Here is a 72,089-nt window from a genome sequence, read left to right as displayed (position 1 = left end):
TAAGCACTTATTTGTAATATCAGGTCACGCCGGGCAAGGACAATTCAAAGTTCAGGCTGACCGCGATGGAGCGCGGGCCAGATACAGGTACCCAGTTAGGCCTGATGAACATAAGTACCTTGATACTGGCTGCATGGACATCGAAGAAGATTCAGGGTGCAGCTAAAGAGATGCGTCTGTGTCGATCCTTGCAATGGTAGTTATGCGATCCGATGAGCCCTGGGGCAGAGATGTGGCATTCTCTGTATTGTCATCAAGGCTGTCATCGATGAAGATGGAAAGACTTTGAGCAGAGTGTCGCACAGTGCTGGTTCCGAATGCAATGTGTCAGGTCGTTTCACACAGCAAAGGTGATGTGTCAGCTCTGGTCAAGCAACAGGTGGCGATGTGCTGGTTTTGATTGACGCAACAGAGCAAGCATCTTAGCTCTCACTTCCAAGGGTCTAGGACCGGGGTGGCACCACTTGGCAGGGCAGACTCACACATGGCATAGTCAGATGCAGCAGCAGAAGAGTTTGAAGTCTTTCATGTCCTTGAGACTTCAGATTAGCAGGCAAGCCAGCATACTCTTGGAATCACTTTGGGTTCAAGTGATGCAAGTCCAGTTCTTCTCACCCAGGCATGGGAACAGCAGGCAACAGGACAGCAGAGCAAGACTGGAACCCAGCAAAGCAGCAGTTCAGCAGAGTGACAGTCCTTCTTGCTAGCAGAGTCTTCACAGGTTCAGAAGTGTACTGAAGAGGTGGTGTCATAGGTCCAGTATTTATACCCAGTTGTGCCTTTGAAGTGGGTGAGCCTTTAAAAGTAGGTCTTTGAAGTGCACAGTGATCCTCCCTTTCTGACCTGGCTCCAGACTCACTACAGAGGGGTATGTAGCACTTTGTGTGGGGACAGGACACAGCCTATTTAGGTGTAAGTATGAGGCTATGCCCAGCTCCTCCTTCCCATCCTCCCAGGATGGCCCATCAAGTCACACCTATTCTCGCATGATGTGCGGCTGTCAAGGGGGAATACCTCAAGCCCAGCTGTTACACTTCCCAGACATGTATCAGAGGCAGGCAGCAGGCACCAAATGGCTAAAGTAAGAAAATGCCAACTTTCTAAAAGTGTAATTTTTGGAATTGCAATTTAAAATACGACATCACCCTCAGTTGTGATTATAAATTGTGATTTCAGAGACACCAAACTTGACAAATCTATGTCTTCATAATTGGGAATTTTTGAGTAGCTGGCCTAGTATATGATGACCACTAAGTATAGTGTGCATCATGCCCCAGTCCAGGAAACCCTTATAGTGATTTAAGAGGTCTTAGACAACCACAGAAAGCTCTATAAGTGATAGCTGTGGAGAGCAGCCTTCAGTCTTAGTCTTGAAGAAGTGTAAATCAGCTTGTTTTGCAGAATACAATCTTAAATTATAGATTAAATGAAAAGGAACTACACAAAGTATTTATAAAAATATGTATTTAATATATAACACTATCTAGTATGTTACAGTATCTCCCACACGAAGATAGACACGAAGCACAGCATACTTTAGCAAAGAAATCACAGTAAATAGCACTAATACACAGTGCACCCCAGGGGGGGACAACACCATATACTAAGAAAGTGGTATAAGAACCACAACTTGATTCAGGACAATGTCGAGACTCGAGAGGACGTAGAATTGCTTGGACCCAAAGGAACCACTCAAGGTGAGTAGATAGGGACCCCAAGGAGAGCGTGTGCAGTGTGAGAACACAACCACGTGCTCAGTTCAAGTCTATGTTCTAGTCGCGGTTGGAGTTTTAGAGATTAAGGACCCGTCCCAGTGAACCCTAAATAAACCCTGTAGAAGACAGAAGGTTGGAGAGCCACCCCACCGGTGGATACTGTAGTGCCCTCATTACCTACCAGGGAAGCTGGGTGCATAGGGGTAAAGTGGTGTCGGAAACTGGCGTTGTACCCATAGAAGGACTTCAGGAAAGTGCAGCTGCTGGAACAGGAGAAACTGTCTGTGGGAATCCAAACATGGATTCTTAAGGAAGAGTATCTGATAGCAGAGGGGACCGAGTCTCTGTCACTCGGATGTCACTAGGAGACTTGGAAGATGGATGCCCTCCGATGTCGGGTGCTTTAGGGATGATGTGAATGACCTCGACTCTGCATCTGCGGGGACCAGGCAATGCTGAGGATGACCAGAAGCTGTATATGAGTTGTCGCATGAAAGATGTCGAGTGCTGAGAGGTCGGTGTCCGGCAAGTGTGCCAACAAGCCTTGGCAAATGCAACCCACAATGGAAGTCAAGAAGGTGCACAGTTGGGACAAGCAAGGTCCAGGAGACTCACCACAAGCAGAGGACTCAGGGCAGGCCCCAAGCAATCAGGGGAGCCCAAGGAAAATAAAAGTGATCTTCAAATTGACCCACAGACTGGAGGCACAGGAGTCACAAGAGGACCTCGAGCAGCTCATAAACAGGAGCTGGCCACTGTGCCCATGAGGTGGTGTGGCTGAAGGTCTTGGTGGAAGAAGTTGCTGGAGGTTGAGGCTAATTGGAGCCCAATGCACATGTTGCAAAGTTGCCAACAAGCATTTGCACTTGCAAAAGTACACAGAGCACAAGGGTTCGATTAATGCAGCCCACATGAGGGACATAGAAAACCACCACCTGTGTTGTTGACCCCTTCAGAGTCTGCAGGAGCTCAGGTTCAGCAGACCAGTCAGCAGTATTGAGGTGCCTGCAAATGCAGGGAAGTGACTCTTTCATTTCAAGGTAGATTTTCTTCACGTTTCTTAGATGCTCCACAGGTCCTGCCCGGATCCTGTATGGTGCACAGGCACAGATGATGCAGCAGACTGGAAGGGAGATGAAGTCAGGCCCAAACACAGTCCAGCGAAGTCGAGTGTGCCCAGACTGTAGAAGTGCAGTGGTTTCAGTTCTGAATCTTATCTTATCCCACAATGAATCTAGAGGCCTACACCCAGGTGAGCCCTTAAGTACCCTAGGGAAAGAGTTTGGAAGATTCAGGGGTCCCTCCCAGGGTAGGAGGAGGTAACTCCCATGCCCTTGGGCCAGGTTCATGCCAGAGCGGGAGCCACAAAGAAAGAGCTGCACATCAAGAAATCAGCTTACCTCACTCAAAATTCAAAAAGGCAGGTGAGACAAGCAACCTAAGAAGCTCAAACACCCTAATACTTATTCCACCCACAAACAAAAAACCCTGACACGTTCCTTCTCAGGCAATGCCACTAAATTCTGGAATTCCATACCAGTACACATCGGGACAAACCCCTCCTTTTTGACTTTCAAGAGACAGATAAGGGATTTCCTCCTCAACTGACCCCCCACCTTGTGGGATACCAATCACCCTATTAAATCAGTGTCTCTACTCCCTGTACCTCTCTATTGTTATTTTTCCTCCTCTTCTATAACCTGTGATGTGATTTAATTTGAATCATCTGCTCTCCTACTACACTCAATGTATGTTATACTCTTGTTGATGTAAAGAGCTCTGATACCCACGGGTCCTGCCAGCGCTATATACAACTCTTAAATAAATAAATAAATAAAATAAACAATTGACAGTATTCATGCTGGCTCCTGGGTCTTGCAGAGCCTCCACCTCTTGCTCATTAATGGTGACTCACTACCTATCCTTTGAAGTATTGGCAGGCATATGGGCATTAGGTATCATTTCATTATCCACAGGGAAACTAAAGTCACCTCTTTCTGTCCCTCAAAGCAAACTGGGACTGCCTCCTCACCAAGAGCTACACTTGCCAATCCAAGTGGCAGTCCACCATTGGGGGCCTTTGCCCTCTTGAGACATTTGTATTCAACCTTGGAGTGCCTATACTTGTAGCATTTTGCAGACCTATTGAGAATTCCTTATTTTTAAGTTTTTCTCCCACCTCTTTCTTCTGTTGTGAACCCTGAATACCTTTGTATGAGTTCCCTGGATATCTTTATTGGACACTCCTGGGCTATCCCAGAGATACGGCTTTTCAGCAAGCTTCCTGGGGTCAGTCAGCTTACTGTCCACTAGGTGCTGACACATCTCCGGAAAACAGATACTGAACATGTGCTCTTTCACGGTTAAATGGTACAACCCATTAAAATCACTAACCTTGCTGCCCATCACCCAGCCATTCAGTGATTTACTGGAGTAATCTACAAAATCTACCCAGGATTGGTTGGGGACCTTCTGGCTGTCCCTGGATCTTTGGAGATATTTTTCAGGGGTCAGTCCAAATTTAGCGATTAAAATGGCCTTCATATGGGTATACTTTGTGTGGTCCCAAACCAATAACGTGGGAAGTGTGTACTTAAGTGTTGGCATGATTCCGCAGTCCACTGCCCGAGTGCTCCTCAGGAACCCTGTGAACCTTCTGTGCAACTTCATAAGCAGAAAAACATTTATCAATGTTATTTCCCACCACATAACTGGGAACCACATTCCTGGGTATCTGAACTCTTTTGTGTCCATCAGGTGCTGTATGTGTGCTGCCACCATCACTGCTGGAATCCGCCTTGATGTTCAGCTCCTTTAGGCTCAGTTCATGAACCAGTAAGATTTTCCTGTCCTCAAAGGCTCTTTTTTTCCTCTGCCTCCATTTGTAATTTTGCCATCTGCAATTTGAATTCCCTCTCTTCCCTCCTCTCTGCCAGTTCTTCTGGGAACTGGATGCAGGAAGAGACACTTCCCTCTGCCATTGCAGGAATCTCTAACTCAGGGGTTAACTCCTCCCCTTCTACTGCAGGTGGTTCTTCAGAAGGGTCATACTTAAATCCATCAACTTCTCCAGTGGTCACACCTAGCACAGAGTGAGCTTCTGCCAAAAGCCCTCAACTGCTTTTGCAACTCCACCTTCCTGGTAGTGCTCTTGGCAGGGTGTCCCACCTCCTTACAGAAGTCCTTGAGCCGGACCACAGTGTATACTTTTATGTTGGCCACTCTTGTAGGTGCAGTTGTAGATCCAGTAGCCAGGTACAAGATTCTGAGGAAAAGAGAGTATTTATATAAAAAATGGAAATGGTCTTGGATGTGGATTGGTAGTGTACACCAAGTCACTGTATGGCACTGCACAAACACAAGTCCTATCCTCCCCGCTGATCACCAATGTTAGAAATGTAGTTGTTGGTTGACTGGGGTATGATTCCAAATCAGGCAGCAACCACAATACTAGTCAGAATGAGAAGCAGGCAAACACTAAATCAATCTGTGCACACCCTCAGGTAGCTTGGCATAGAGCAGTCAGGCTTCACTTCGAGACCTTCCATAGTTTTCGTGGAAAATTCCAAACAGTTAAACAGTGAAAACACCACACAAAAAAATTACACACCAGGTCAGAAAAATGTAACTTAATTTAATAAATAAAAAAAGACCAAAATGACAAAAACTAATAAATAGAACTTGAGATATGAATTTCTAAAGAATACATTGTAAAATAGCACTTAGAACTAATACGCTCTTATCTGATCGTGCTGGACCAGGATAAAGTAAAAAAGGCCGACCACGATGGAGAGTTGACCGGATACAGTGACCCAGTTAGGCCCGCTCAACAAAAGTAGCTTGATCTTGGCTGCGTCAAAATCAAAGAAGATGCGGGGTGCAGCTGAAGCGATACGTCCACATCAATTCTCGCAATGGTGGTAATGCGCTGATCCTGGTCTGTGCAACAGCAGTCATGCATCTTTTCCAATGAGTGCTGAGGCTGTGATCTGGCGTTAACGGCTTTGGCGTTGAGGTTGTCGTCAACAGAGATGTGAAGACCGTGAGTAAAGCATTGCAGATGGCTGGTTTTGAAGGCAATGCGTCAGGCTGAGTCACGCAGCAGAGGTGAGGTGCTGGTTCTTATCATGCAACAGGAAGCGATGCACCGGTTCACTGGTACTAGCACCTTAGACCTCACTTCCAAGGGTCCAGGACTGGGGTGTCGCAACCTGACAGGACTGACTCGCAGAGGGCAGAGTCCAGATGCATTTGAAGAGTTCAAAGTAAATGTAAATGTAAATGTACAGGAATTTATATAGCGCAAATCACCGAGCGGTTTCTAAGCGCTTGCTTAGGGAACCCGTCCTGGTATTCCCCTGTGAGATAACCCCAGCAGGGAATCAGCAAGGTGAAAGCCAGGCATCCCACCGCGAGGGGCCGTTGTGGAGACTAAGCAAGCTATTGCCCAGAGTCGCAGAGTGTGAACCCGTGAATCGAGTAGGCACCGGAGCGAGAATTGTCAAGTCCATGGACATTTTAAGACTCAAGACACCGCCGAGCCGGGAATTGAACCCTGGTCCCGGGCTGACCTCTGCTTCCAGGTCTGCCTCCTCTAACCAGTGAGCCACACTTCTCCAAAGTCTTTTGTTTCTCTGAGACTTCAGATCAGGAGGCCAACCAGCAAGCCCTATGAGTCACTCTGGGTTCCACTGATGCAGGTCCAGTTGGTCTCACCCAGGCAGGGGAACAGCAAGCAACAGGGCAGCACAGCAAGGCAGGAGTCAAGCAAAGCAGCAGTCCAGCAGAGTAGCAGTCCTTCAGCAGTTCAGTAGTCCCATAGGAATGAATGGCATTGTATTAGCTAAATGCCATTACCAATTGGTAATCACAAATAACAAATGCAAATCCAAGGGTGCCTGGGGGCCTAAGGCCCTCATAAGCACCCCACAAAATAAGTTACGTGTGCCCAGGTAAAGCACACACATACCCTAAGGGCATGTGTGCGCTACATGGCACTTTGAAAAATGCATTTTTGTGCATTTTTCAAAGCATGTACATATTACCATCAACTTGAATTTGATGGTCATTAATGTTAGGAAAGGCTATATGCATCTGCATTAGGGAATCACAAATAGCGATTCCCTAAATGCACTAACAAGTTAGGTAATTGTAAAAAAATTGTGATTACCTAAATTGGGACTGACAAAACCTACATGCATTGGAAAAGGACTTTTTCCATTCGCAAATGGGCCGATCCTGCGAATCAGCCCATTTGCGAACGGAAAAAGACTTGATGCTTGTGCCCATATGGGCCTTAGTTTGGCTGTCCTCCAGTGGTGGTGGCACCGCACCATCTGCTGGAGTACCACCAAAGCTGTGGTGTGTCTGCCTGCCGGATTATGAATGTAATCTTGGGCGGGCAAGTGGTGCAGGGGCGGGCTGATGGCAGCAGCCTGTTAGGCTCATAGGAGAGCCTAGCATACAGTCTGTCGCCTTCAGAGCACAAATTGCATGCTCCTGCATGGTGTGGCATGCAAGCCAGACTGTGCAGGAACTGGGGCTGCAATACCAGAGGGCACAACATGTGTCCCTTTGCATACACCCCCAGGCCCAGTAGTGGCAGGGAGCCGTGTTAGGGCCCCCTTAGTTGCCTCTCCACCGCCCTTTTCATGGCAGGCACACTGCCTTGAAAGGGGTGGTGGAAAGCCAACTCAGAATATGCTCTGCAGTGCCACAGCAGCTCCACCAGCATTTTGTGGCTTCTGACTGCTGTACGACAGCTGCTGGATCCTTGATCCCTGGTGGTCGCAGCTGTCCTGTGGCGGTCCGGCCACCACACTCGTAATACTGCAGGCGGGCCCTTAGTGTGGCGGTGGTCAGACTACCACCGCGAGTACCGCAATCCTATGAACTACAGTACTCAGAATAAGCCCCTATATTCTTGGCTTTACCTATTAATCATGAGCATGAGAGTGGAAATGCAGCGTTTTTATTTAATTGTAACACTTTAAATTTATAGGTGAGTCAGAGTGAGTAATTTAATAAAAACTTTCCAAAAACGTATTTCCTCCTTACTTTGAAAATATAGATGAGCGATTTCATTAATTAATGTCTAAGTACATTTTCACTACTTGAATAACAACCGTTGTTTGAATTAAAGGTCTAATTTCCAATTACGTTACAGATAATTAAAAATATCTTATGTACATTGTTTCACTTTTTTACGAACTCTGATTTTGAACTCTTGACAATTTTGATGTATTTTTTTTTTTTTAGAAAAAGATAAATTCAGCCAGTTACTTATTATATAGGTTGGAACTTATGTTGCGTGTCATAAACAAAACAGTGTGAAAAAATGTTGGCAGCTGGTAAATATATGTTCCACAGGCCTATGAGGGTGTTTGATATTAATCCACATTTCTCTACATGCTGGCAAGTCTTTCAGCCACTAATTATTTTCAGAAAGTGTCTGCCTTACTCCCAGCACCGACCCCCTAAAGCACCGTTGGGCACTTGAAATGAGAAAAAAAGTCTTCAAAAACTACCAAAAACAAATAATCAATCCAATGAAAACTTATAAAGGAGTGGAACCCGATCGGTGGTGTAGAGTTGAATTGCAGAGCAAGGCTACCTGGTAGGGTCATAAAATTGCAAGCGGTACGTAAGGCAGAAAAAGGTTCAAGGACAGTACCAAACATTTAGTGTGGGACATTACTAATATTTATTTATTAACAAAAGAAGAGCAAGACTTGTATCGTATATTGTTGAAGATTTTTGTCTATTCTCAGCCTGAGTTTTAAAGTCTAAGCCACAGCTCTAATTCCCACTACTTACTCGATTGGATTAATACCGCTCAAATGTTACCTTGTTCCTAGGCGTGGTTTAGGGTGCAATTCTTTCTCAGGTGAAGTATGTATCTCCTTTGTGATGTTGCGTTGTAGATTTTGGTTGGCACTTCAAACTAAAAACCATCCTCTTTGAGTTTAATGGTATCCCCTTAGAGCTATGTGTTATACAGGGCGCAAAGCACTCTTGTCACACACTGAGGCAGGACTAATGCCTGGTTACTTTAAGTGATTAAATAAGCATAACTCTGCGAACAATATGATTGTCAGTGTGAGCAAAAGAAAGTTGAGGACCATTGTCGAGTGCTTTCACCTGATTCAATAGGAGGAGGACGGTACCTTTGAGAAGTTGGGGAAGCCTGGGCTCGATTTCCACTCCTGCCCGCCCCGGTCCGACGAGGTAGCTAGTACCTTTGTGCGGAGGGCGGGTCAGGAAGAGCCAGGCACTTCCTGTTGGTCGCCGGAGCGGTTAGCGCTCTAGTGCTTGCTTTTTCTGGGCTATTTAGGCTGGGCCTTTTCATCTGCGAGCTGCGGTAGGGTGACTGTGGCAGAGTCGTCCCGAGCCGCTTGCTCGCCAAAGGTGCCTGAATCGCGCTTTGCGCTGTGTTTAAACGCTGTGCTCAGAATCTACAAAGCTTCTTTTAATTTACTGCTGACTGCTGATGATTTTAAAATTGATTTAAGAATTGAACCGAATCATGGAATTGTAAGATTTAATAGGGGGAGGACGGTACCTTTGGGAAGTTGGGGAAGCCTGGGCTCGATTTCTACTCCTGCCCGCCCCGGTCCGACGAGGTAGCAAGTACCTTTGTGTGGAGGGCGGGTCAGGGAGAGCCAGGCACTTCCTGTTGGTCGCTGGAGCGGGTAGCTCTCTAGTGCTTGCTTTTTCTGGGCTATTTAGGCTGAGCCTTTTCATCTGCGAGCTGCGGTAGGGTGACTGTGGCAGAGTCGTCCCGAGCCGCTTGCTCGCCAAAGGTGCCTAAATCGCGCTTTGCGCTGTGTTTAAACGCTGTGCTCAGAATCTACAAAGCTTCTTTTAATTTACTGCTGACTGCTGATGATTTTAAAATTGATTTAAGAATTGAACCGAATCATGGAATTGTAAAATTTTAGAACTACAAGCCCTTCTGTGCCAGTAAATACCTTGCGCTTCCTTTTTTTCCTTTCACCTGATTTAATAGGGGGAGGACGGTACCTTTGGGAAGTTGGGGAAGCCTGAGCTCGATTTTCACTCCTGCCCGCCCCGGTCCGACGAGGTGGCTAGTACCTTTGTGCGGAGGGCGGGTCAGAGAGACCCAGGCACTTCCTATTGGTCGCTGGAGCGGTTAGCGCTCTGGTGCTTGCTTTTTCTGGGCTATTTAGCCCTCGCCCCCTCCTGAGTGCGCAGCGGTCACGCGCAGGGGAGCCGAAGACACGCCGAAGAGCAGCCAAAGTGTAGCCCGTCTGCACCCGTCCGCGACCGGACGGGGCTAGGGGCTATGGACTCTGACCGAGTTAACATGGACACTGTGAGGGACTGCCGCATCAGGTTTTGCCCCGACTCCTGGCCATGTCCAGAAGGCCCTTTTTCATGCATTCATTGTAGATTCCAGGCCTCTCACACCGTTATATCAAGTGGATACAATATGGGGGAAACCCTAGCATCAAAGGGTCTGAAATGTTTTCTCCTTAACATCCGTTCCCTACCAAAGCACCATTTTGAACTCTGGGATCTCATTACCACAGTCAAACCTGATATATGTTTCTTAACCGAAACTTGGTTAAAACCACACACCATCCCAACTATCACCTTAGGGGTCCCTGCAGGATATAAAATCTTAAGGCTTGACCGTCCGATTAAATTCGGAGGGGGCATTGCCATAGTCTATGAAGAATTACTGAAGGTGCCATACTAGAAGAAAGAAGTAGCCCCCTAATGGAAGTCATGATTTTCAGGATTAGCGCAGGCTCCAAAGACCATTGGAAGGGAGCACTAGTCTATCGTCCGCCGGGGTCAAATATAGGCTTCACTTTGTCCCTAACTGAGCTACTGGCCCAACATTTTAAAGCCAAGGAAAACTTCCTTCTCTTAGGAGATTTTAACTTTCATGTAGACACCCCAAATCATCCCGAGACGGTGTCCCTGCTTTCCGACCTCTCTTAATTAGGGCTGGAGTTACAGAATAGTGGCCCCACACATATAGGAGGTCACACCCTGGATTTAATCTTTTCTAATTTCCCCAAAATACGGTGTCATTTTTAGACCCGAAAAAGTTGGTCAGACCATTTTATGATTGAATTCTCCCTCCTTGACCTGGATAGACCTGCTAAACGGCCCTCCCTTCCCTCCCTGTGGCGCAGACAATGGCACAAGGTGACATTGGATGAACTACAGAAAGTATGGAGAGAACCCTCCATTCTAGCTACAGATAATGTGGAGTCCGCCCTATCCAAGTTTAACACTGCCCTTCTGGAGGCGGTTGATCTACTGGCCCCCATGAAACTCCTTAAACAGTACCCCACATCCAAGCAGGAAGTTTGGTACACCAAACAACTTAGACTGGAAAAACAGGGATGCAGGAAACTGGAAAAAACCTGGAGGAAAAACCACACTGAGGAAAGTAGGAAAGAATATTATAATGCCTTGTCCTCTTATCATGGAAGCATTAGGCTGGCCAGGAGAAACTGTCTCGCTTCGCAGCTGACTGAGGCAGGCAATTCTTCCAAGGAACTATACAGGATCCTGCAGACTTTTGTGAAACCAATTGCTTGCGAAAGCCCTGATGATTTTTCCCAATCCCTGTGTAATGACATCTCCCTATTCTTTGAAAATAAAATAGAGGCTATTTACGGAAAAATTACTAAAGCTATTAATCTAAAGGGTAGTGCTGCTAGCCCTCCCTTAAGCCCCCTTGCTTGCATCAATGGTACATTGACTGCTTTTCCAGAGGCCAGTCAGGGGGATATTAATTCCCTAATGAATCACATTAAAACAGGGTCCCCTCTGGATCTTCTTCCGGCCAAAATGGCTGCCTCTTTAGGCAACCTACTTTGTCCTATAATTCAAACAATCGTGAACCTCTCCCTTAAGGAAGGACGGGTACCCCAAGAATGGAACAGAGCAATAGTAAATCCCATTCGTAAAAACTCGGCCATGCCATGGACAGACCAATCTAACCTCCGCCCCATCTCTCTTCTGCCGTATTTGAGTAAACTGACCGAGAAACATGTGAACACCCACTTGTCTAATTTCATCGAGGCATCGGGAGGTCTTGATTACACCCAATCTGGGTTCAGACCCAACTACAGCACCGAATCAGCGCTCCTCTCTGTGACAGATAACATCAGGATGGCACAGGACAGAGGGAGCTCTATGATTCTGGTGCTGTTGGACCTGTCTGCAGCCTTTGACATGGTGTCACATGATATTCTACTGGGTCGTCTGCAGAAGGTGGGGATAGGAGGATTGGCGCTGTCCTGGCTTGAGAGTTTTCTCTCTGGCCGCTCACAAAGCGTCTCAGTCTGGGCTCTTATCGTTCTACATCTAGGGAGCTCACTAAGGGGGTTCCACAGGGCTCATGTCTAAGCCCCACATTATTTAATGTGTATGTGGCCCCCCTTGCCGACATTGTGAGAGCATATGGATTTACGCCAGTGTCGTATGCCGACGACACTCAGCTCCTGTTTCCATTCCAGACCCTCACTCCAGCAACTAAACATTCTTTTGCTGAGGGTATGAGAGCGGTATCCAGCTGGATGGCCTCCAACTGCCTACAATGCAATGCGGGCAAGACCGAGGTCATGCTTTTTGGAGAGGCCCCCCTCCTATGGTCACCGGACTGGTGGCCTCTGGATTTGGGACCCGTCCCTATTCCCAAACAGACAGTGAAGAACTTGGGGGTACGAATGGACCAGGGATTGCTACTAAAAGAACATGTGAACCTGGTGACTGGTTCTTGCTTTCGGATAATCGGACTTCTGAGTCGTGTGTTTCCATTCCTGTCGGACGTCCATAGAAAGACCCTTGTCCAGGCCCTTGTAGTCAGCAGGCTGGATTACTGTGACGGCCTTTTTATATCTGCTAATGAAGAGGTGCTTAGCAGACTACAAGTGGCTCAAAACACCGCAGCAAGACTGGTCCTAAATGTCCCGCCCAGAAGACCCTCCCGTCCTCTTCTGGAGAAACTTCACTGGCTGCCTATTCGTCAGCGGATTAAGTTCATGATTTGTTGCACTATACATAAAAGCCTTTTTGGCCCAGGGCCACAATACCTGACTGAAAAATTTAAGCTATACAAACCTGAGCGCTCTCTGCGCTCTAGCAATCAATCTCTGTTAAAAATTCCATCTATCAGAAGAGCAAGGCAAGGTGGCCGAGCACTTTCGTACATAGGCCCCACTCTCTGGAACAAACGTCCCCTCAATCTGAGACAAAACTCGAGCTATTTTATCTTCAGGAAGACATTAAAAACACATCTGTTTCTGACAGCATAAACCTTTACCACACCCCTAAAGCTCTGTTTTAGACGCATATGGCGAACCAAGCGCAGAGATACCCCTACGGGGGTCGAGTCCGGCGCTATACAAGCAAATAAATAAATAAATAAATAAATAAAAAGCCACTGTATGAGCACTATGAAACCTTATAATGTGTAACACACATGTAGCTGGGCATTTAGTTTGATGACAGGCTTGAAAGGAAACAGGAGAATCCAAGATTGAGAACTATCTCTGTGTATACAAAATTGATTAATGTTAATTCATTGTAAGGAAGTTTAACATTTTGAGGGGGCTTTTTTAACCAAGATTATAGTTTCTGCATGGTGGAGTAATAAAACATTTTGGGCCTGAATCACTTAGAAATTTGGTCTTAACTTAGACCAAACATCTTAGTTTACGACTTTGGGAATTCACAAAGGACATTTACGATTACTAAATTTATATCCGCTCTCGGGCGAATCTCCTAGCCGAGTGCGAATATAAAGGTACTACTTGTAAATGGCCTTTGTGAATTCCCAAAGTCATAAACGTAGCTGTTTTGTTTTAAGTTAGCCAAACATCTAAGTTTACCTTTGTGAATCCGGCTTATATATACATCAAAATGGACGATCCTGTAAGTGGAATTATTGACTGTTCACAGATTCAAGTACTGCATATGACATAAATTAGTAAATGCAATGCCTTCCAAATTTACTGCTCTGATATAAAAGCTGCCTAGTCACACACATTACTAAGGTTCTGATAACGAGTTCGGCAGACAGGGTTACTCCATCACAAACATGACAGACATACTGTTCGCCGTTTTACAATTCAATTATATCCTATGGAACTTGTAATATGGCGGACGGGCTATCAGTCACCTTTGTGATGGAGTATCCCATCGACCAAACTCATAATCAGGACCTAAGTTTTATTTCTGGGAAGCATTGAGAAATGTATTTTATACATGTTATACTGTCAGCAATGTAACTAGAAATATTAGCTAATAATGGTTCAGTAAGTACCAATCCCTATTTCTAAAAACTAGACTACTAGGGGAGTCTAATCTGGTATGAGTTGCACTCATAACACTACATTGCCTTACCCAAAAAGCCCTACAAACATCAACCCATGGGTGAAACCACATAAGTTTCTCACATTTCTGTGTGGTAAAGTGCCGGAATCTGTGGGGAACATCTTAAGTCCTACAACCCAGTATTCCCACACTTCTCCTGATAAAAACAATGCCAGGGGTGGGCTTTTTGCCCAGGACAGGAAGTGCCAAGAAAAGCAATGCATAAATGTAAAACAATTTGCTTTAAAGATGAGAGTAGCTGCTGTATATGAGGCCAGGGAAGCAAGGTGCATAGGGGTGAAGTGGAATCGAACACCGCCATTGAACTCAATGGAGGACTTCAGGAAAGTGCCGCTACTGGAAGAGGAGAAAGTGTCTGTGGGAATCCCAACGAGGATGCTTGAAGAAGAGTACCTGAGAGCCAAGGGGACAGAGTCTATGTCACTCAGTTGTGACCTAGAGACTTGGAAGACGGATGTCCTCCAATGTCGGGTGCTTCAGGGATGATGTCAATGACCTTGATTCTGCAGCAGCGGGGCCCAGGCAATGCTGAGGGTGACCAGGAGCCAGATACGAGCTTTCCCACAAAGGATGTCGAGTGCTGAGAGGTTGGTGTCCTGCGAGAGCACCAACAAGCCATGGCAATTGCTACCCAGGCTGGAAGTAAAAAAGGTGGAAGGTTGGGACCAGCCAGGCCCAGGAGACTCACCACTAGCAGGGGAGTCAGTGCAGTCCCATGCAATCAGGGGAGCCCAAGGAAAACAAGAGTGACCCTCAAATGGGCCCACAGGTGGTAGGCACATGAGACACTTAATAAGCATCTCAAATTGTCTACTTCTAGCCATTGGCCTCATATCCTACAAGGTTTTTCTTGGAAATACATTTTTTTAATATTACACCCAATCAATCACAATAAAACACTATAAACACACTTATTGAACAACAATAAATTGCAGCACAGTTCTGTCAAATGTCAACTTATCACAATGCGACTATGAAAGCAATGAACAATTGTATAGCTTTATATTGGTGTTTTACCAATCCCAGCGTGGCTCCCTAGCTGAACAACCAATCACAGCGCAACTTCTTTGTGAACAAGTAAATAATTATGAAACCACATTTAACCATTTAACGTCAATAAATATTGTGTCGACCTACCCTAGAAAGGATTTAAAAGTTAGTATATTAAGTAAAACAACTCAATCTCAAATCATAGAAACGGAAACTCAAATACGAACAATTTGAGAAATCAGAAACAGCAATGTACAACATAAAATCCTGTAGGAGTTTTGACCACCAGAAATTTATCCTTGAGTCAATGTACTCCTTGTTCAGGCATCAGAGAGACAGACCGATGTCTCTGACAGGCTCAGTGAGCCCATCAGGGCTTTGGTGGGACCGTAATCCCTACAATAGGGGCGCTGCCTCCCTGGCCCCATGGGTCTCTGCTATGGGGCCAGGGGGGCAAATGTGGTGCCCCACCAAACATCCATGCACTGTGCACCATGCACCACATAGTGCTTGGCACACTGTGCATGGATGTTTGCAAAGTGCCTTTTTTCATTACCACTTGTGCTGCAACCCTTTTCTGGGTCACAGCACAAGCCGAAATGGAAAAAGGCATTTTTCCAATTGCCTTCATGGCGCTCGCATTGGATTTAGGTGGGTGGAACTTCTAACTACATGTTGGGTGGTTCCATTCCTTGGCGATGGGGATCAGGCGCTTATCGGACAGCCATCGTAATCAGGCGCTAAGTGAAACATTCAAACCTGAAAATGAAATTGTTAATTCAGAATCCCTATCAATGTGTATGCTGCTCCCATTCTACAAACCACAATACAGACAAATAATCAGAAATCTTGATTTTGGACAAATCAGATACCCAACTCAATACAATCCAATATCAAAATATTCTTCAAATGGGCTACAAATACGAATAAGACATCATTGCAATGGTAATGAATCCACCAACTGAACCCACAATCATCATCACGTTTCAAGCAACTCAGCACAGAAACAGAAAACTATCAGTACAAATGCATACTCCAAGACACATTCACAAATTCAATTTGCCCCTATTCATACTTACACTCCAAATTCTCTCAGGAACGCTGCACCAATACAGCTTGTCACTTACCTGGTTGACTAAACACCGAAAAGTTGGCAAGTTTCCAGAACTAATTTCTCCTTAGATCTGTGCATTGAAAGATCAAACAGTGTAAAATACATTTCAGGGAATATGAGAAATTAGGTTTCTAGTTGACTGGGGTGCAGCAGGTCAAGCAGCAACCAAAGTCCTTATTGAGGTAAGGTACAAGCAATCTGCATATTAACCTGTGCTAAACCCCCGGTAGCTTGGCACAGAATAGTCATGCTTAACTTAGAGGCAATGTGTAAAGTATTTGTGTAACACTTCAAACAGTAAAACTGTGAAAACATGACACAAAAAGATTCCACCGCAGGTTAGCAACATAGAGCTGAATTCAATAAATAAAACAAGACCAAAATGACACAAATCCAATTAGTAGATCAGGAGATTTTTTGATAATATTCTGTACCCTTGTTGCTGGTCAAATTTCCATCCAATCTCACTTCTCTCCATCTTCTCTGAGATTCTGGAAAGGCATGTCAATTCCCAACTTTCCTCCTTCTGTACTTCTTGCAACTTGCTCTACCCATCTCAGTCTGGCTTTAGGGTAGGTCATAGTACCGAATCAGCTTTACTTGGGTTCACTGAACTCCTTTGGCAAGAACTCGACTCTGGTCGTACAGCTTCCCTCATCCTACGTCACTTAAGTGCGGTGTGTGATACAGTTTTACATTCCATTGTGTTGGACAGATTGAAGGCTTCAGACATTGATGGCCTGGCTTTGAGGTAGCTGTCTTTCTTCTTGAAAAATCCCACTTTTCAGGTCTCATCAGCTGACATTATATTTAAGACCCTAACACTGACCTCTGGTGTTCCTCAGGGATCCATCCTGAGCCCCATGTTCTTCAACATTTACGTTTGCCCTTTGGCCGATGTCATTGAGAAGTCTGGTCTCACCCTTTTCTCTTATGCTGAGGATTCTCCGATAATTTTTTCATTATCAGATGCTCAAAATCAAGATCCCTCACTACTCAGGCTAGGTTTGACAAATGTTGCTGTTTGGATGAACAGAAATGCCCTAAAGCTCAATGGCAATGAAACTGAGATCATTGTCATGAGAAATGATAACAAATTCTGGGGAGTCAAACATTAGCCTGTTTCACTGGGCCCACAACCCACACTGGTAAATAAGGTAAAGAATCTCAGCTTCATTATCAATAAGAACCTTCCCTCAAGCCACAGGTGTCTAAGATCACAGCTTCCTGCTTCTCCATTCTCAAATGTCTCAAGAAGATCCTTTGTCTGATTCCTCCATCAGCCCCGAGAATGGTGCTGCAGTCCCTGGTAATGTCCAGATTGGACTACGGAAATGCACTGTATCTGGGCGCTGACAAATCCTTGATCTGCCGCTTGAAGATCTTTCAGAACACGGCCGCCCGCCGTCTTTTTCAGCTGCCCAGATATGCTTCTGTCTCTCCTCTGATCCACAAATTACATTGGCTAAAGGTCAATAAGCGCATTAAATTCAAGGCCTTATGTAACATGATCTGAGCCAGACACCGCCTGGCCCCTTCCTAAGATTGGTGTCACCCTACGTGCCCACCCAACTGCTGAGATTACCCAACCTCTCACTGTTTATTACGCCCAGGTTTCGACTGGCCAACTCGAAGGGTCATTCTTTTTTCTACCCGGGCCCGAAACTCTGGAACTCTCTTCCTGTAGCTCTCTGGAACTGTAATTCCCTACTTACTTTTCGTAAGAACCTGAAAACTTTGCTCTTCAGTTGTCATGACTGAGCTCTACGTCACTTGGGTAGCTGTTGTGCTATCTGCAGTCCTTTCTGCATCTTTGCTCGCTGCCTTGCCCTAGCGCTGGAAGACCCTTTTTGGGTAGCTGAGCAAGTCCTTTTTTAATAATAATAATAATAATAAAATAGTGCCGAAGTGGGTCAAAGTCAAAGGTTCAGGCCGATGGCGATGGAGCGTGGATCGGATACAGACCCAGATTAGTCCTGTTGAAGTTTTGCCTTCTCCAGATTTGTACCAAGAGTCCTGTTTGCGTCGCAGAGGGTCACAGGGACCAAGTAAAGCAATGCAGGTGGTGGCGGCCATGTGACGCAAAGGGCATGCAGGATGTTCCAGATGGGTGGGCTGGGGCTCTGTGACGGAAGTCCTCCATTGATGATGTATGCTTGCTGTGTGAAGAGATGGGCTGGTGGCGGCTTGCGCTAAATTTCAGTGCAAGCTGCACTGTTCCGGTGTAAACGGGCAGTCTTTGTGGTCACAAAGAGCCCAAAAGCTTCCCTCCTCCCTATCCCCTACCCCTCTTGAGTCTTGACTTTGGATCACCTCCTGTTCCTCTTTCTATTCTGGTGGAACCCGACAGCTATAGGGGAGATTAGCTCCGGCACACAGCCATGGCCGTCACCTACCCAGCCAGACTTCTGACATTTGTCTCGTTTCTTCCCCACCGCTGCTTTTAACAACCATCTAAAACTTAACAGACTAAAAACAGAATTCCTCCTCATAGCTCCCCCCAAACAAACAGACACGATCGCGATTGGATGCAGCACCAAACTGCACCAGATGGTCAACCCCGCATTATTGATTCTACTAAATCCTTAGGAATAACTCTGGACAACAATCTAAACATGCAAAAGCACATCAGCGCTGCAACTAAAGGAGCCAATTTTCAGATGAACACCCTGAGGAAACTGAAACCATTCATTCCCGTGAAGGACTTCAAACAGGCCGTCCAAGCGCTAGTAATTCACAGAGTGGATTATGGAAATGTGGATCTCTGCGGCCTTCCCAGATCTACAACCGCGCCGCTAAGAGCCTCAATCAATACAGCCGCTAGACTCATCACAGGTTCCAGAAGAAATTGCGATATTTCTCCCAACCTTCGTGCCCTCAAGTGGTTACCTTTTGAGGCCAAAATCTACCTGAAAATCGCCTGCATGACTCATAAAGCATTGCACCAAAAAACACCAAGATACCTAGCGGAGAAACTAGTACTATTGGGTGGTAGCAGAACAACCAGGAGTTCAGAGAACCTTCTACTTAAACCACAATGTTTCTCCAAGAAAACAACCTACAATCGTACCTTCTCAGAAATGGCCCCCAGGATTTGGAACGCCTTAACCGCTGAAACTAGACTGATTCCGTCCGCTGCTTTCTTCATAAAAGAAGTGAAAGCAATCCTCTTAGCGAGATTTACCTGAACCTTTTGAGATATATACTTGTTGCTATGTGTTAGTCGCTAACTTTTACCAGGAATGTATTTGCTTAAGTCACTATATTCGTATGTATTTATCATATCAACTTTTTGTGCCTTGGAAAGCGCTCTGGGTACCGCAAGGGTCTTGTTCGCGCTATACAAAACTGTAAAAATAAATAAATAAAAAATAAGAACCCTTTTTCAGTTGTACGGACCAAGTAGCCCATGCTAGGGGGGGAGCATTCTATGGGTGTTTGCCTCCTGACTTTCCAATGTTTCCACCTGCCGGGGCTGCAAATGTACCTGGGGCACGGTGTTGACTTTTCCTCCTTGGAAGGAAGCCTTCTTGCATATCAGAGGAGGTGGGAGCTTTGAAGATCACATCCTTGATATGCTACTCACTAACCATCCTGTCAGGGAGAGAGGGGACACCTCTTGACCAGGAAGGCCTGTGTTTATAACTCCTGGGAGCGTTCACTCCTCTTGGGTGGGAGGTCAGATTCCTGTCTTGGCGGCAGCAGCTTTAGGGTGTAAGTCTGGGCAAAGGAGAGGCTGAGGCAACCAGGTGGGCAACCTGTAAGGTTGCCACCTGGGTGCATGTCACATTAGATCCGATTTTGAGAAAAAAGTCGGATTTGATGAAACAAGTTGTTTGATACCAAACATGACACCTTTCATTTGGACCATAATGGAGCAGGAAACCTGGCAATACCCAGGTGCTAACCCATTTTATGCTATGCTATGCCCCCCGAACACTTAAAGTGGCCCCCAATGGAAGAATGTTACTATAGAAACATAAAAGCTTGCAGTTATAGGGCCTCACCTTTAATATAAGGCGCCCTGCCTTCTGTGCTCAGGTGGTCTACCTTAGGGGTGACTGGTATATATCAAAAATAGTGCTATCACCTTTCCACTCATTATCAGGGTAAAGTCAGAGTTTTTCAGTTTACTGTTCATGATCAAGTTCTTCATCAAAAATAGAGTTAAAAAGAAATATTACACAATTAGTTATAAAAATGAGAACGAGAAATTACTGACTTTGCCATAAAGGTTCAGATATCACTAATTATGATAAAACAGATTCCTATTTAGACAAATAAATCCCTCCATATGCTAAGTGTCATTCTCATTAAGAGTACAGACAGAATCTCAAGGGAGGAAAAGAAAGTTGCTAAATAATCAGACAGTGTCTCGGGAGGAAAAAAGTCACCATCAATTCTTCAAAACTGGGCGTTTTTATACACAAATTTCTTACGAGGTACGGGGGAGATTATCGAATACTTCCTCTTTCTAGATCGGGAAAATTGGTGGTGTATCACGGCCGCCTTGAACATCGTGCCTCTCCCAGCACATTTGGACTGCTGACATACTCATTTATAGGGATTACGGTGTCTCTTATCTATACACTCGAACCTATTGGAAATCTGAAACTGGAGAATTACGTTGGAGTGATTAATTGTACAAAGTGGCCTCATATTTACCTGGAACAAAAATTATAGATCTTGGTGATTTGAGCCTTACTCTCTCTTGTACCAAGGGGGGCCACGAATATTCTTCTCAGGCGATCAAGTGAATTGGCCAATATACTTATTACTTTGTTACTATTGATTCATATCGGTGCATTTTTGGCTTGTTTTTCTCATCTTTGAGAAAACCTCAACAGATTTATTCATCATAACTTTCTGCCCTGACGAAGTTCCTCGGGTAGGAACGAAATGCGTTGGCTGTCTTTTGCATTGTTTACCACAAAGAAAAATAAAAGAAATTTCAAAATAACTTCATGCTCTGATCCATGACTACATAACTGGTGCTGCCCCCACGCTGTTTGAAGTCTTTATCTGGGAATCCAGTGGTATCAAAACACAGCAGGTCCCGGAGGCCTTTCTGCACAAAACTTGAGACAATTTTGAGACTTTATGATTGAGGTGCTCAACCTATAGTCAGCTGTGGTTGTTATCTTTTGGTATGACAAATATTAAAACTGCAAGTTCTGCATGGTGTGGTCATTGTTAGGTTGCATTGGCAAATCAAAAGAATCTTGTAGTTTTAATGTTTCTTAACACTAGCCAATGCTTCTATACATACACACTAACCTCAGCAGATGCCAAGGGTGGGAACTAGAGCCTCGAGGCTAAGTGGCAAGCCAGCCTCCACTCTACTATGAATCCACAAAAGAAGACTGCCCCTAGATTGTGTTCCTAAAGGTATCTACAGAGTTAGGGGGAGATGCATTGCCAATGGGGGCATCTCATAAAAAGTTACGGATTGGCCTCACACACCGCTTCATCATCTACTGTCCTCTCCCTCTAAAAACATGGTTTGTTAGAGGGCAGGCAGACACCTGGAGACAGGGATGCACTTCCAAATCTAAGTGATGGCCGTGGGGAGAGGGAAAAAGTGTATTAAAAACCATTACCCTTGTCCATATCCTAAATTTATTCAGGGATCTAAGGTATGGTAGTTAAAAGAAGTGGTCGGTGATATGGGAAATTAATCTCCCTTCACCGTGTTGTAAAGGGTCGACATGTTTCTGCTAAAGTGTCCCCAAAGGGTATGAAACACTCTTCAGGACCAAAGGGGAGGTTATTACCTAGAGGTCCACTTCCCAGCACCTAGTGTCAGAAAAATTGACCTGCTACTAATGTGTGAAGGGGCTGTAAATTACAAGTACCCCTCTTGGTGTAGTAACCTAATGAGTGACTCCTATAATCACCATAGCGGACGCACCTGCATTCCAGGAAGCCAGAGAACAAAAGAGCTTTCGGGGCGCCAGTCGGGTGTCGTTTACTGCTCGCCAGGAGCAAAGTGTACATGAAGAGGAGGTCCGGTAAGGGTGCAGAGGCACTGTCTGTTCTACCCCCATTCACCTCACGCTATAGTGTACTTTTCTGTGGCATGTCTTTGTTGGTTTTCGTTACACTGCTGTTTTTCCCCTTTGGTGTACGCCGGAGTTCTGGCTACTTGGGGAGAAGGAGCAGGACTTTTAGTTGGGACTTCCTAGTCCCTGCTCATCTCTGGACCCGCTTTTTATTAGTGCCTGGCAATTTTGCTTTTCTGTTTCTTCCGGCAATACGCGCTGGGAGCGCAGCTGCCGGGTTGACTTTTCTGTTTATTTCTCACAACACGCACTATGCGGTTGCAGGGGTGTTCTACTGATTATTGGTAGATATCTATTCTCCTGTGTTGGTGAGTTGATACATCAGCTCATACAGGGAGAACAAGCAAAACCAATACAATGATATACCTTGTTACCTAGTATTTGTAATTTTAACTGCCTTACGAGTTCCCACGGAGATATTGGGAAAACAGTATTCCGAGTATCAGTCAGGAAGTGTTTCAAAGAGGATACAATAACAGTAATTTATTGCAAATTGACATGTGGTGTAAAACGTGTATATTGGATTTACGTTGCTTGAGACAAAATAAAGAGTTTATAGAAACAAAATACAACCCAAGAGAAATTGGGTTATTCTACTCGCATTCTGGTATTGGATAAAGCCAGCCACTACGTTTTTTTATTACTAACCCATGCTGTTGTTTGAACTTGTCTCTTTCTGTTTTCCATAGCAGGGGTTGATCGAGTGATCCAGGAAGGCAGTCTCCTCCCCTGTTACAGCTATCTCTTTGAACCCTATTGGTATGTTCCTTCTCTCAGGTGATGTCGATACTACATGTATATATCGGCACTAGATATAGTTATTTTTATGGTTTGTTCATTTATCCTAGATCATGCAATTTCATCCTTCATGGGTTTCCTGTCTGAAGTGGAATGATTTTACTTTACAGGGAGAAACCTCTTAAGGAATTATATGGAGGCTACGGTTGTTTTAATAGTGATGTGTTGTGTTCTCAAACGTTGTTGTTTTCGTTACAGGTCTCCTTCCCTGCTGTTCCCATCCTTCCCTTCCCCCACTTGATCACTCCATTAATTCTGCATGTATATATTCAGACCTTGGGGCTATCAGGAGGTGGGCCATATATAGCAATATACAATCCAGAGGATTCAAGGCCACAACAGGGATATTGCCTTGCAGGTCACATGTTCTTCTATCTATCTATTTCCCAATGGCAATGATTCCGGGTGGTCCACACCTTGGGAGAGCACCACCTGGAGAGCATGTCAGACCTGAAGGTAACTGAAGGTTTCTTTAGTCTGCAGGTGAAAATCCCTCTGTAAGTCAGTTAATTTAGATCATTGCTCTACTGGATCAGAGATCTCCCACTATGTAGAGTCCAATAAGGTTCCATTTGTCAAAGCCTGGTCGTGTTCCCAGCTTGCCCAATATTTTGAAATCTTATAATGGTGTGGCTTGAGTAATTATATTCCCCCAAACCATTGATTAAGAGTCACATGCCAAAGGTGGACCATGAGCGCCATTGGTCATGTGATGTGCACATTATTGGATTGGTATAAAATGCCCCAGATATCCTCCCGGGCATAAGAGATGTTGGTTCATAGGGAATTCTGGTTCATCTACAGGCTGGTGAACCCATTAATTGATACCCATCAGCTGCACCACCCTGTAATATAACTGTATATCTGGCAGGGTAATTCCTCTATCATACCAGCCTCGCTGTAACTTAGCCAGGGAGATCCGTGGGGGGGCATCATTCCGTAATAGAGATCTGACTTCACCTTCTATAGTTTTGAAATAATTTACGGGAACAGGGTATAGCTTATTTTACAGCACGTAAAGGAAAAACGGCACCAGCATCATATTAATAATGCCGCTCTTCCGAGCAGGGTAAATGGTAAGGACTTTCATTGCTGAACATCACTTTTAAGTCACATCAGCGGGCTTTGGAGATTTATGGTAGCAATTAAGTCAGGATTAGTGATAATAAAAACCATCTTTTACTATTTGCGCCTCACAATCAGGTGGTAAGCTTGGCGACTGTCCTCATAGGACATATATCATGGATTTGAACCAATTAATAGTATAGCCTGAATATCTACTAAAGTTTGTAAATATGTGTAATATTTTATGGATGGAGGTCTGCAGAGCCGCAATATATAATGGGACTTTGTCGGTATAGAGAGATAGTCTGTCTTCCCAGTCTTACATCCAGTGCAGGCCACAGATTAATGGAACCCTTTGAAGCCAAGCTGCCTAAGGCTCAAGGATCAAAGCAAAAATAAGCTGTGAGAGAGGGCAGCTCTGCCTAGTCCCATGCTGAAGGGGAAAAACATGCGATGTCTTCTTATTTAGAACCACCTGGACTACAGGTTGGAAGTAAAGGAGTTTCAACTAAGACAAAGATTTTGGGCTGATGCCCAGGTGCTCCAACATGGCAAAAAGGTATGGCCACTCAACCCTGTCAAAGGCCATATGTACATCCACGGACAGGATCACTGCATCCTTACAGATCTTATCAACTTGCCCCAACACTCCATAGAGGCAATGCACATTGAGGTCTGTGTTTTGACCAGGCAGAAAGCCCGATTGTTCATGCACCTACCTGGAAATAATTTGAAAAAGTAAGGACGCCAGAAGCTTGGTGAGGATTTTGGCTTCAGCATTGAGAAGCAAAATAGGTTGGTAGGAGGCACACTGCTCTGCTGGCCTACCCTCCTCATGTATGACCACTATGAAAGCTAATAGTTGATCTTCGGAGAGTGTGCCCTTTTGCCGGCTCTCCACATGCGTCTGTAGCAGATATGGCACTATGGTGGACACAGAGTAGTACTCTTTTTTGTACTCTTAAATGCCTTTGTGAATCAGCCACGAAACGTTGAACTCCCTATTAGTAAAAGTGCAAATAGAGCACAGTCCTTTCTATTTGTGTTAATTGTTTATGCATATTCCCTGAATATTTCCATTTTAGAGCTATGGGGGCTAATATATAAAGGCACATAAGAGTACTACAGAAGTAGCTTATCACATGCTCCTAAACATCTTTATCCATTGGCCATCTTTCTTGATAGCTTCTCTATATAAATGTACTTTTGCTTGTAAAAAAAATAAGCAAAAATAGAGTTTGCTGCCACATATTGTACTGTCCATTAACCATATTCTTTGGTTTGAAATTCCAAAAACGTATCTAATCCTTTAATCACAGGAACCAAATTATGGGACTCTGGGATTCCCCAGATCCTCCTTTTAAGGGGCAGTATGTGTGGTTAGGTATTTTCAAATGTATTAATTCATTTAATTTCACACAACTCCTTTCAAGTTATTTCCTGTGTCTCTGAGAGCGTATCCTCTTTCCTCTTCCTTTCTTATGCCTGAGGTTCAATTCATAAAGCTATCTGTACATTTAATTGTACAAGTCCGAAATTGAGAATGGTATGGTAATTGAGCATTAACTAAAAATCACACAATGAAATGTCAGTATTTAATGGGTGTGCAATTACCAAACTGGTTTTTTGGCTCTTGGTCTGAGACCTAAATTGTTTCTAGGACTTTATCAAGTTCTACGACTATTTTTGTGTATTTCAGAACAAAATAGAAAACAATGTGATTGGTTCTTGCCCCCCAAAAACCTCCATACAAGGATAGTGGCCTTGGAAAGCATTAGCAGTGGGCATAACTCGGTTAATTCCATACATCAAAATCATGCAAAATTACCAGTGAATTCCACAACATCATACAGAATTATGTGAGAAGAGTAATTCTTTATTGAGCGCTATTTTCTTAGTGTAAAAATGCCTCAGACATCCAAAATGGACACATGGATGCATTTTGCACTAAAAAATAGTAGTAAATACAAAAGAACGTGAATATGAGCCATCACTCAAACTCGCTAAATGTGCACCTTTTGCAGGATTCCTCCAACTTACTACCAACATTTAGCGCTATTCTCTTACCACCAAATGCACCCTTACATCCACAATTTTCCTATACTTTTTTACCCTTAAATTATATTCATTTATATATTTAACTAGTTAAATGAATTGTATTGAATTTAACATTATTTCCTATGAGATTTTATTTTACATTCATAACTCTATTATTTTTTATGGAAGGGGATTGCAGTACCAGTGGTTGGCCATGTGTGGTTCTGGAATTCAGCTCTGAGCTGGAAAAATGTTTTATCATTTTGAATCCTTTTGAGGCTGTAGTAACTTCAGAAGTGCAGTTTGTGAAAATGAATTGACTTACACTTTAATGGGAGGGTAAATATGCCTCCCAAAACCCATTGCTGACCCACCCTTAATCCCTTCTTATTCATCCCTTTACCCAGTGGCGGTGCGTCCATGGGGGGCGTTGGGGCGTTGCCCCACTAGCCATGGACGACCCGTCACTGTCATGCATAACAACAAAAGTTTTACAAAAGCACCATTTTATTAAAATAAATAAGAGCGCACTGACTCGGCGCTACCGCCCGGGACATGCCCGACAGAATCAGGCATTGCTTAGGAAGTGGGCCGTGCAGGGCGGGGCTGCTGCAGAGTGAGTGAGTGACAGCGCACAGCACAGGCGATGAGTTTGAGAAATGAGACGCTATTCTCATAATGAGAATAGCGTAAGGCTTAGGTGCAGCGGGGTGACTGCGCATGTGACAGCCAGAAGTCAGTTCATAAAGCTTTTATTCGGTGCAAATGTATGACCATGAAAGCACAAGGTAAACAGTAAATACATCATGTTTAAAAAAGATTAAAATACAAAGGTTTAAAAAATCCGTAAATATAGTACATTAAAAAATCATATTTTTCCTGGAGTAAATGCACTTATTTAAAAACGTTGCAGTATAAAAACAAATATCTGCTGATTGTAAATTTAAAATCAGACCCATGGCTTCCTTAACTGTACGTGCACCATATTTGTTAAACATAGGTTTCAAAAACATAGTGCGCTGTTCCCTGTACAGTTCACAAAACAAAAGAAAGTGCTGAGTGCTTTGGGTAGATGTAGAATCACACATACATGGTCCTGTCGGATGTTTCTTAATCTGGGGATGAGCCACTAAATAATGTGCCATCCCGAACCTCAACCTTGTGAGTACAAACTTGTGTGATTGTTTGGTTACCATCAAGAGATACAATGGAAACACTTCTCCTGTGACAAATGAGTTATAAAACAGTACAGTAGATAATGATCCAGAGGCTAATTTACGCTTTCTGTCTGCAACTCCAAGAAAGGTATTTTTCATTTCAATCTTAGTAATATTGGATACTGCAGATGGGTCATTAACAATATTAACACCATAAATTTCCGAAAAACAGACAACAACATATTTAATCCATGGGATCGCTAGAAATTTGTCCATTAAAAGGCAGTCCTCAATAACTGATCTGTTAAAGGCCTTCTCTTCCCTGAGCCAGATGGAACGCCAAACCATCAGAGGCCTAAGGGATAACAAATCACCTAAAAAGTGGATATTAAGCTCTCGATGGGTTAATTCATTAGAGGTTGAGACAGGTAGGCACAGAAGCTTTTAAAAAAAATAATTTTCTTCAATTTGTAAGCTGTCATGCCGGCTATAGCCCCATATGCCTGCGCCATATAATGCGATAGACACACACCTAGCCTGATAAATTTTAAGCATGTCTGAGGTGCGCCTCTCCCCCACTTTTGAGGCAAATCTATAGACACCATAGGCATTCTTGGCCATTTTATTCCGTATATTGGTGAATTCGCTGGACCATTTCCTGTCATTTGCAAAGGTGATTCCCAGATAACAAAATGTGTCCACATGTTGGACCTTTTCTTTATCTATATAAAAGGCATTTGGACACTTCCTTTTTTTCCCACAGATCATTATTATAGTTTTCCCTTTGTTAATCACCAATTTCCTTGCTTTGATGAAGGCTGAGAAGCTATCCATTAGGCGCTGTAATCCTATCGGCGTTCCTGATAGTAAAACAGCGTCATCAGCATATAATAACACTGGGATAGGGTCGCCATGGATCTGGGGGGCATCAGCCACCACCTTCTTTAAAACATTATCAATCCCGTTAATAAATAAGATAAAAAGAAGGGGGGCCAAAACACAGCCCTGTCTAATGCCCCGCTTAACATCAAAGTTCGGGGTGCATTCCCCCCCTTTACCAAAACGAACACAGGTCTGCAGCCAGAAGTCATCATAATTTAGACTGACCTGCACATGCGCACTCCTATACTGCCTCCCCCCCCCCGCTCTATAGCACTGAGACACAGGCAGGGACCCGGGGCCCGGTCTGATTTATGGGCAGATTTTATCCTGCTCGAGGCCAATCCTGGTGCAGTGGCGCTGTTAAGGCTGCGCCAGGATTGGCTGACTGACACACTGGTACAGCAGGGATGGTGGTGCGCGTGGGTGTTGGCTGCTCAGCTTAGTATGGCCAATCACATATGGATATATAAAGCCATGTCGAGGTGATTGGCCATTTCTCTAAGCTGCAGTGACATCACCGCGCGTGGCGCACTAGTACAACGAAAAGTGATAGAGAAATTATTCGAGTCAGTCAGAGAGGAGAGCGCGTGACTCCAGTGACTCGTCGTGACTTCACTTGTTGTGCCTACTACAGACCGGGACGGAATTAAGGTAGAGTACCCTATCAGTTCAATGTAGTATGCATCTATTTATGTTTTTAACCATGGTCCATGTGTCCTCCACGACAATACGTACGTTTTTAAAACTTTTAGGTGAGACGCTGTTAAATAAATGCACTTAGTTATTACACGTGTAATTACGGAGTACGGTGGTATTCAACCAGGCATTGGCACATGCTCACTTTTCGAAGGTAGTATGCTTGGTGGTGGAAGTATTAGGTTCCCTATGATGTACACATTCGTGATGTGCAGCGAAGAATGCACGAACACGGATGGCTGTGGACTCCTATTCCCACACCCCTCCTAAAAGCAGAGAGCAGTCCCGTGGGCCTCTGAGTCTTAATAATAATAATAAGGGAGTTTTATAAAGCACGCAGTTACGCTAGCTAGCGTGTCCCTGCGCTAAGACAGACAAAAAACTCATACAAGCAGGCCGCAGAGTCAGCTAGAGTTATCGTGTGTAGAGGTGTGTTTTTAGCTTCTTCCTGAAGTCCGCTTCAGACACTTCTAAGCGAAGGTCCAAGGGTAAGGCATTCCAGCCCTTCGCCACCAAGTAGCGAAAGGATCTGCCTCCCATACGAGCCTTTCTCGTCCTGGGTACCTTTAATAGGCCACCATGAGAGGAGCGCAGCGCTCTCGTAGGTTCGTATCTGGAGACCAAACTCTGGAGTTGTGCTGGTACCCTCCCATTAAGGATACGGTGACAGGTACAGAGGGTCTTAAACTCCTCCCTGCTCTTCACTGGAAGCCAGTGAAGAGTCTGAAGGGCTGCTTTGGAGGCTGATCTTTTAGGAAGCTTCAGAATGAGGCAAGCTGCTGCATTCTGCACTACCTGGAGACGATTTAACACCTTACTGGTTGCTCCTAGGTACAGTAGGTTGCTGTAATCCAGGCGCGATGTGACGAGGGCATGTACCTGCGGGCAGACATGGGAAGTAGATCTAACACCTTCCGCAAACTTTTTAGGACGCTAAAACAGACACCCACCACACGGCCTATCTGAGGTCCAAAGGACAAATCAGCATCAAGCCAAACTCCAAGATTCTTGGCTTCCCGACAGGGGGTTGGAACCTCGCCTAGGCAAGAGGGCCACCACGCCAACGACCACCCAGATGGACCCCCACCACGAGCACCTCGGTCTTATTGCCATTCAATTTGAGGCAGTTGGCGGACATCCAGGTTGCCAACTCCTGCATACAGGTTCTGAATTGGTCCGCCGCAAGACCGGGTGCGCGCGATAGGGAGATAGCCAGCTGCGTATCGCCGGCGTAAGATACTATGTGCAGGCCATGACCCTCCACAATAGAGGCCACCGGGGAGACATATAAATTAAACAGGGTGGGACTCAGGGACGAGCCCTGGGGCACGCCCTGTCCCAAACAGATCTCCCCGGAATAGCATTCACCCTGGCGGACCTTGAAGTCTCTCCCCGTCAGGAAGGACTGGAACCATCTAAGTGCAGTGCCCGATATTCCTCCATTATTCAGACACTGTAGCAGGGTGGTATGTGCTACAGTGTCGAATGCCGCACTTAGGTCCAGTAGGATGAGGGCCATGGTCTGCCCTTCATCCACCCAATCTTACAGTTATACTGATGAATAATCTGCGCAGTGGGTGGACCACAGAGAGCACTTGCTTGCTGTATAAATACCCCGGCTCCCCAGTTCTATTGTCGGCTGTTTGTTACTCTTGTGCTCGTAACCACACATACTAATCTATTCCTTAAATACACTAACTTTCATGGCTCGGTGAGGTTTGGATTTTGGATTAGGGAACAGATAAGAGTTAGAGATAGGAATAATTTCCGTTTTACAGTCAGGGTAAATGGTTTGGTTAATGAGAGAGACAGGTTAGGAGTAGGGAACAAACTTTTGAGGAAAGTTGTGGTGGAGTTATTGAGAAGGTTATTAGTACAATAAGGTCTGTATAAGTGAAGGGTTAGGTTTAGATTTGTAAGGTTTCAAGGTATTTCGAAAACACAATTTAAAGCAATATACAAAACAATGGTTGCAGAAGGAGTAATGATTTCAATGAAAGTAAATATTTTTTTTTTTAGGAAAGCTTTTCAACCAAATATATTTCATGCAAGGTATTGCAAACATTGAGATTTGTAGCTGGCATTGAAAAAGAAATATAAGATATTAGTTTTCTCTGAAAAGTACTAGGCATGAAGTGACATCGATCCTAAAAAACATAAAGCCATGGTGAAAAAAAAACACATGTTAATGCTTATTACATTGGGATGCAGGATATGTGCATAATGCAGATCGATCATATCGATTTTAGGTCTGGTTACATACAATTTCAGGTGTGCTGCACTAAGATACAAAGAGGGGCTTTGGGACAGCCCCTTTCAGCTTCTGGTCGCCCCCTGCCAACCCACTTTACCTAATGTGTCAATCTTGTATGAATCAACTTTATATTAGCCTAGAGGATTAATACACTCTTTTCACTTTTTATCAGCAGTATGCAAGCACCTGTTGAGACAGTTGCATCGTTGGGTGCTGAAAGGGAGCCCCGTACAGGAAATTACATGGACAGTTCTTGCTGCCTGTGCTGTCTGGCTAATCTGCTGCATGCCACCCTGTGAAACCAACAGGGGCATTAGCCTCCAAGATCGACATTCATAATAGACTTGCAAGTTGCAAGTCTATTATGAATGTCGATCTTGGAGGCTAACAGTTTGTAGGAGGCCTTTTATCATTCTTATGACTGTTCGTTTGTAGGACCCTAAACAGATCATGACGCATCTCTGATGTATTGATGTCTTTTTATGATCTGGTGCTTGTTTACTTGAGCATAGTCACCTGCAGCATAAAAGTCGTTTGGCCGGGAAATGTTTACATTTTCAAGTAAAGCCCTGTGTTCTCTGACTTAGTTAATAAAGTTACATATAGGTAGCACACTGGACTCGGGCCACTCGGCAATAAGTGGCAATGATGCCGTGTACAGGTACCCCGCCCCTCCACCGTGCTTGTACACTTGTTCAGAGTGCTGGAGGTTGTTTTGGGAGGGGGTCGGGCACTGTCGTGCTGCTCCTCACTACCGGTCTCTAGGTCTTCATTGGTTCGTGCTGTGGCTGTGAGGGTGTGGCATTTTTACTAGTGATCCACAAAATGGCTGCCAAGGTGGGAGTGTTGTGAAAGGTGCCGCGGGACTCACAGCTGCCACAGGAGGATCCTAAACATCACAAGGGGAGCAGCCGCTCCTGCGATGTTGTGTAGGAACTGCTGTCAGGCTTTCCAGGGTTCCTATCTCCTGGTGGGTGGGTGTTGGTTGGTCACCATAGCAGAGAGTGGAGTAGGCTCATGCTGAGAAGCACAGGAGGCTAGGGTGCAAGGAGTAGCCCTAGGTGGTAGCCTGCTAGTCAAGTTACCAAATGATGTGGGTTCCCTGGAGGGCGGGTGAGTCTGACAGACCGGGGCTGAGCATCTAACTACTTCTTCTCCTGGTGGGGTCATTTATGTATCCACTCAATTTACAATAAACCCTCTCCTAATCTCCTGCCGTTGTCTGCATATTTCTACATGCCAATTTACATCAACACACGCTAGTTCCTGATAGCAACGCTGTCCTTGAATGACCAAGTCTCAGATTACCGACCGCACTCTACCACTCTTCAGAGTAGTGTTCTCGCAGTCTGAGACTTGCTGTAGCACAATAATGGAAAAACAGTCACAATCCCCAGAGACTGGCAGTCAGTCACACACTACCGGCTGGCGGCTGCCCTCTCAAACTCCCTGGAGGCCTCTCACGCCCCTCACAGATTACCACGCGACACTCTCAACAGCACTCTAACCAGTCCTCACAAAGTAGCAGCACAGCATCAAGGCCCTCTTGAATGAATTGTGAATTTGTGCATTTATTGTGGATGGGTGAGTGAGTGAATGCAAGAATGAGTCCGGAGGGTGAATAGATGCATGCGTATGAGTGACTGAGTGTATGGATCATTAGTGATTAAGTACATGGATGGACGGATGAATGTCTTGATGGGTGGAAGCTGCAGTGAAAGCCAAATCTAATGATTTTGCCAATGCTTCTTTTTCATTGGTTTCCCATTTAGGAACGCAGACACTTCCATTAATCAAGGTGCAAACACTGTCAGTTAAGCTGTTTGCACGACCATGTCTCATTGTACGTGCCAAACACTGGCATCCTTGGGTGCTTTCACTTAGTGATTCACTAACCACTACCTCCGCACTTCTCGGCCCAGGGAGGTCAGTGTTCGATGTATGTTCTAATCTCAACCACTGCTGACTTCTAGCCGTGTGACGTGTCGTCACCCTTTGCCACAGTGTGCTGCCACTACTGCCTTGCAATCATGTGGTTTAAGGGCTAGAGCGGCCGACTTGGCAGCTGGCGAAATATCTTCGAGTCTGTCAACAGGCTCAAACAATTTTTGTGATTCTGGGCAAATCACTTAATCTCCCCCTACCTAAAAAAAAATATGAACTTGTCCGTCTGTAATGCAACTGGTGCTCATGTAAAGCTCTCTGAGTCTGATACCTGCTGGTCGAGTTCGCTCTGTGTAAAACGGCAAAAAAGGGCATCCCAACTTCTGTAACAATTATTTTATGCTCTATGAGTAGGTGAGTCGTGAGTGGAGTGCCATATACAACCAACCCACCAATATCAGATCTCTAGCTGTTACCAGTGGCTGCCCTCCATTTATTGTGTTGATTCAATTATTCCTGGTATGTTAAGTGTACATTATTTATGCAATAGTTTCTAATCTTTGGTATATTTCCTATGATGGGAGTATTCACTGGAGGCTGGTACATTAGTATGTACAGTAAAGCAGGGTTTTAGATTCCTCTCTAACATTATGCTTAGGATTCTCGCTGTTCTGTGGTCATTCTTGGCAGTCCAAAGTGTAGTCTGACCCATTCCTTCATTGGGTTCAGTGGATTGAATTCTCATTCATTTTGCTGTATGGGTGACATGGGTTCTTGTTGCTGGCACAAGCGAATTAAATGTCCGATTTTCTCAGTTGTGGACTTAAGGCTGAGAATGTATTGCTATTACGTTAGTTTCTTGTGAGAAGTCTGCCATGATAAACATCTTGTGAATGTTCTAATAAAGGGGACTCTTCATTTATTAGCATCCTAGTTAGAGTATTTATTTGGCCTGTTGGTGTCTCAGAAGGCTTTGCCATATCTGTCCTCTATCTCGGTGGAGGGGATTGGGGAGGATAGGTAGGGAGGCTATCTCATGCGGAGTGATAACAGGCTGAAATCGCCTAGAGGTGCCCCACTGCACTGCCCAGGGATGGGTGTTTCAAGCCATGACGCACTTTCAAATCAGAAAAACACAGTAGTACTAGCCAGCAGCAGAACATTTTTTAGCTTTTATCATTTACAATGCTTTCTATGTCATTTAAGGTGCGCATAAAGCAACTGTTTTCTACACTACAAAATTCAGATTATTAAAATTTGTTATGACCAAGACTTCTTAAGGTCTAGTAAACAGTTACTTTTTGGTCCGTGGAATTTTAATACGCATCAACTGTATTGTGTAAACACATTTGTATTTGCAAAATTTTAATTTGCCTGCAGTGTACATTGTTATAGTTATTTTTATATGTCAGTACTAGTAATTGTATGGTCCATTGTTAGGGCAAGGCCACATCCTATAAACAATGTTTTGGTCCACCGTCTAAAGCATTTGAATTTTCCAGCACTATTACCTGTGGCTTGTAAATAGATTTGGGCAGCCGCTATTCGAATTTGTCAGCCATAACAGCAGGTAGCAGCCAGTATTTTTATTGGCATAACCTACAGGTCGCGCCTTTGGGACCTTATAAATGTGTAGCCATGCAACACTTGTTGTTGCACCAAGGATATTGTTAATGTTTTTCCTAGAAAGAGATCAGAGTTTTGTCTAATGGAAGTTTTGACTCATGGAAAGGTAGCAGAGAAGGTTAATGTGCCTGCTGCGCTTAAAGACAGACGTGCTGAATTTAGATACAAAAAGTAAATATGTTGAACTTGAATGGTGATAGTTTGTGACCTGTTTAGTTGGTTCTTTTGTTGTTTGCAGTTTAAATCAAAACAATCTGTGAGGTTCTCAGTATTGTATCTTGAAGTCTGTTATGAAGCTCTGTGGTTATACTGAATAAGCAGCTACCTATGTTATATGACAGCTCTTTAAAATTGTAATACCTGCAGTTTCACAACTGCGTTATTAACCTTCCTGCTTTCTCAAATTTGCTTGAAAATGCACCATTTTTCCACTATTTTTTCCAAATTTTCTCGGGGGGAAATCCCCCCAACCCTCCTTAGCGGGTTCGGGCTTGCTCGCTACGCTCGCTTGCTACAGTGCAGTATGATTATCAGTCTCTGCCGCACCACTTTCAAATGTCACCAGCCGCCACTGCCTTTACCCCTTCCCTTTAGTAGTAAGTATTCCCAAGTTTCCAGCCAATCCCTTCTGTCCCAACCGCATTTACTATAAACATGTCGTTACATCTGCGGCTCTAGGGGCAGAGATCTCTGCACAGCAGCAGATAGGAAAGGCCGAGGTGTAAACTCTGCATGTCGGTATGTGAATAGTGTTTTGTGGTATGTTTTGTAGTAATACAGAATGTACTACAAATGCAATCTGAGAATAGGCCCCTATATGTTTACAAAATATTTCCTATTATGAACTGCATTTGAGGCGTTTACCCACGAAAATAAAAAGGAGCTCAAAATACCAAAGTAGTGACTGACTGCCCATGTTCAAACAAATGATGTAGCCTGATTTCATAATAATACACAGCACCACAATCACAATATGAAATTATTTGGTTAAAATATTAGGACTTTGACATTGGCATCTTTGAATCAGCAGCAGGTTTAGATTTATTCCTTAGGGAGAATCTGTGTGTCTGATATTTAACCTGGCTTAACGTGGAGAGTAGCAGCAGTGCCATAAACCTGGTGCAAGCTGTCTTTCTAGTGGAAATACATTGGCTTGCTGGGGGTACACGCCTGTCTCAAAGCAATTCTGATACACCTTACAATTGGCAGCCTTAGTCAAGCAAGTAGTTGAGTCTGGTTTTTTCTGCTTCCTCTCCACAGTTGTGAATGTATATTGTGTTTTTTTCTTTCCTCTTTTTGATCTGGCTGAAAGTTTGTGTTAGTAATTCCACCCGGGGGAATCCTGCTAATGAGGGGTTCATTTGTTCCTTGGTGCTGTGTTATTCACATCTCAAGTTCCATGAGTCAGAATGGGAGTTTGTGTGGTAATGCATGCTTTTTCTTGTTCTAAACTGCATTACACACATGTCAGAACTGCAAGTCGGTTGCTAATTTCTTTAATTTACTTTATGCAAAGTGTAGAATTTAAAACTTCGGATCTTACTTGTCAATATAACCAAGATTTCTTGTCCTTCTGACTTCTAGGTAGTATTTGATTGTCTGTATTCCTGGGTAAGCTGTTCTTTAGTGTCCTTCTTTTCACAGTAAATTAGCTACCTCCTTTCTGGATTCTTCTCAAAGGCAGGCTGGCGCCATTCTTTATCTAAGATTTACCTTTTGTGTGTTTCAATTTTGATTGTGGAAAAATTAGCCCTGTATACTGGCTTGTTGTAAGAAATTGGGTTATTGCTTGATGGGGGGGTTGGAAATTTCTCTCAGGTAACAAAAACAATCCATATCAAGCTTAACCACAAAAAGATACTCAATTAACTTGTGCTTATCTCACTGGTAGCATGGTACAAAAACAGTCCGACATTGCTATGAGGCACTGTGTATAGTATTTAAGAAATAGTAACAAAGTGAAAAACAACATAAGAAAAATCACAAACCAATTTAGAAAAATAGAGAACATTTTGATAAATAAAATGTTACTAGAACAACAAAAATCCAATCAGTAGAACCAGAGATATGCAATTGTAAACTTTTAAGTGACAATAAAGTCTAAGAACTCAAGGCGCAACAGTCATCTAGTAGTGCTAGACCGGGGGAAAGTCACATGGTCAGGCCGACTGCCATAGAGCGTGATTTGGATGCAAGGACCAAGTTAGTCCTGTTGAAAAGTTATCTTCTAAGACCCGAGCAAAGAATTCAATTTGCGTTGGAGAAGGCTTAAAGTAGGAGGTTAGGCATTGTGTCATGGAGAGTTGTCACTGTTACATGAAGAGCAGGTTGGGTGTCATGGGCAGTTATACTTATAATGTGAAGAGCCAGTCAAGCATCACAGATGGTAGTTACTGTAGCTTTGCGCTGCTGGTAGTCGCGAGCTGTTGATGCTGTAGCACGAAGTGCTGGTCACTGCAGACTATCAGTCTTGGCATAAAGAGTAAGTCTCACCAGATTTTCACGCTGGTGGTTATCGCGAGCATCAGAGTCTTGCCACAAATGGGACTGTTCACAGTAACAAGAAGGCCAAGCATCAAGATGTTCACCTTTTCCTTAAGAGAATGCATTCTGATGCCTAAAGAGAGCCCAGGACCTGGGGAGGTATCTTTTGGGGACCAGGACTCACTCCAGCAGAGGTCATCGGGGCTCAAGAAGGTCCAGTTGTGGGTCCAGGTAGGTCCAGATAGTTCTGGAATGTTCGTCCTTCTCCATGTCAAGGCTGCAAACTGTCAGGGAATTGTAAACGGCAGGGCAGTCCTGGTATTATGTTCCTTTGTGTTTGCAGCAGGCAAAGCCATTTGACGTGTAAGTGGGGCCGGTTGCAGTTCCTTTCCCGTCACCCTGCCAGGATTGCTCATCAGTCCCACACCTAAGACCCCTTTATGTTACTGTCTGTAAGCAATACAGAAACCCCAGAAGCAGAGCCATTTACTGTCATGTGGCCCAGGACCCTGGCACAAATGGTTGGGACAAAAAAATTCGAACTTTCTAAAAGTGGCACTTTAAGAACTGTAATTTAAAATGTCACTATTAACCCCATGCGCGCTGCGGGTTTTCCCGCTGTGCGCTGACTTTTGCGAAAAGCCGCGGTTCATGACGAGCTCAGCTCGTCATGAGCGTACGACAGGCGCAACTCATGACGAGCTGAGCTCATCATGAGCGTGGAAGGGGTTAAAGTGGATGGTAAATTACAATCCATTTGACAGTAAACAGTTTATTTCTACCTGTTGCCAATCCAAACTTATCACTTGTTATAAGCCTTAAACAGTGAAAAATTACTCTAGAAGTATTTCACTGCCAGGACATGTAAAGCAAAGTACATATGTCCTACGTTTTCATATAGTGTACCCTTCCCTAAGAGCATTTAGCGCCCTCTTTAGGGGTGATTTGTAATTATTAAAAAGGAAGGTTTAGGCCTGGCAAAAGGTTTATTTTGCGTGGTTGAAATGGCAGTTTAAAATGTATTTTACAAGCTGCAGTGGCAGGCCTGAAACATGTTTTTAAAGTGCTACTTTAGCGGGTGGGGCATTTAATTTAAAGGCCTTTTGTACATGTCGTACCATTTACTAGGGACGTATAAGAAAATAAATGTGCCAATTAGGTGTAGGCCTATTGTAACATGTTTGAAGGAGAGAGCACGAGCACTTTATAACTGGTTAGCAGTGGTAATGTGCACACAATCCTTAAGTCAACAAAAACAAATTCAGCAGAATGGGGGCAAGGAGGGTGTGAAGGCAAAACCTTTGAGGGAATACCATGCCACGGATGTCAGGTCCAATACTTGTCCAGGGAACAAAGCGGAGGGTTTTGTGGGATATTGTTCTTGCGACTGTTAGCCAGTGTAGGGCTTTGAAGGCAGGTGAGGTGGCTCTGTCTTTTCAAGCTAAATTCATGCCTGGCAGCTGCATTTTGTACTGTTTGTACCTCACTTAATAGGCACTTTGTGAATCTATTTTTAGTATTGCTAATGCTATTGAGGTCTGTACTCTATGTGGATTGCCCTAGAATGGAAGATCCATCATTGTGTTCTCATGATGTTGAAAGCACTTTTTGTCACATTGTTGATTTGACTTTCAAGTGTGAGTTAGGAGCCTATGGTCACTCTCAAGTTCTTTACTTTTGTGGCTGTGGTAGGGGGAGATCCAATTTCCCTAGATCAGACTGTGGTGGTGATGGTTTTTTTTCCATAGCGTAAGGGTTAAGTTCTCAATTTTAGTAGAGTTTACTTTTGCACAATTCTGTACCATCCAGGTGTAATGCATATGTAAACATTCAGTGAGTCCAGCTGCCTTCAAATCTGATAGTTGAGGACCAATGAGAACCGTTACGATGCTAGCGAGTGTGGTATCTATGAACCGTAAATGACGAGATTAATAGGTGTGCGCATTTTCGCTACGCTACTTAGAAGGGTTCGTCTTATTTACAGGTTCTTCATTTGAACCCTCGGGTTCCATTTTAGATACGGCATCCATTTTGTTTCTTGCCCTCACATAGTCAGCGAACAGGCAAATGTCCGCCTCATGACCCTGTGATTCCCAAGACTGGGGGATGACACGGCAGAGACAGATGGCTCCGCAGCTGGGTAATCTTCCCACGTTGGCCTATTGTTTCAGCATTGCATGCGCTCGGCTCGAATCCTTTGATCCTGGGATTGCGCTTCCGATATTACCTCCACACTCCTTCTTCTTCTGTTGTCTGACTTCCTTGCACCTGTTCCTGTCTCTTACTCTCGTCCTTTTACAACTAGAGTGGAATGTGCATAGCAGCAGGATAATGTGCTTTTACAGTTGGGAACCGACAAATGTTACTGTGATTATGTTCCGGGTTTCCGACACCATGAATGAAGCCCTTTTAAGTTTATTGTGGGAACTTTTTTTCGTTACGTTATTGAATGCTGAAAATGTGTATAAAAGGAGCGATCCACATTTGCAATTTGAAGCAGACTCTTGGAACCTACACTCTGTTGTACTTCCCATGACTTTTGCATCCCTGCAGTAATAAACGCTGATCTTTGACGCCGAAGGAAGTGTCCCGTGTCTGTGTCACTTGTGCGCCGAACAGGTATCCTACGAAGGTTTCAGGTGTTGTTCCCTGGCACCGCTGGTTCTTAAAAGTCCAGTCCTTCAGTTGGTGCCCAACATGGGGCGACATCAGCGGTACCGGTCCAAAACCTGACGATTGCGAGGAACTTCGTGTGAAATCTCCGAGGAAAAGGTGCACCCCGCTTCATCGATCCTGTTGTCGAGATAAGTGGTCCAAAGATTTTTCCCGCGAAGATTCCCGCCTCCTGACGGCTGCAAAGGATCGATGCTCTGACTGTCGACCTGTTTTGGTGCCTGGCGTAGTCCTTTGTATGGCGAGACGATAGACGGGCCTTCCTGGTGACGCCATCGAGCTCTCAGTTAAGTATTTGTGGGTCGCTCCCAGTCCTTAGTTGTTGGTGCTTAGTTGTTTGCATGGTTCCATTGCATTTGTGGTGCTTAGTTGTTGGTCCTTAGTTGTTATTTGACAGTTGCAATTGCCAAAAACCGAGGGTTTTGTCTTTCACGAATATTTAGTACTTTGGTAACCCTTGAAGTTTGATACTTGGTTAGTGTGCATGATGCCTAGCCGTAGTGGTTTCATTGGTTTCTTCAAATGTTGCAACAAGGATTCCCGGTTGGAGGACTCGTGTCCGATACCTCCAGTTGGAACTCCGATATATGAGCTCTATAGTCAACATGGTGTGGGCCCTATTATATATAATGACTGTTGGGTCCGTTATACGAGAAAGGATGGTGTCCTTAGTTGGCCACCACACGGAAGTTTTGAAAAGGAGATTTTAGATAATCTAGAAACTAAATTATTTAAGAAGAAAGCTAGGCCAGCTATGTTTGATTCCCTTCGGTTGTGGCGTAAAGAGGCCAAACAGAAAGAAATCAAACAGCTTAAAAAGAATCGTAAAGAAGGTATCGTCCCGATAATGCAAGTTGTACAACAATGTCAGCGAGATAAAGAAGAAAAAGAAATAGAAGTTTCTACTAGACTACATCACATGAGGATAGACAAATGTTATCCGGTATTATCAACTAGTCTTGATAAGACAGAAGAGGACTCGAAGGAGGATCCTCTGTTAGCGTATTTGATGAAATCGCCACCTCCTTATGCACAGGGTGCTACAGCCCCTGTAGTTCCTCCTGTAGTTCCTCCTGTCAGCCTGTTGTTGGTCCTGCGTTTGTCCTACCACCTGGTCCTATTCCTACTGCTCCTTTGCCTGTACCTCCTCAGTCAATTGTTCCTGTTACCTCAGCCGTCCCGGCTACCTCTGCTGTCCCTACGTTCACTTCTAATGTTGTTGCTCCTGTTCTTTTTTCTCCTTCTGTTCGTAATCGTATCCCTAATACTGTCGCTACTCTTTACTCCCCACTTTCTGGATCGTTATTTCGATCCGATGTCTCTGAAACTCCTCAGAGGCGCAGTCAAATCCCTGGTGGAAGGGAGAGTGCCACGTTGGTAACTATGGCGCGTAGATGGATAAGACACCCTGCTAACTACCCGCCGCGCGTGGTCTTTGATACGCTTTCTCAGTTTAATGAGCCCACTCAGAGATTTGTGTTTGAAGAAATGTGTAACTTTTTGAGAGAAGAATGGTATAATGATGATTTAGATAATGTACCGCCCGATATGACTGAACTTCAGAGTCAATTTTCGAACGGCATGATTGTAGGTGGAGATGTACGACGTGCATTAGAGCGATTATTAGCCTTACGGTGCACAGTGTTTTCTCGAGTGTCGTTTGATGACGATTCCGATACTCAGAAAACGAACTCTGGTCAGTATCCTATGAGAGAGGTTCCGCCAGTATACATGCCAGGTGATCCGCAAGCTAATCCTGTGATTCTGCCATACTTTCAGAGAGTTTGGATACACCTCCCATGGAAGCGATCAGAAGTTTTGCAGGTGAAACAATCTTTACCTGATCCACGCAAGAATCCGGCAGGTTATTATAAGGAGTTGTCTCAACTGGTAGACGCTACTATTATGAATCTTGCGGACATCAACATGCTGTTTGGAAATGTCGTACCACAACCGATTTGGGCGAAAATTCGCCAAGAGAATCATTTAGTTGAGTTGGGTGGTGACTGGGCTACACTAGTAGCGGCAGATGGACGACAAGTTGGTGGGGCTAAGCCTGAGCAGTTGATTACGGATCTGCCTCAGAAAATTATTACACTTATGAAAACGCTCATGCCAGCGATGAAGGTAAATTGGGATAAATTAGCAGCTTGTAAGCAAAAGAAGGACGAGAGTGTCTCCGATTTCTTTACCAGATTCGAAGAGGCATTTGTCGATCATAGTGGTCAGGATATGGGCACCGAGGGAGGCCAAAGGTTATTTGTTGATAAATTTGTATTGAATTTGTTGCCTGAGCTACGCAACAAATTGAAAAATTCAGAAAGTGCTTGGGCGGTTTCAACTACTGCTCAAATATTAGCGACAGCTCAATACTATGAGAATAGGGAAAAGGAAGAAAGTGATCGTTCAGACAAGAAAACGAAGGAGCTTAAAACAAAGGTTTTGTTACAGCAAGCGTATCCTCCACGTTCAAATCAAAATGATTCGCAACAGCAATATCGACCACAATTACAATCTTCCAGGATGCAGTCACGATCTGACTTCTCCGACTTTAGATCTACGCTTGGGTATAATCAGTGTGCATATTGTAGAAGAGAGGGCCATATAAAATATGATTGTCCAGCTTTGCGTGACCGTCTTAACGGTGTGTCGGCACGAGGGGGTCGTGGTGGTCCTCAACAAGCACCCCGAGGTAGAGGCCGCGGTGCCCCTCAAAATCAAAATCATGGGCGCCCTCATACCCCATCAGACGCGAATAATTATTTTGACCAACGAAATGTGAGGTCCGATAAATCAGCACAGTATCATGTGGACGATTATTACGTCGAACATGAGATTGATGCAGGTAACCACTACTAGGACAGCCACCGACAGAGAGAGGGAGTAGTATCAGTTCCGGTTGATCAGAGTGGGCCTTACGTCGCAGTTGCTACATCTGGCGTAGTTGAGCCTTTTCTGTTAGACACTGGTGCGACGAAAAGTTCCATCATGCATTCGAAACTCCCTGGCGCACCTTTGTCCGGCTTAACAAATGTTTCCATTGGATTCTCTGGCGCCCCTGTTAGCAATCCTGTCTCTAGCCCTTTGTCCCTTACGATTGGTCCTCATGAGCTAGAGGCCCCATTGATTTTATCTACTGGTTGTGGTGAGAATCTTTTGGGCTTGGATTTGTTAAAACGGTTATATGCGACTTTGTACTGCTCTCCTGCGGGAGTGGAGCTTACATTAGGTCAGAGAGCGATCTCTCCTATGTACTTATCAATTGATAAGTTCCCACCGGAATTGAGTTCCCTTCCTGCGTCGTTATGGGCTACGGGTCCCAATGATGTAGGCTTATTGAACATCCCACCTTATGTGGTTCAGTTGAAATCGAATGTGCGTTTCCCACGTATACCACAGTATCGTATCTCTTTTGATGGTGAGCGAGCACTATTAGCGATCATTTATGACCTGATCGAAAAGGATGTCATTGAAGAAACTCGAGGCAATGTGTGTAATAGTCCTGTGTTACCGATTTTGAAACCCACAGATCCAACTAAACCTCCTGTGTACCGCTTTGTAATTGATTTACGAGAAGTAAATAAAATCGTGATTCCCCAGTTTCCTGTGGTGCCTGACATCACGGCTTTGTTGACCCTGATTCCGGCTTCTGCCTCCTGGTTCACGGTAATTGATCTAAAGAATGCTTTCTTTAGTATTCCGATCGCTGAGGAAAGCAGAGACCTATTCGGATTTTCACTGGGTGGTCGCAGTTTTAGATTTAAACGCGCACCACAGGGCTACTGTGAGAGTCCATCGATCTATAGCCAAGCACTTAAAAGTCAGCTTGATGCATTTGTGTTGCCGACAGGCGCAGCCTTAGTTCAATACGTTGACGAGCTATTAGTGGCAGCTGATACAGAGGCTATTTGCAAAACCGCTACAGTATCATTGTTACAGCACCTATGTGACTTACATCACAAGGTGTCACCTTCTAAGCTACAATATTGTTGTCAAGAAGTAACCTACTTAGGTCACTTACTGTCAAAGGATGGGAGAAGGTTGACCCCAGAGAGAATTGCAGCGATTGCTCGAATGACTGTGCCAAAGACTCAGAGAGATGTACGTGCCTTTCTAGGTATTACGTCATACTGCAGACAATGGATTCCAAATTTTTCATTGTCGGCGAAACCATTGATAGCCCTTACGTGCAAGGATGTTTCATCTCCTTTGCCATGGACTGAAGAGTGTCGGAAAAGTTTTTCTGAATTGCGTGATGCGTTGTGTTCGGCTCCTGTGTTGGGTACTCCTGATTACAATAAGCCGTTCACACTTTATGTTCACGAGAGGGACGGTTGTGCATTGAGTGTTCTGACACAACAATTTGGCGACTAACAGCGTCCATGCGCATATTTTTCTTCGACCTTAGACCCAGTAGCTAGAGCCTTGCCGAGTTGTTTGAGAGCAACAGCAGCAGCTGCGGCGTCCATTCGACAGTCCGCAGGTCTGGTCATGGATAATATGCTCACGGTGATGGTCCCGCATGCAGTCGACACTCTCTTGAACCAAACGAAAACTCAACATTTGACGAGCGCAAGGTTGTCTGGATATGAGTTGACGTTATTGGCAAGTCACATACGGATAAAACGGTGTAATGTGTTGAATCCAGCAACGTTGTTGCCGATCGACATGGAACTAAGTGATGTAACACCACATGATTGCTATTTGAGAACTGAAGAGGAAACGAAGGGTCGTATTGACCTGAAAAACACTCCATTGGTAGATCCCGATGGTACTTTATATGTGGATGGTTCATGTTTTAAGTTACCAAATGGTGATGTGACGACTGCGTTTGCTGTAGTAACATTGAGTACGGTTGTGGAATCTGCGAGATTGAGTCAGAATTCGGCCCAAGCGGCTGAGTTGATCGCCTTGACGAGAGTGTGTGTGTTGTCCAGAGGGAAGCGGGTGAATGTGTTTACAGACAGCCAGTATGCTTTTGGTGTGGCGCATCGTTTTGGTCGATTGTGGAGAGAAAGAGGAATTTTGACGTCGCATGGTACGAAGATTCAGCACGGACAGCTTGTGAATGACCTTTTGGACGCACTTACATTGCCTAAAGAGGTGGCAATAATCAAATGTAGTGCGGAAGGTGACGGATGATGTTGGTCGCGGTAATGCGTTTGCGGATGAGATTGCGAAGGAAACGGCTAGAGATCTGACAAATCGAATGTACGTTGCGAGTTCAGTAAGATGGCCAGCGGAGACTAGTATGTGTGAGGACACAGTTGAGAGTGTGAAGAAGATACAGGATGAAGCTACTGAGATGGAAAAGACTCAGTGGAAAGAAAGTACGGGAAAGTTAGACGAGAATGGATGTTGGGTTGATTTGTCGGAAAAGCAGAGATGGATGTTACCAGATGCATACGTGCTTGCTGTTGTTACTATGGCTCATGGTACATCACACATTAATACGAAAGGCATATGTAAGTTGCTGTCGCCCGTATGGAAGAATGATGGAATTACTAAATGTGCGGAGAGAGTGGTTAAAAATTGCATGGTATGTTTGATGTATAATCCTGGCAAGGACACCCCCACTCCACGTGGTCATTTTGCTCCTCCCACATGTCCCTTTGAAATTATTCAGTTAGACTTTATCCACATGGAGAGATGCAATAATTTGAAGTTCGTCTTGGTTGTAGTTTGTGCGTTCTCCAGATGGATTGAGGCTTACCCCCTAAAGGATAATACTGCCCTGTCCACAGCAAAGGTTCTACTCAAAGAATATTTCCCCAGGTATGGAATGCCGCGGATTGTATGGTCAGATAACGGAAGTGAGTTTGTGGGAAGTGTAATGAAGAGTGTATGTCGTGGTCTTGGCATAAATCAGAAGTTTCATAGTGCTAATCACCCTCAGTCTGCGGGTTTAGTGGAAAGATATAATGGCACTCTGAAACTGAAACTTGCCAAAATCCAGGCAACGACTGGTCTATCATGGCCCGACGCTTTGCCTTTAGCTCTCTTATCGACCAGAGCGACTGTACACTCTCGAGTAGGGCTCAGCCCATATGAGATTGTGTTCGGCCGTCCTGCGAACATTTGGGGAGTTCCGAGGCCTAAAGAATTTGACAGACTTGAATATCCAATGTTAATTGACTATTATCTGACTGCTAAATTGAGTTTGATTCATCAACAGGTCTTTGAGGCTCTACCGACACAAACAGAGGGTCCTGGTCATCGGCTCCAACCAGGTGATTGGGTTCTTACCCGCAACTTTGGACGAAAACGAAATCTTGAGCCAAGGTTCGTGGGACCTTACCAGGTGTTGCTGGCAACGAGGACTGCGGTTCGGCTGGAAGGGAGAAAACATTGGGTGCATGCCACCCACACCAAGAAAGTTCCGCTCCCATTGCCAGCAGATGGTTGGATCAGAAAAGGATTCGGCTCGTCTGAAACTTACGTCCCTCTAAGTTACGTGCCGCAGCTTGTAGGAGATAACACAGTAAGACCCGACACCCCTGTTGAACCATCCGGAGTTAACCCTCTTTCAGCAACATTGGAGAATTCAAGTTCTGAACAATTGCGTGGACAATCGAACACTCTTTTGCCGTCTGATCCACTGTTTGAAGAGCAGACTCGCCCCGGAAGAAGTCGATACTTTCTTCGACCGCGCTAACAAACTAATAAATTCAGTTTTTTTTATTTTTTTGAATCTACATCACCTCTATTGTTGCCATATAAATTGTGAACATTACATATATATATATATATATATATATATATTGTGTACCTTTTTCCTTACAGCTAGGAGGCGTATATTGAATTCAATGAACTCTTGATTAAAAACCTTTTCATCTGGGTTAACCGTAAGGCCGTGCGGGTACTTTCTCCTGTTTAGCAGGTATCTGACACTAGGTCGATTACTTTTGTCGATTTCTGGGAACTCCTGGGGATTGATAATCGCTACTCAGAACGAAGTGCGTCAAGAACGTCACGGACGGTTTTTAGAAGATGGAGTCTTCTAAGCTGTTGGAAATTGAGAAAATGGTGGCGCAAAGATCCAAATTGCACAAGACATTTCGAAAAAAATGTTTCTGGTTACAGGTTTTTATGTTGTTCCTAACTGTTTCTATGCTGCTGGTGGGTGGAGTATATTTTGCTTTTCAATCATTGCTGCCTTCTACTTTACCTACTCCTCCTTCTCTTGATTTAAATTCTGTTTCCACCTTGTCCCCACATTCCTTTTATCTTCTGCCCCAACATGAACAGGTCAGACGTGCGGAATTTATGAACAATTCTTTTGTTCAACTTCTACATCAGCATCAGTTGGTGATGAACACTACCAATTGTTGGGTATGTGGGTTAATGCCACATACCATGGATAAGGGTATTCCGTATTTTGTTCTTCCTTAAAGCCCCCAGGGGTCAGCTCGAGCATTCCAGACCATGTTCCGTAGGGCACTAGATTCCTACCCCCATCGAGAGCCTCGCTCTGCAGACCTTGGTCCTGGCCCGTACCACAAGTCTTTGGCGATGGCAATTGCAGATTTAAATAGAGATATTTTTGACGCAACACTTATCCTAGAGGAAGAGGTGCGAGCTTATAAGGATCTGAGTGAGGTCGAGTATAGTACATCAGTGAATGATAGGCAGTTTAAAAGCTCATCTCCAATCTGGATCGTACCTCATCTCGGTCATTTCTGTCTGCAAGGTCTTGGTCGCAATCCGAGAGCTCCGCTTGGGAAGAGTGCTTGTGTTGATACTTACGTTTTACCAATGCTCTCTTCCCCTGTCTTTCTGACTGCCAAGGGTACCTATTTTGTATGTTATGATCGCGCATGTACGTGGTTACCTCATGACTTCTCGGGTACCTGCTATATCGCGAATCTTTTGCCTCCGACTTTCACTGTTGCCTCAGATTATCACAAAACTAGAGTTGTGAGAGGTGTCATTAGTAAAGAAGATACTGCCGGTCAAGAAGCAGGAGATTTCTTTAAGGGTTTCCTACCGTTTTGGGGCCCTATGGTCAATAGCAGGAATCTGAGACAGTTAACTCGTGTAGTGGAAGCAACTGCTAACATAACTGCCAGCGCCCTTGGTAATCTGACAGCAGAGCTTCAAGCGGATAGGCTTATGACGCTACAGAACCGTATGGTTCTAGACGTAGTACTAGCAGACAGAGGTGGAGTGTGTAAGGTCATCCATTCGAGCTGCTGCATTTTCATACCTGATAACGCTCCAACGGTTTATCAAGCCATCTCGAAGTTGCATAAAATCTCAGAGTCCATACACGTGGACGAGGGAGATTGGACGCTTCTAGGATGGTGTTGGGGTCTGATGTCAACTTGGGGTTGGAAAATTCTGATGATTATAGGGGTTGTTGTGACGTTTCTGTTCACGTGTTGTCTTTGTGTGCAGTGTGGTCCTGCCTTATGTGGCCTTTGTGCTACAACGTGTATAAGAAGGCCATCTGTTACCGGCGAGACATTGATGAATAAGATGATGTTCCAGCAACACTTGAATGATCTGATGAATATCGACATTGATTATGATTCCGACTAGTGCTTGCCTACATGAGGGCAAACGGAGCGTCTGAGGACCAATGAGAACCGTTACGATGCTAGCGAGTGTGGTATCTATGAACCGTAAATGACGAGATTAATAGGTGTGCGCATTTTCGCTACGCTACTTAGAAGGGTTCGTCTTATTTACAGGTTCTTCATTTGATCCCTCGGGTTCCATTTTAGATACGGCATCCATTTTGTTTCTTTCCCTCACATAGTCAGCGAACAGGCAAATGTCCGCCTCATGACCCTGTGATTCCCAAGACTGGGGGATGACACGGCAGAGACAGATGGCTCCGCAGCTGGGTAATCTTCCCACGTTGGCCTATTGTTTCAGCTTTGCATGCGCTCGGCTCGAATCCTTTGATCCTGGGATTGCGCTTCCGATATTACCTCCACACTCCTTCTTCTTCTGTTGTCTGACTTCCTTGCACCTGTTCCTGTCTCTTACTCTCGTCCTTTTACAACTAGAGTTGAATATGCATAGCAGCAGGATAATGTGCTTTTACAGTTGGGAACCGACAAATGTTACTGTGATTATGTTCCGGGTTTCCGACACCATGAATGAAGCCCTTTTAAGTTTATTGTGGGAACTGAGTTGTAACCTTTTTTTCGTTACGTTATTGAATGCTGAAAATGTGTATAAAAGGAGCGATCCACATTTGCAATTTGAAGCAGACTCTTGGAACCTACACTCTGTTGTACTTCCCATGACTTTTGCATCCCTGCAGTAATAAACGCTGATCTTTGACGCCGAAGGAAGTGTCCCGTGTCTCTGTCACTTGTGCGCCGAACAGGTATCCTACGAAGGTTTCAGGTGTTGTTCCCTGGCACCGCTGGTTCTTAAAAGTCCAGTCCTTCATAGTGTTTCCAGTTTAAGAGTATTAATTGTGTAATCGGCATAGTTATGACAAGTTTGTTTGAATGAGTACTCAGGGAGCAGTGTTGGGTACATGTAGTAGAATCAGAGTCAGAATGTGAGACTGATGTGGATAGGAATGACGGTGAAGTCACAATTTGTGTTCAGTCAGTGAGGTATGACTGAATACATTTTAGTGCAGTGCCTTGTATTCCTGTGCGATGTAGTCTTTCAAAAGTGTATTGCTGGTACACATTATCAAAATATACTGATAGGTGAAGTAGGAGAGTGCAAATCCATTTGAATCCACATGTTTTCCTGAAGTTATCTCAGCTAGAAATGAGTGCTGAAGAAACTTTATTGCATGATTTAAAAAACCTTTCCAACTTACAAAAGATTAAAATGTATGTATTAAAGGAAAGTAAAAACCCTGATTCCTTATAGTAGAAGACCCCCACACCCCTCCCCCGATTGTCAGAGGTCTCTTGTGGTTGCACTGCCTCCAAAACATTGAAGGCGACCCCTTTGGGGTTATTCTGGTCGTGTCCAAATTAAAAAAAAAATGGAGTCCCGGAGTAGTCCAGCCTCTGGGCTCAGCCCCTTTAGTCAGTTAGTTTGATGACACTAACAGTTTATCCTTCGTCTAGATGTCTGCGAGGAGGACCCACCAGTTATTTTTATAATGAAGGATGCTGTTCATGGATCCCCTCCCCTAGTTTTTTTGCAGCACGATCCATAAACCTTACTAGTGCACAGTTTAAATTGATGTTCCGTGGGTCAAAGCAGGCCAGTACTGCGGCTCTGCATGATCTGACCTCTTTGAAGTTCCAGTCTTTGCGTAAAAGTGACCGTCTTTCCTTCAGCAAGTTTGGACTGAGGCATAGGATGTGTATTATGTCTTCCCTGTGATTACCACAAAGACAACAATGTTCCTGGCCATGGTCTCTTTTCATTTTGACAGATGGCACAGCAAGTTGATCACTCCCATTCTCAATTTTAAAAAACGTAATTTAGTGCGTGTGGTAAACGGCAGGGTTAGATAACTCTGGGGAATCAGCTGGGCATATGATGACAGGGTCATCCACCCGTAGTTTCTTCTTGCTAGATATGCCTTATCTTCCAATGAGGAGAGTTTTTTGCGCTTATTTTTGCTAGCCTTTTAAATTCGTTATGGCTGATTTGTAGGTTCCAAAGTTCGTTCAAGCCTAGAGTTTTTAGTCCTCTTGCCCAATATTCATGCCCTGCTTGCCATCGTTTCGTATTCAGGCAAAGCCTTAGGCATTGAGCTAGGCTACCTTCCTTTGATGACCTCAGTTTATGACAGCACATTAAGAAGATCAATAGTAATCTGGCCAGTGATTTATTGCAAATGCACAGTTCCTGCCTAATTTGGGCTGGTGACGTCTGTTTTGGTAGCTTGAACACTATTCTATAGATTTTTGCAATGATTTTGACCAATTGGCCGCTATCCAATCCTTTTAGCGCCTCACTTCTATACGTTAATGTAGGAATGACTTTCACCTGTGCTGCCTGCAGTGTTGGTGCGAAAGTTGGGCCGAGTAGCTTTTTGTGAATAGAGCTTATTGCAAAAGCTAGCGTTCCTCCCTTCTTTTATGGTTCTCTTAAGTGGGTTTTATATCCTCCATTGTTGTTAAAGAGAACTCCTAAGTACTTATGGCAGTTGGATTCTGCAATACTTTCACAATTTAAGACCCATGCCAGCTTCTTGGGCCATCCTGGACGTACCGCCAAGATTTTAGTTTTCTTATTATTTATCAGGAGTTCGTTGTTATTTGAGTATTCAGCGGTAGCGTCCATGAGTCTTTGCAAGCCAATCTTTGTTTTGCTTAGAAGAACCACATCATTGGCGTAAAGAAGATTTGACAGCTGGAAACCAGCTAGTTTGAGCGCATGAGAGTTTACCTTGTTTAAGGCTTCCGCGAAATCTGATAAAAATAAGTTAAAAAGTGTGGGGGCCAGGACGCATCCTTGTTTTAGGTCTTTCGTCGTTAAGATTGGGCTTGACAGTCTGGAGCCATCTCCAATCTTAATCCTGACCCATATGCCCTGGTGCAGGTGCTGTATGGCTCTTAAAAGGCCATTTTGAATGTTCAATCTGGATAGCTTCTGCCAAAAATTGGCCCTGTTGACGTTATTGAATGCGGCTTTGTAGTCTATGATTCCCATGTAAAACGGGCTAGTGCTAGTCTCCGCCTGATCTATCAAGCAGGAGAGAGTCATAAGATTGACCGAGGTGCCAGTGTCACTTGTAAAACCGGTCTGGTTCAGAGGAATTACAGAATGGCCGTCTGCCCATACTCGAAGTGAATTGAGCAATATCCCAGCAAAGTACTTTGCTTCATTGTCGATAAGGGCAACTAATCGATAATTCCCTGAAAATGTTTTCTCCCCGCCTTTAAAAATTGGAGCAAGAATCGATCCTTGCCAAGAGGGCGGAATTATGTTTTTTTGTAAGATGGAATTGAAAAGTGGAAATAGCTTGGAAGCCCAGAAGGCTGGATCCTCCTTGAACAAAGTCAGATGTATGCCTCCTGGACCTGGGACTCCATCCTTCCGACCCTTTTTGATCTGTTTTTCAATTTGGTCCTTCAGGACAGTTCTATGAGCGGTACAGCTTTGATGAGTTAAGCTCTCTGTTAGTTTTTCAGTTATTTGACCTTCGTTGGAAAGTTCATCCATAGTTAGCATTTTGGTGTGTTGCTTTGAAGGCAAATTAGCCACTTTTGGAGCTTTGCTGCCCTCTTCGCTGGTATTCTGATCAGAAATGTTATCTTGGCGATCGTGGAAGTGACTGTGCAAAAAAGAATACCACTCCGACTCCAATATATTTGACGACGAGACTTTCGGGACATGCCCTCCAAGACTATTAATGGTACGCCAGAACCTCGCAGAATTGTTTGTTTTTATGTCTTGATATAATTTGGCCCAGAAAGAATTCCAGTGGGCTCTGCATTGTTCTCTTTTTGAATTCTTCAGATGTCTGCGGGCCTCTCTCAGTTTGGTTATTGTTGGAGGGCCCGTTGGCTTTGTTATTAATTCCAGCCATAGCCGATTCATAGTTCTTTTTGCTGATTGTATCACGGAATTCCAGGAGGTCGGCTGTTGTGCCCCATTTGACTTTGCATGCGTTATTGGTTTTGAATGTCTCTCTGTCATTTTAATGGAGTGGTGTGGCTCACTGGTTAGAGGCGGCAGACCCGGGAGCAGAGGACAGCCCGGGACCAGGGTTCAATCCCCGATGCGGCAGGGTCTTGGACCAGGGTCAACGGACTCGATAATTCTCGCCTCAGTGCCTATTCTAACTAGGGATCACACTCGGCAACTCTGGGCATTAGCTTGCCTCATCTCCACAACGGCCCCCCACATACACTGGGGATGCCTGGTTTCACCTTGGAGATACCCAGTAGGGACCATCTCACAGGGAAAGCCAGGACGGGTTCCCCAGCAGTCTACAGCGCAGAGATACTCCTTCGGGAGTCGATTCTAGCGCTTTAGAAACCCACAATCAAAAAAAAAACACAATCAATTACAAATGTTGTCCAATTAGCAATTTGGTCGTTGGTTGACCTGCTGGTGCTCTCAAAAATTTGTTTTGCCTCCGTCGTGACTTGTTGCAATTTGCTGACCGAGCACTTGATTAGTTTTTAATTGATCGTGTACCTATCAGATGCCTGAGCCCTTGCCTCTTCGTGTTGCATTAGTCTGGTGCTAAGCAATATTTCTTGCGGACTGTAATCGCTTTCTGTTCTATTGCCTAATCCGAAGTCTAGTATTTGATGCAGGAGGGAGAGGCTAACAAAGGTGTAGTCGATTAAGGAAGTGCCATTTTTTGATAGGTATGAGAGGCCGGGTGGCTTGTCGGGAAGGAAGTGACCATTGAGGGCTCTAAGCCCTAGGTGTTCCAGGTTACCTTTTAAAGAGGGTCCCTTCGGGTCTTCCTTGTGCCATCCTGGAAGGTCCAGCGGTGGTATGACCCAAATGCTTTCTTGTGATTTAGTTACCTCGTTTTTCTGTAAGTCAGACATTAGTCACATGTTAAAATCACCAGATAGTATTATATCCACTTTCGGGGATCCAGATTTCATTTGTAATACTGACGCTGTCACCACATCTGAAAAGGATTGCCTCGACTCTGAGTTTGGGCGAACATAGGCATTAATTAGAGTGATGGACCTAGGCTTGCCTTTATTTGTACTACAAGAGATTCCCACGGACTGGAGGGAATGGGATGAGCTCACAAGGTCCCATGAAGCAATTACATTTTTTATTCATATATATATTGCTAAGCCACCGCTGCCTCTTCCCGAAGATTTCAGTTTCAGGGCTGGAGTATGGTGAGTTTTGAACCCTTCTATTAGCTGCGGCTCCACAAGCGATTTCTCTTGTAGTAGTATTATCTCAAATGTTCGTAGATAGGAGATTGTTGCTATATCCCCCAGTTTATTTGTTAGCCCATTGATGATCCAGTAGCAAATCCTTAAAGGACAAGTATTATGACCCTTTTGGCTATTTTGATGTCAGCCTAGTAGCCGAGTTGAGTTTAGAGAGCCCGCCAGCCATGACCATGTTCCCGCCTCTTCCCGATCCCTATTGAGTGTGGTCTGCTCCTCTCTTGTGTTTTTAACTTTAGGGTTGGAAGTGGGAGTTTTGTTACAGGCACTCCTCAAGACTGAATATACTGCTCTTTTGTTCTACATGTGAGCGCTCAGTGCATCCGCTTGCCTTCAGAAAGTGTGAGTAGCCTGGTTCCCTACCGGATAGAATGAGTATGCCCCACTGCTTGAAGGTTTCTGTGTGCCCTAAGATATTATTCATTGCCTCTGTCGAACTCCAAGCGACCTTCGTGGTTTCATTTATTTGGCCCTGGCCAGGCGCGATAAATTCTATCGATATAATATCTTATGAGGTTATGACATTTGACAAGCCTATCGCTTCTATCAATTTGATGATGTTCCCGCGGTTTAGTATATCACAGCTACCTTTGGATTTGTACTCTGGATAGAAAAGCAGAAAGGTTGGATCACCATGAGAAGGGACCATTGGCAGCCTTGATTTGGCTCTGGTCTTTGTACACAAAGCGGTTGATATATTCCTAGCGGGGGTCGGGATGTTTGCTCATTCGTTGCTATGTGAATAGGTGTATAAGGTGCTGTATTCTGTGCACTAGGGCACTTTTAATTTGTGCCGCGGGCTATTGGTACTTCTCCTTCGCCGGTGTAGTAAGATTGCCCATCTGATTTTGATGTGTGCTGTTGGTATGAGCCTGATTCGATGAGTTGGTGCTGCCACGCAGGTTAATGGGCCCGGTGGAACTTTGACCCTCTGCCTTTTGCAGAGGCATTGGGTCAGGAGGAGCCATATGAGTGGTTATAATTGGCTCCATTTTCCCCCTGTATGACAGGTGGGCCTTAACTGCCCCTGCTACATCCTTTCCCATTGCTGGTGACGGAGTGCCAATCTTCTTTTGTTTGCCACTTTCCAGTAAGTTTGGTTGGTCCTCTGATTGTTTTTTTGGCTCATCAGTTCTTTTTAAGTCATAATACTCTGTATCTGCTGCACGTCTGTAGGTGTTAAATATCGGGTAGAGGCTCAGGTCCTGTTTGAACCTACGGATCTTAATACAGCCTTTTCGCTTCCTTTGTCTTTTCCCCTTGCCAATCTGGTCCTCCGTATCATGTTCGGTTAAAGGTGGTGAAGTAGACTTTGCTTTGCCTGCAATTGGGGATTCGTGTTGGTCACTTGTTAGGCTGCCGGTGGCCGATATATCCTGGGGTGAAGACGAGTCCCTGACCTCAGTCCAATGCGCCCCTGGATTTGCTACAGCTTTTGCTTTGTTTACAGGACTTGAGTTGCTGTTTCTATCATTTGTGGGGCATGGATTTAAGTTTGTAAATTCTTTTAGGGCTACCAATAGTTTTTCCATCATCTCTGGAAGCGTGCTCAATTTCTCAACTATTGGTAAAAAATTGCATCCTTGTTGCGAGTTGTCTACTGCTGCTTGGGCCCGTCTAAACAAATTGTTCAGATTTGTAATCTTATCATCTATTTTGACTACATACACAGCCAGCGTGTTCAAGAGGCTGATTTGTATGTCCATTTTGTTGGCTTGATAGGTCATTGCATCAGCTGACCTTTGTAGGATGTCCAGTGCTGTGGCCAATGCCTTCTCTTGCGATAAATCCTCCTTCTTCTCCTCCTTTGGAGAAGATGATGGCCGAGGGTGGCTAGGGGCGTCTTTGCCATATGAAAACAGCATTTTTTCCCATACTTTTGATTCTAAAAAGGAAAGATCACTCTCCACTGCATGAGCTTCCTCTGTGAATGGCGTGGGTGCAGACCCACTTGAGACGTGTTGTACACGTTGGGCAGATTTTCTTCCTCCATTCCTCAAGGAGGTGAATGATCCAGTGTTACAGATGGTATAAGAGCTGATGTGGCTTCTCCTTCCTCCTTCATTGTGGTCGATCTATCCTTATTGGCAGGATTAGCTGGTAGTTCAGTATAATTCCGCAATGTGTTCAAGCTGGCGTCGTGGGGGACAGTATTAGTAGCTGCAGGATCGCTCGTTGTCATACTGTTAGATTCTATTGAAGAATCGATATTGTTAAAGATAGAATTTTTTCTGAAGACAGAAGTGGCTATGAAGTCACCCCTGGGCACTGATTGAATTGGAGTGGTCTTTGTGTTGGAACTTCCCAAAGTCGTATCTGTAAGAACCCCTATACATCTCTGCATAGGTGAATTACAGACTCCGCCCTCCTGTGATGGCTTTGGCTCATCAAATCTGCTGGTGACTAACGTTTGGTTGTTTTGAGATTTGCCTATCTCATTGTTGCCGTCTGAGCTTCCCTTACTGATAGTCACTGTGGGGCTCAGTGGAATGGGTAGACCCTTGATTTCCATATTGCTTGAAAAAACGGCTGACACTGCGTCTTTCAGGAAGGCAAACTTTGACGTTATTTTTGGTTGTTTACTGAGTGGGTTACGGTCCGCCACGCCTGCCTCCTTCAAGTGTAGTTGGGTCGTGCTAACTATAGTACTTCCAAAAACACTTGGCGACAGGTTTAGTAACCGGTCAGTGTCCACGGTTGATGTTTTTAGTTTTCCTCCCTGTTTCTTTCTCTTTTGTGGAACTGTAGACCTCAGCTCGCCTGATCTCATCCTCTACTTTGGCCAGAGAAGATAAAGGAAGAGCTAAGAGACCTGTTTTGGACATTCGAGATGACCGTGTGGACCACCTACGAACAGCAAGGAAATTGCAGGTGAACCACTCTCACAATGGAGCAAGGTTGCAGGAAAACAGGATGAGGGGAAAATAATTGAGGTGGGGTTGAGATGGAATTTGCGGCTCCTTGTGTTGCCTTGCCCGATTCACCCAGATAACCCCTCTGTCTTTTTCTTTTCCTTTTTCCCTTAGCTTGAATAAACTGTCTTTGGTAGTAACTTTCGCTTTTCACTTTACGTTTTTCATCCCAAGCCTTGGTGTCCCAGACAGTGATGCAAATCTGCCACAGTTCTGCCACAAGGCTGCCACTAAAGTGAACTCAGGTTGTAAACGGCAGCTGAGTTAAAGCGGACCATAGCTGATCTACCTCTGGCACCCTGAAGCACCCTGTAGCTTGCCACTCCGCTCTGGTGTGCATTCTGATCGCTGGTGCTGTTGTGTAGGCACCGCCGTCTCCGCCGCAAAGTAGGCACCGCAAAGAGGGCAACTGCAGCACAGAGAGCAGAATGAACGGTACCAGTGCCAGGTAGAAGTGGCGGGAGGTGGGAGGCACCGAGCTGCAGAGAACAGCTGAAGGCAGAAGGCGGCGGATCTTAGTTTACTTAGGTGGCTCCCAGGACCTGAGCTCTGGCAGTGGATCGCAGGAGGTACGGGCACACCAGAACTCCGGAACTCCGGAACACCAAGCGGAACACCAGGCAACTCAACGGTCAAGCCGTGGACCGCAAAAAACAACAGCAGCGGGAGCATGTGGATTTTCAGAATCAAGCAATGAGTGCTGACTTGGTACATCTTCCAAACCGGAATCCTACCCGTTGGTCGTCAAAGAGATTGTTTATTAATGATTAACTCAGAACTTTTGATGAATGCTACTTTTTCAATGGGTTTACCCCCAAAGTGGTCTATTTGACATAGGTCTATAATTTGTCTGGATCTCTGGGACCAGCCCTTGAGTGTTCAAATATAACAAATGATGTCTTCAGTTCACTTTGCAATATTCCTGATGAGAGTGATTTGTCGATTTTCTGGCCAGTAGGACTGCAGAGGTAGCTTCGAGAATATTCTTGAGCACATATACATATGTTGGGCCCATGGCCCAGCAATACTGACAAGATATACTTAGCTGACTGTTTTTTTTAGGACTAGATGATTAAAGGAGAAAGGTTTCAGGCATGAGCTGCTGTTATCAAGGTTTCCAATACCATGTGGGGACTGATTATTTTTGTTTGCAGGTAGCTCTTAGGATTTTTACTTTTTTGTGTGAAATGTTCTGTGCTGTTTGGGTGGGTCCAAACTGGGGTGACATGGTGAGCAAAAAAACAATAAATTAAGCCCAGATCCGTGACTAGGGGTGAATGTCTGATTTGTTCAGCATCCCGTCTATCTTTTGTTCTTTTGCACATACTAACCAAATCCTCCCAAATCCTTAATACTCACGAGTAGTGCCCGGTGACTGCAATTCGATTACAGTGGCATTAAATCGAGCATTTCCAACATGACAGTAGCATACCATAGGCCCAACAGAACCTGTGGTTCAATAGAGTTGAGAGAGGCTCAATCTTTAGGCACTGCAATCTTCGCCCTGGGTTTTATACCAGTGAGGCGGCCGGCCTTCGTGATATTGCGGGGGGGTTCTCACCAAATATTGCAGAGGATGCTGGCCTCATCATTTTGTGTTAAACTACTGCAAAAATTAAAGTGCTCATTCCAGTAATTTCCCAAAAATCCTAGTGGTAACATAAATGAAACATACTTCCTCTGACTAGTTTATTCGTTATATTCCAACATCGCTTGAACTATATAGCTCAGCTCTTGAGGACGCCCAGTCATTTTTATTTTTTATTTTACCATAATAGATGTTTAAGCTAAATGGACTGCATGAAGAATACGTTTGCAAATTCTGTTTAAGAATATTTCGTAAACCTATGCGATAGTATCTACTAAAACGTAATCAATTAGAGAAATATGCACATTATAACATCAAAACTGACTCACTTCCCAGCATTTGGAAAATTGTTCACTTCATGCTCTGGCCACATGTGTTTCGTTTATAAAATGATAGTTCTCCTATTTCTGCTGAAACAAGAGCAATATGACCGAGCGCTCACCAAGGGCATTTAGGCCCACACGACTTTACTGGGAAACGCTGGGTCGCTGAACCATGAAATTAAAACATTGTTTATTTTTACCAATATTTTCATGTGGCTGTGATAGGAGGTAGCCTTGCTGAGTTGCAATGTTTGCTAGAATAAAATGCATCAATCGTGAATGTTTGTGTAACACCTTTGACAGGTCCACTGCCTGAAAAAACGTGTTCTACCATTATAGCATAAAACGCAACTAATGACAGCACGTCACATATATTCAGGATACCTTTACACAGGGTACATACACAGATACACAAATTCCATGCTTTTCCTACAAGCGAACAATAGGTATGCTGGGGAAAAAAGATAAGGACGCCGAGTAAAATGACGTCATAGGCTGCGTGGCGCTACTACGCACAGCCTCAGCATCCATCGAAGGCAGGGTTCCAATACCAATAGCTAAGGCTTCAAATACCCTCAGGTTCTGTGTAATTTGTTCCTCTAGAAGCATAATAAGCTACATGAGGCTGCGGCAAATCTATAAAATCGTTTTTATAATATTCCGTAGTTGCCGCGTTTTTACAGTCTGCATTCCTTTTTCAGCATTTCTGGATTGTGCATGTTCCTATATAAGAGGATGTTTAAGGCAAGTGTAATTGTACCCTATGATACTCTTTTTTGGAAAGCAAACACACAGGGGCATATTATCAAGGGGGTTTATCTCCGCTTTTTTGGCTTTAAAAGCCAAGAAAGCGGAGATAAAATTATCTCCCTATTACCAAGCTGTCGCTAACACCAGTTAGCGACAGCTAATAGGAGATAGCGACCATCTTGGGCCCCGCTTTGCATGTCAGTGATATTTATCACTAATGACATGCAAAGTGGGCGTGCCAAGATGTTAGCGACTGGAAACAGTCGCTAACATCGCTATCTCCTATTACCAACTTTTGGAGATATTCGCGCTAAGCGCGAATATCTCCAAAAGCTAACACCTGCCCTGAGCAGTTCTTAGCCATGTTATCCAATGGGAGGTGGATAACATGGCTAAGAGCATTTGCTCGATAATGCATGAATATCGCTGACTTTTCAGCGATATTCATGCATTGCGGCCGTTTTTTATCGCATTTGCGATAAACCTTGCTAATAGCAAGGTTTATCTGCGATAAAAATCGCCGATTTGCGGCGATCATTTTTGTCTCTAAACAAGTTAGAGACAAAAATTATCTCTATTGGTTGGTAATATGCCCCACAGTTCTTCATGGTGTTTGATCTACCGACAAGAAGATTGTTGGACCTGTCAGCCTTAGGTTGGTCTTCCCCTACATTTTTGCCCTTTTGCCTCCCATTTTCACTGTACCTTTTCGTTGGACTTAGGACTCTGGACGCCTCACCACTGCTAAACAGTTCTGAGGTGCAGGTGCTCTCCCCTAAAACATTGTGACACTGGCATATCTGCCACAGGCCCCTGCTACCGCAGTGAGGCCTAACCCTCCATAGGTTAACATTGGGGACCCTCCTTTATGGAATAACTTCTGACTCTGACCTAATAAGTCTGTCATGTTTGGTCTTGTTGGACTTGGGTGGGGAACCCTTTCCAATGATATATGGGGTTTGGGCCCTACTACTTTAGAGGTCCCACTTTTAGAAAGTGGACCCTTACCTGCCTACACTTAGCCTGGGCACTGTAGACTCCCCCTCCCCTCTGCATACTGATAGCCTGCCTGGTTTGGGAGGAGGGAGTGGTGATTCACACCTTCTCCCCTGGAATGGGCTGTGACCAGCTGCCCACTGCTGCCTTAAAAGCCCTGTCTTTTGTCACTGTGACAGCCAGGACAGGGAAGGCAGGGAACATCCCAGAACTCCCTCGACTCTTCCAGAGGCCCCTGTCCCCAGACCCTTCCAGAGACTTCCATCACCTTCCAGTAACTGGACTGTAGAATATATAAGGGAGGGTCCTGGCCTCACATCTTTGTTTCACTGCTGGACCTGGACGAATCCCTGCTGGAGTGAGGACTGCTGCTGCCAGGGGGACTTGAAATGACACCCCCAGAGTGTCTCCCCAATATTCATAAGACCTGCCTTTGGGATCACAACCCTTTTTAAAGACTGCCTCTGCAGAGTTTGTAAGGATAACAACATCTTTCTTCAAGGAAACTACCTCTGCAGAGCTCATATAGGCAACCATGTGATTCCCCTCCATAAACTGCACCAGCAGCATTTCGGGGTCTACGGCATTCAGGGAAACTGCCTTTCCGGAACTGCAAATTTTTTTAATGGCCACTGAATTACTTGGGAACCACCACGATCTCTTCACGCTGTCTCCGCAACAACGAGTGTGTGTCAGCACTTCACAAATTAGCCCCGAGACCGCGAGTCTTCGTGCCCATCTCTGCTGTCGGGGAAATTGCTCAGCCTCTAAACTCCCCCGAGATCACCACAGTGGGCCCAAGTCGAGCGGCAACCACAATTGCCCCCCGAGATCACTACCGTGGGCCCAGGCCAGTGACAAGTGATGTGAGGAGAGAGCGCTGTGAGGGGAAACACTGATCAGCCGGAGTCACCGCCCGGGAGCCTCAGGAGACCTGTGATGAACTCCCCGTGCTGTCAGAGGCTGCGCCGCGCTAGGATTGGAGCCAGCGCGGGGCGTTGCCAAGCAACCAGAGGGCTCACAGCACGAACACCAAACGAAGCCGTGTGAGGGTGCGCCCAGTCTCCCAGTGCCACACCGAGACCGAGAGGAAGCTCTGACCCCAAGGAAGCCCGAGCCAGCGCGCCAGCCCCAGGTAACAATCAGGGTCAAGCCAAGCTGCCGCACTATTGAAATAGGCTCGGGCGGGTTACGGGACTGCCGGGGACTGCCCTCTGTATGAGCGAGTGCTGGGGGGCTGCCTCAATTGAAGGGAGGGCCTGCCGGGGATTGTGATTGTTAGTAGGAGGCCTGCTTGAGACTGTGTTGGGACATTATTTGTGAGAACGGGCCCAGGGCTGGTGTGACTCCACCTTGAAAAGCAGCGGGCCAATAGCGGGACCGCCAGGGTCTTTGTGTTGTGTCCCCTAAGCTCCGGAGACAGTGTGGGGCTAAGGGCAGCCTACATCAGACTGCTCAGGCACTCCTCCTAGAATCATGCCCTCCTCCCTCCTTTCCCTGGTGATTATCCCGGCCGCATCTGCACCGGAGAGAGGTGCGATGCCGGGTCTTTCTCAACCTGACATTCTTGGCCTCCAAATAGGTCAAAATCGTATCACCAGTAATACAAACAGAGTGGAAGTGACACGCATTGCTTACCCTGGGCATCACCATTTTAGGGGAACTGTTTACTTTAAAGGAACAGAGACTTGCTAATTCCGCCATAAGTGACTGAGAAACTGCTTTGCCCTGATGTTTGCTCATTAAAAGTCAGTCCCAACTCGGAAATGTGTGTCAACCATACCAAAAGTTATTTGACTGACGCCTACTGAATGTATATGGGGAATCCTCACTATTTTTGGGATCTTGCATAATTTTTAGATAAAGATATTTAAATTTGTATAAAAAATGGTGTGGTGTCCCTTTGATGCGTGTTTTAGTGTGTTACTATTGGTGTGTGTTGCACAAATACTTTACATATCGCCTCTGGAGTTAAGTCTTCCTGCTCTGCTTCAAGCTACCCTGTCGGAAGCAGTGGTCCCTACTTGGACTAGGGTGCATACTCCGGCCAACTAGAGACCCCCGTTCTAACATTGGTGATCAAGCGGTGGGATAGGACTTGTGCTTGTGTAACAACATATAGTGACTCAGTGTACACCACAACCCTACACCTGACTCCACTGATTTTTTTGTCTACCCTCTTCAATTGGCATTTTTCATTTTTTTTTTAATTCTCCCTGACCGACTGCTCTTTTTCAAAGTCCTTTTGCCTAAGTCCCATTTGATTTTCTCTACAAACGTCTGAGGCCCTACCTAGCAAGATGGAATTCGAGCTGGCTAACCTGGAAGCTTACACGGTGGCGCAACTCAAAGAATTCTATGAGGAGAAAAGGGTGCCCTTCAAGGGAAGCGCCAAGAAGGCAGAGCTTCTGAAAGCCTTGAGAGCATGAGTAACGGCCCACCCAGACGGAGATGGGGACGGCAGGGACCAGAGCACGACGCCGCAGGATATCTTGACCTACTGCACTTGGTGGAAAATGACAATTTGTTACCAGGTACAAGGGTACCTTCCAGGGCAGGCAGTTGTGTGTCAGTAAGGACCCTCAGCAACAAGAATGGTGGCAGCGTACCTACTGAAGCTTCACATGAGTCCAGGGTCTTTATGACTAAAGATGTGATGGCCAGTTTTAAGGTGGGGGATAAAATGGATACGTGGTTAGCAGTCTATGAGGTGTCCCTAAGAGCCCATGGGGTCCTAGAGAGTCACTGGGTGGCGGTCTGTATAAGTACATACCTCCAGAAGTTAGGGGCACACTCCTTTGCCTAGAAAAGGAAGACCAGCCCGACTATTCTGTCATGAAAGCAGCATTGCTCAAAAGGTTCGGTCTTACCTGTGAGAGATATAGGCAGAGGTTTAGGAATAGCCACAAACTTCCCACACAGAACTGGGTAGATTTCCTGGACTACACTAGTAAAGCTTTGGAGGGCTGGGTGCGGGGCAGCAATGTGCATGACTATGAAGGTTGTATGACTTGTTCTTAAGAGAGCACCTTCTAGAGAAATGTTTTCCAGAGCTGTGCCAACACCTGGTTGACCGCAAGTTGACCAATCCTACGAAGCTTTAGGAGGAGGCGGGCACGTGGGTTAGTAGTAGTACCAGGGTGTCCAACAATGGTTCTGGGGCGGACTCCCAAAGGGTTGGTCAGGGTTCCCACCAGAAGAAAGAGGGGGAGATAAAAAGAAAGATTTCTCCAAATGCACCCAAAACAACTCACCAGGGAAAGGGTCTGGGTCCCAGCCCCAATCTGGCCACCAAAAGCCCACTTATCCTGACAGATGTCAGCAGCGCAGAATTGTCCGGTGCTATGGATGGATGTTTTTTTTTATATAGCGCAATATCACCGCCAGGTCTCAAAGCGCTTTGCATTGGGAACCCGTCCTGGTTTTTCCCTGTGAGATAGCCCCTACTGGGTATCCCCAAGGTGAAAGCCAGGCATCCCGCCGCGGGGGGCTGTAGTGGAGATTAAGCAAGCTATTGCCCAGAGTTGCAGAGTGTGAACCTGTGATTCGAGTAGGCACCGAAGCGAGAATTACCAAGTCCGTGGACATTTTGGGCTCAAGACCCTGCCGCATCGGGAATTGAACCCTGGTCCCGGGTCTGATCTCAGCGTCCGGGTCTGCCTCCTCTAACCAGTTAGCCACACTTCTCCACCTATGAATCTAGTGAGATTGGACACTACAAGGGGGATCCCAAGTGTCGCAAGAGAGTACCACCTCCAACTGGAGGTAAAAACTCCGAGGTGGCTAGTGTAGCTCTTGGGGAGGAGATGTCCCTAGGTAATGGGAGTGAGGGGGCAGGTCTTGTCCTAGTGTCTCTGGGAGACAGTGAGGTGGATCCTAAGGTCCACGTGCCCTCCAATACTACCAAGTATAGGCAGTGGGTCACCCTCAATGGCCAGGGGGTGGAGGCCCTAAGGGACTCAGGTGGCCGCATGACGATGGTAAGAAGTCAGCTGGTGTCCCCAGAGCAATTAATTCCCGATACATTCCACCCAGTTGAGATGGCTGTCAACGGGCAGGGTCACTATCCCGTAGCACAGGTTCCATTTGAGTGGGGAGGGGTTTCAGGCCTTCTAAGAGTGTTGTGAGCCCTGCCATGCCAGTAGACTGTCTGTTAGGGAATGACCATGAGCACACTGCCTGGAAGGAGGTAGAGCTCAAAGCGCATGTGGAGATGCTGGGGTTACCAGAGTGGATCTGTGCTACAACACGGTCCTTGGCTGCCCGGAAAGGGAGCCAACCAGGGCTGGAGCCTGGAACAATGGCCCAGCCAGCTGCTAAAAAGAGAGGAGCCTGAGGGCGTGGGATGCCCACCCGGGGTGGTCACCCCATGAGATGGATGGGATACCTGAGGGGGTTGCACCGGAGTCCACGGATGGGGATGTTGCTCCCCTGAGGGACCTAACTACCCCTGCAGAGTGGCAGATGGAAGGAGGGCCCACCAGGGAGGAGTTTTGCCGGGCACAGAAGGAGTGCCCCACCCTTGAGGGCATGAGGCGACAGGCCGAAGCCCAAGCAGCAGACAATGCCTCCGGGAAGTATCATATTTACTGGCAGGATGGGCTCCCTTACAGTGAGCCCAAGGCTCCTGTGCATGGGTCATCAAGGGCCTTAGTGGTCCCCAATGCTACAGGGCCTTTCGTTCGGAATTGGCTCCTGAGAGCCCATTGGCAGGACACTTGGGCCAAGACAAGACCTTTGCTAGGCTTGTCCCACATTTTTATTGGCCACAAATGAGGATCTCCTCGGATACCTTCTACAGGACCTGTCTGACTTGCCAAGCTAGTGGGAACACATGGGCTAAGCTGAAGGCTCCCCTGGAACCACTACCTGTCGTTAGCACCCCCTTTGAGATGGTGGGCATCGACAATGTTGGGCCTATGGATCCACCGACTTCTTCGGGTCACAGGTTTATCCTGGTTCTGGTGCACCACGCCACCCGGTACCCAGAGGCTATTCCTCTAAGAACCATCACTGCACCTGATGGGGATTTTTACCAGAGTGGGTTTCCCCAAAAAGGTTGTGTCCAACAGGAGCATCAATTTTATGTCTGCCTACATGCAAGCCATGTGGAAGGAGTGTGGTGTTACTTATAAGTTCTCAACCCCTTACCACCCACAGACCAATGGTCTCGTGGAGAGATTTAACAAGACCCTAAAAGGCATGAGCAGGAGTCTGTCTGAGGGACTGAGGAAAAAGTGGGACATCCTCTTGCCCTGTTTGTTGTTTTCCTACATGGAGGTACCGCAGAAGGGGATGGGTTTCAGCCCCTTTGAGCTTTTGTACGGTCACCCTGTTAGGGGACCTCTCAGTCTAGTGAAGGATGGGTGGGAGTAGACTCCAAGCAGGCTTCCCCACGATGTAGAGAGCTACATGCTGGCCTTCCACAGCCAAATGGCTAAGTTGTGGAAGCAAGCTTCCGACAATTCAGAGGCCAGCCAGGCGGTGATGAAGGAATGGTATGACCAGAATTCTCACCCTGTGGAGCTAGAACCTGGACAGAAGGTGTGGGTCATGGAGCCTGGAGAGCTCAGTGCCCTCCAGGACCGCTGGACAGGCCCTTATGAGATACTTGAGAAGAAGGGCAAGGCCACTTACCTAGTGGACCTTAAGATCCCCAGGCAGCCACACTGGGTACTACACGCCAACCGCCTCAAACCCCACCATGAGAGGTAGGAGCTCACCTTACTGATGGTAACTGATGGTGCCGAGGAAGAGGAAAGTGAACCTCTCCCAGACCTCTTTGCTTCCAGAGAGAAGGACGGATTGGTGGAGGGAGTGGTCCTCTCCCCATCCTTGACTCCTGAGCAACAGAGGGACTGCCGCCAGGTCCTGGGGCAGTTCTCCTAAGTGTTTTCCCTTATCCCTGGGATTACCCACCTGTGTACCCATGATGTGGACACAGGAGACAGCCTCCCTGTCAAGTCCAAGTCCTACAGGCTGTCAGATAAGGTGAAGGCCAGCATCCAGAGTGAAGTCGCTAAGGCCCAGATGCATCAAGCTAAAAAACGCTCGCAAAGGGGCAGATTCTCAGAATCTGCCCCTTTGCGACCGGTATTTTTGCATTTGGGATGTATCATCCCAAATGCATAAATCGCAATTTAAGAAATCAGAAAATTGTGATTACCTAAATTGCTATTGCATTTAAGGAATCTAAATTTGAGATTCCTTAAATGCAATGCATTAAAGTTAAAAAAATTAGCGATTTCGCTAATAGGGGGCGCAAATTACCATGAAATTGAACTTCATGGTAATTTGCAAAAACTTTGAAAAATGCACTAAAGTGCATTTTTCAAAGTTCCATTTTACACACAAACATGCCCTTAGGGCATGTGTGTGTGCAAGATGTACCCATATGCAGATTTCAGGGGTGCAACTGGGTGTCCTTTTGACACCCTTGAAATTGCAATCTCAATTTGCGATTCTCTAATTGAGAATCGCAAATTGAGATTGTCTTCCCATTTATTCCTGTGGGCCTCTAGGCCCATAGGAATGAATGGGGAGGTATTCCTTAATTGGGACTTGCAATTTGCGAGTCGCAATTAAGGAATTTTAAGAAATCGCTATTTTTTAAGCGAGATCTTCATGCATAGCATTTTGATATTCCTTATTAGCGAATCCTTATTTTTCGCTAATAAGGAATCGCAAAATGGGTGCTTGATGCATCTGGGGGTAAGATGCTGGAGTTGGGGGTGATAGAGCCCTCCAACAGCCCTTGGTCCAGTCCGGTGGTTCTGGTGCCAAAAGCTGCCTAACCGGGCACCACACCAGAACTTAGGTTCTGTGTGGATTACAGAGGACTAAATTCTGTGACCAAGACTGATGCTCATCCCATCCCTAGGGCGGATGAGCTCATTGCCGGGCTGGGGGCTGCCCATTACCTGAGTACCTTTGATTTCACAACAGGGTACTGGCAGATTGCCCTGACGGATGAGGCTAAGGAGAGGTCCGCCTTTTCCACCCAAGAACCCAAGAGGGCCACTATCAATTTACAGTGATGCCCTTTGGACTGAAAAAGGCTTCTGCCACCTCCCAGCGACTGGTGAACTGGGTTAGAGGCCTTCTCTGTTGCCTACCTGGACGAAATAGCACTCTTCAGTAGGAGCTGGGAGGACCATCTCTGTCACCTCCAGGAAGAGCTTCAGGACCTGCAGCAGGCAGGCCTGACTATCAAAGCCAGCAAATGCCAGATAAGGCAGGGACTGTAGTCTACCTAGGATACTTGGTGGGCGGGAAGGTGTAGCCCCTACAGGCCAAGATAGAAACCATCCTGGCCTGGGAGCCCCCCCAAAACACAGACTGAGGTCAGGTAATTCCTGGGCTTCACAGGGTCCTACCTCAGATTTGTGAAGGGGTATGGCACCATTGTGGCCCCCTTGACTGCGCTAACCTCTAAGAAACACCCTAGGAAAGTGATTTGGACAGAGGCTTGCCAAAAATCATTTGACTTTCTAAAGCAGGCCATGTGCACAGTGCCTGTGTTCAGGGCCCCTGACTTCTCCAAAGAGTTCATTGTCCTAATTGACGCCTCAGAGCATAGCATAGGGGCAGTACTTACGCAACTCAATGAAGAGGGCCTGGACCAACCAGTGGCCTTCATCTTCAGGAGGCTACTCCCCAAGGAACAGCTGTGGAGTGCTATGAAGAGATAAGCCTTTGCGGTGGTCAGGGCTGTGAAGAAGCTGAGGCCATACTTGTTTGGATCCCATTTCCTGATTCAGACTGACCACTGGCCCCTCAGGTGGCTCATGCAAATGAAGGGCAGCAATCCCAAATTGTTGAGATGGTCCATTTCCCTTCAGGGGATGGACTTCAGGGTGGAACACAAACCTGGAGTAGACCACGCCAATGCAGACGGTCTCTTTAGGTTTTTCCGCCTTAGTGATGAGAAATCCTTAGAGGTTGGGTAGTTCTCCCCACTTTCAGCTGGGGGGACACGTGTTGGACCTGTCAGCCTTAGGGTGGTCTTCCCCTACATTTTTGTCCTTTTGCCTCCCATTTTCACCGTACCTTTTTGTTGGACTTAGGACTCTGGGCGCCTCACCACTGCTAAACAGTGCTGAGGTGCAGTTGCTCTCCCCTAAAACATTGTGACGCTGGCATTTGTTTAGATAAAATGAGAAGAAATTATTAAAACGGTAACAACTTTGAATACATTATGTCCGTCTTCCTTGGTCTTCTTAATGTCATAGATACTGTGTATATTGTTTATTTAGAGCTGGTGGCGCCGGGTGCAACAATCTTTTTTGCTGCCCCCACACCCCGTGACCGCCACCTCGGATTCTCCCACTACCATGGGTTAAAATTCCCCTAATCTCTACAAACATACGTTATTGCTAAACACAGTCAACCCTACCCCAAGGGCACCGCGCCCTCGACAGGTCAGCGCCTAGTGCGGCCACACGGGTCGCACTGCCCTACAGCATTAAGGAAGGCCTACAATGCATGCTCATAGGACTTTATTCCAAACCTGCAGAGTGATGTCTCCCTGGGACACAGCACCCCAAATGATCCTATGCTTTCCCCACGCAGGAACGCACCCTTTTGAACCAGAAGATTTCCTATGCACATTTTACTCCTTCAGAAAGCAGGGAACAAATGTGTGTAGATATGGGTAGGATATTCGGATATACAGGACTTAGTAATTCTAGACTCATCACGTTATTCCACATTTCAGGCCTCACAGATGGTAATCTGGGTGGAGATGCCAGGCAGAAAAAGTAATTCCTGCACCAGTACCTTCTACAATTAGCGGCCATCTTGGAAGCTGCCTCCTTGAAACTCTCAGAAAATTGCAGTCAATTTCCACTTTCTCAAAAAGAGATGATCAGGTTCTGTGTGGACAGCTTGAGGGCTGAAGTAGTCCATTGTGAAGCCCAGGTCCCTTGTCAGTGAGAGAATGTCTTTCTGTCCACATATAGCTGCATCATCTCGATTGTGGAACAGAGTAGAAATGAGCATGATTGTAATTAGGACCTAAAGGAGGACATCAAATAAACTGGTTGATTACCAGAAGACTCTTGGGGCTAAGCAAACCTCATGCAATCATTTGAGCTGCCTCAGAGTACCGGAGCAACAGGTTGTCAGTTTGGCAATCCAATAAAAACCCAAAAGGTCTTATTTGGGCTGTGTTGCAGCCTTGAAGTAGAATAGATGGGGCCCAGACTGCAGGTTGTTTGCTTGATCCACTCAGAATACAGGCAGTGGATTGCAGCGCTGAGTATTTTCTTTTCTGCAAAACTCATGAATTTGAGTTAGAATCTTTTCAAAGTAATTGAAGTTGTGACCGATATCACTCAACAGCATAGCCTGGAGTTTTGGAGTTTTCATTGAAAAGCATTATTTTTCAGCGTACATGTGTCCTGAAGAAGGATGTGCCACAATTCATTATTCACATTTTTTGTCTTAAGCAGACCATCTCAAATTTGTTCCACTAATACAGCATTTGCTATGTGTTTTGCAAAATCATCTATGGAAAAAAGGTTTTGCAGAGAATAGAAGTCAAAAGGATTCCTGAGCATGGGATCCTAGTATAGGTGTATGTCTTACTCAGGTATCTATGTACTCATCAGTTACTGTACAGATGATAAACACACACAGCCTGCTTTACCAATGCACCACTTGACCCTTCTGGCAATATTGCAGGAACGTATCCAGTCTCTGACCAAGACCACCTGAAGTCGTCGATCTATTTGCTTGGCTTCGGCCTGGCACGATAATTAGGGAGTAATCAAATTGTGATATTTACTTGCTTTTTCCAATGTTGAGAGCAAAACCCGAGAAGTGAAAGGTTGTTAGAAGAGAAGGTAGATGTCAACAACATCATTGGTCTGAATAGTCGAGATTCAACCATTACAATGCAGTCATTACAACGCACTACCTTTACAACGCAGTCATTACAACGCAACATCCTTTACATCACATGCCATTACAAAGCATTTCACTACAACGCATGCCATTACAACGAATGCCACTACAACTCATGCCATTACAACGCATTATAAGGTAAGTAATGGGAAATAGTAATTTTGACCCCTACACTATTCAACACTTACCCTACTGTTGCACTCACTGGAGTGGGAATAGTAATACACTATCCAACACTTACATTACTGTTGCCCTAAAAGTATTATGTGTTGTAATGGTATGCGTTGTAATGGAATGTGTTGTAAGTGTAGTTTCTAAAAATGCATTGTAATGGATGTTGCAATGTAAAAACTGTGCTGTAAAGGCATACATTGTAAAAGTTTGTGTTGTTAAGTGTGTGATTCGAATAGCCCAACTTTCCAGGCCAGGAGATTATTGCTCGTAGTTTTAGAATCACGTCCAGGAGGACAAAGTTTCAGGCAGAGCTACAAAGAACTCTTTTAGGATCCTGTAACAGGCGGGATTCCTATATTACAGTACACAGAGAAGTCTTCTTTCTTCATCTTCGTCCAGGCTGGAATGGAGTTATAGGTGGCAAAATGTGTTAGTAGAAGGAGAGCTAGCAAGGCATTGCTAGGTGATCCTGCTTCAAGCTTTTAGCAGATCTAAAACTCTAAAATCCTGCTAAAGTATGATCTAATTACTGTTCTGTCAGCCTTTCCATTGGTAACAGACACCTTGCAGCAACCTATAAGCTAACATTGGTGAGAACAACCTTCTAGCTAAGGATTACACCCTTCTTCTATATCAACACACACTCAGCCCTAGTTCAGCCACCATCTCACTTGAAAGGCATCCGAGGATAATAAAACAGCAGAGCAAAGTCATAAAAGTTTAAAAATAAAAACAACAAGGGAGAAAAAACCTGTGTTGATGGTTTTCTCTCCAATTGGTTAGCAAATTGAATAACATACTCGTTGCAAAATGCTGAGTTTTCATTGCCCATAATCATTTTTTTATCACATTTTAAAGCGACAGCCATCAAATTTGAGAGCTGTTCAGATATGAAGCAATGTAGCAATACGAAAGAAAAGAAGAACATCTGCTCAGTTTAAGGAGTATGTGCATTCGTCAGGTTAGTAGTTTTGTACACAAGACTCACGTTTACTAGTTGCAGTATGCGTGATGCTCAGTTAACAACAAACACAGTTGGGGCCGATTTAAAGTTTGGTGGAGAGGGTACTCCATTGCATCTTTCACAGAGAGCCCTCTCTGCCAAACTGATGGTCCATCCACATCATTTAGAGGTGAGCGGAACAAAAGTATGTCTGCAACAGAGCCTACTCAGCTCTATTACCAAATATTCCTCAGATGGCCTGATGGAATACAGACCATCAGAGGTTAGCTGTCTGATGGCCTGCTCTATTTAGAGTGGGTGGTTGCATCGCTTTTGTTTGTTGTCCATCCCCTCCAGGTAAAACCTGGTCGTGAGGGACAAGTAAAAACTAATGACTATGTCCACCAGGAGAGAAAACTCCCATGAGTGAGGGCCATTAGTTTGATTTTTCCTTAAACTTACTTCCGCGTTGGGGGTTTGGTTTTGCCAAAAGTGAAACTTTGTAAAAGTTTGACAGATTACCATTCTGTTCCATACATTAAACATATACAACATTAACAGGAACGGTCATGGTGGGTGTTTCTGCCACTGTATAGGCTTGTCTGCGGAGATGGTGGACAACTCTAAATATGGCAGGCAGGTACCCCCTAAAATGGCTGGGGCAATATCCTCTGTCATCCTAATGGAGAAGCCTCCAAATGGCACACTCTAAATCAGCCCCCTTAGTTAACCAGTAGGAAGCGTTACTCAATTAGATTGGTATTTTGCCTTCAGATAATAATCTTCTTTCAAACTGTTATTATATCTCAAAATGTTCACACTTTTCAAATTAATTCCTTCAATTAGTTTGAATGTACTTCTGGAA

The sequence above is a fragment of the Lissotriton helveticus genome, chromosome 12 (assembly GCF_964261635.1).
Source record: "Lissotriton helveticus chromosome 12, aLisHel1.1, whole genome shotgun sequence".
Classification (NCBI taxonomy): Eukaryota; Metazoa; Chordata; class Amphibia; order Caudata; family Salamandridae; genus Lissotriton; species Lissotriton helveticus.
This window is presented reverse-complemented; position numbering follows the sequence as displayed.